Source organism: Schistocerca serialis, chromosome 2 (genome assembly GCF_023864345.2).
Source record: "Schistocerca serialis cubense isolate TAMUIC-IGC-003099 chromosome 2, iqSchSeri2.2, whole genome shotgun sequence".
In the NCBI taxonomy this organism is placed as follows: Eukaryota; Metazoa; Arthropoda; class Insecta; order Orthoptera; family Acrididae; genus Schistocerca; species Schistocerca serialis.
In genome coordinates, this window is record NC_064639.1 from 1,090,484,483 (window position 1) to 1,090,556,571 (window position 72,089).

Below are 72,089 nucleotides of genomic sequence, written 5' to 3' on the forward strand. Positions count from 1 at the left end.
ATGTGCAGACAGTTTGGTTGCGGACACTCAACTGGCCTCCTCCAAACCAACACATGACCATCACTGGCACCGGGGCAGAAACAGCTTTCATCAGAATACACAACAGCCCTCCACCCTGCCCTCCAATGAGTTCTCATTTGACAACTTAAGTCACAAATGGCGACGGTTTGAGGTCAGTGGAAAGCACACTACAGGGCATCTGCCTCAGAGCACTGTAAGTAATCCACTTGCAACAGTTTGTTCTGTGGTGCCGATTACAGCTCAAACTGCAGCATGATGCGCCAGAGCCATACACCGAACACCAATGTCTGTCCTCTCGGAAGTATCACATGGCCATCGAGGGCCTGGTCTTGTGACCACCGCTGCCAGCAATAATGTGCAATGGCTACATTCCTGCTAAGTCTTTCTACAGCTTCACAGAAGGAACATCCAGCTTCTCGTAGCCCTATTACACAACCTTGTTCAAACTCAGTGAGGCACTGATAATGTGTGTCATCTTAAAGGCATTCTTGACTAACAACCCACCATGTAAAATCTCAAAGGTAACAAACTTACGACCGTTACAGCATGTATTTAAAGCAAATCTGATTTGCACCCTCACAGTGGCACTACTAGTGACTCTTGCACAAAATTTGAATAGACATCTCTGAAATGTAGAAACACACCTGCCTACTTGATGTTTTAATTTCTTTTCTGTCAGCGTATTTTCCAAATTTTGTTTAATTGAGGTTCCAGTCCCGTATTTCCAGGCCAAAGAATGTTCAAATTCAGAGCTACGCTTTCTCCAGCTGTTTTCAAAAGTTGGGCAATGGGTCATTTAATTATTAAACTAGACAAGATGTTTTCTACTTGTTTATTTCCAAAAGCCATGTCAGCTCATTACTGCTGTATATCAATCACAATTTATAAAATCACAGTTTGCTGTGCAACACTGCCAAGCATCAAAGCATAAGAAGCTACTAGCTTCCACCATTGACTTCTCTCTCCGATCAACTGCCAAAGCACTTTCCTATTATTTGTACACAGAAACAGACCCTTTCTGATACGTGGTAACGCCACATGTACTAGTTAATTCAACAATTTTGTTTTAATAACTGAATCTTGGAACTGTACAAATGTCTGGTTTGTTATATTTAGTTTTTACAAAAAAGCAAATAACTGAAAACATAAGAAGAACTGGCATTTTTAAGTCTTTAATTAAGCTAGTCAAATCTGGTCATTAATCGGTCTTTGGATCCAAGTGTAACAGGTGTGACCAGAAATATAAATGCGGTTGTGCAAAAAAACGCCTTTAGTTTGTGTGCACTAGTAAACATTTAAATAAAGTTACATACCCATTCTACTTTTCCTCTTAACATAAATACAAAAATTTTAGAGGAATTTTTTGCAGAGATCTAACATTTTTCTATTATGTGATAAAACTGGTTTAATTATGGTGTGGATTCTCTCTCCTTGCACTGACAAAAGCATTAGTGTGTGTGTGTGTGTGTGTGTGTGTGTGTGTGTGTGTGTGTGTGTGTGTGTGCGCACCTGATTTGCCTAAATTTGGAAATGTAGTCTTAATGTGAATAAAATGGTGTGACATCAATCTCTTCATTAATGGTAAAAGCTGTTCTAAGGTGTTTTTCATAATACAATTAAAATTTGTGCTGGACCAGGACTTGAATCCAGATTTTCCGCCTTATGCGAGCTGTCACCTTAAATGCTTTGGCTATCCGGGCACGACTCCTGGCCAGACCAAAACTTCCATGTCTTCATTTGTGTGTCACAACCTGAACTTTTACACATTGTGTAATTCCCTTACAGCAGAGGGCATTTTTAAATTAAAGTTGCTGCCTAGTATCGGTGGACAAATACAATATTGCAATGCCTGTGTTGTTAAAAGTAACAATGCGATGTTCCTTCACACACACATGCACGTCCAAAGGGACACAGCACTGTTGTTAACACATGCACTGCATCATCATACTTATCCAATAGAAGAGGTTTCACAGTAGCAAAGATGAAGTACACTTAGCTATTAAGGTATACATTTTTGAGACCATTGTAAGGAAACTTTCCCCAGAGTTTGAAGTAGTGTTTTTGAAACACCATGTATAATTAAACCCCTACACCTTGCTTCTTGAAACTTAAGTCATTTCTTCACTGAACATTGTATGCTCTAAACTTCTGCCTCATTTTGCAGAAAGCTGTGAGTTACTGGTAATCTGGGAGTTGGAAAATATCAGTTCTCTCTTTCTGTGAAACTACGGAAACCAATTTCACTATTTTTCTCTGGGTTTGATCCAGCAATTTATTGGAATACTCACTAATTATTCTAAGTTCATGAAAAGTAGATTGTTCAAACATGAAAGAGCATAATGACATGATGCAAACTGCAAGTGTTATTCTGAAACTAAAATCGTAAAAGCATTTACCGAAGTGTGTTGAGCCTAAGGTTTTAAACAAGGCAATAAACTTCTAATTCATCAACAAATAAAAAAGCTGTGAATCAACAGCTATCTGTAGATTCGTTTGTAATGAGTCTGCGGAGCTGGAAACAACAGTACTACTACTACTACTACTACTACTAGTAGTAGTACCTGTTACATATTCTAGTGAGAGTGAATCCCACCTCATTCAATTTTGTTACATCACATTCCTACCTGCTGCATCACATTGTAACAAGAAGTAGCTTCAGGACCCCTAATGCATCTCTGACCAACAGAGAAAGTCGAATAAACCACAGCACATTTCACCCATACACAGTCACCTGTGGAACTTCTGTTACATATACAAGCTTGCACCAAGGAAAATTGGGATTTAATAACTCCAACTGAAATTACAGCATATATTGATATATTATTAAGTAACTGGTGAACAAATACAAAAATTCACTAAATGACTAATAGTGAAGACATTCACAAATGCGGTGGAACAAAAACCACTTCGGTTATGGTTTAGCAGTAGCAGCTGTATCACAAACTCTTCAATATCATCCTGTTTCTTACTGTCTGAAGTAAAATATGTAACAAAAAACTCTTGTTAAATAACAATTAAAATGAAAACACTTAACACCACGAACACACACAATAGTTTATATTTGGAATACATCACTGGCACTGGTTAACACAGAAACAGGCAGTCACATTTATTGCAGTTACCAATGCATTGAATGAAATCGCTTCTTCCTTATCGTACACGTCAATCTGAAGTCTAAAACAAAATTTCAGTCACAAATTACTTTATAAAATGAATCTTAATAATAGATTGTATTTTCTTTGTACAAGGGTTGATTACATGTTTTGCACACTATTGCCTCATTCAAAACTGTACAGAAGCAATTTATTTCAACATGAGTAATACATCTTTTGTTCACAAACAACACTATAAACACTTTCTGCAAAATGTAAATAATTTTTGTTCCCACTTATTTTTTAACTGCAGTCATCTTTTGTGACTCAGAATGCCATAAACTACTCTTAACTTACAAATGATAAACACTTGCATGAGTAAAGTTTACAAATGTGCATTCTGCAAAAAACTTATGCAAGTTTATTTATAAAGGTGATTTCTTTAACATGCAATGTAAATAAATAACATTATGATGTGATGAGACTGCAAAAAAAATGCGGTCATAAATAATGAGTATTATAGCAAGCACATTCAAGGCATTCTAACACTGTGCAAGTAAATTAAAAGTAACAATATACATGAAAATGTTACTTCTCATTTCATTTTTGAAAATGCTCTGGACACTTACTGCTCATAATTCAAATCACATGCACTTTATACAATCATGTATTTCCTACAAACACACTTCAGTCTGCAGCACAAGTCTTTCCATGATATGAGTTTACACAATCAGTTTTCCACACTTTTCTCAATAACACTCCACAAATTTGGAAGTTCAATCCCAGCTTTTTTCACTGTCATAATTTTCATCATCATCCTCCGTGTCCATCAAGGGGTCCTCAAAACCATCTGGTTCTTCAATCTCTATGTGCGTGTAACTGCGTTTCCGTTTCTGTCCTCTGCGCTTCCACTCCATTGCAAGTAAATCTTCTTTTGTACGCTCCTTACGAAATTCATAGACTAGAGGAAAAATACGCTCTATGGCTGCCTGAACATCAGCAACACTTGGTGCTACAAAAAACAAAGACAGAAGATCTTACTGGATTTGTACTATTCTTTAATAACAATGTACAGACAATTGTGTACACACACACACACACACACACACACACACACACACACACACACACACGCAAAGTATTTACATTCTCCAACAACTTTTCTACTACATTTATATTACTCTTGTTCATGGAATTTGAAATATATTTTTAAAATTATACACATTTTATGCCTTCATTTAAGCAACAATACGGAAGTGAGACACTTCTCAGGTAACTGTAACTGAATCACTCGTCACTGAAGGAAGCCACAAAGTCAAATTGACAAATTCGTTTTGCATTCTGAGAAGAAAGATGCATGTTTTGGCGTTGAAAGGAACCATGTCCTGGCAGCACCTGTGCCGTTACCACAACTGTCAGGTTAGTAACTGTATGTTTGAAGGCAGCAGTAGCTGACAGACATGCAGCAACAGGAAAGTAACCACTGTTGTGTCATTTACAAGTTCCTAACCAGGAGCGAATTTTATTGTATCATCTGCGTGTTTTAACAGTTTAGTTTCTTGAGTTTCAGCATTTAAATTTAATATCCAATAGCTACAATTGAAGCGTTTCCATTTGCATCGGAAAGTAAATTGATTTTGTGACATAGTACAAGTTCCTAATCAGGGGCAAATTATTTAGTTTCACCTGAGTGCTAGTTAGGTTTTCGAATATCTGCGTATTACTAGACACAGTTTGTGTGTTTCCGTCAGGGTCTAGAGTAGTGTTGTGCAGCATGTGCTCATAGCCCGTTTATCTGCATAGGTTAGTTTTCCATGGTCTTTAGCATGGACAGGGACTGCAATTGTTGTGTGCGGATGCTAGCAGAGTTGGTGACACTTCACTCTCAGCTTCAGGCCATGATGGCTTCGGTTACACAGCTTGAGGCTGCAGTGGATTAGCACCACTGTTGTGGGCCGGCTGTGGTGATCCAACGGACGTCCAGCACGTCAGAATCCTCCGATCAGTCCTCACTGGTGGCCAACCCAGTTACTGCTCACACTGAGGCTGACCCTTCACCTGTGGTCGAGTGCGAGGTCGCCCTGGTGCGAAGCAGGCGGCAAAAGACTTCTCAGGCGGCCGCATGTAAGGCCTCCCCGGTTTGTCTGACAAACAGGTTCCAGATGCTGTCTGTGGCTGACACTGCCATTGGGCCAGATGCTGTTGCCTGTCCTGTGTCAGAGGAAACCACTCAGCCTACAAGATTTGGGCAATTGTAGATGGTGGGATTACTGATAGTTGGGAGCTCCAATGTTAGGCGCGTTATGGGGCCCCTTAGGGAATTAGCTGACAAGAAGGGTAAGAAAGCCAATGTGCACGCCATGTGGGTAACAGGTGGAGTCGTTCCAGACGTGGAAAGGGTTCTCATGGATGCCATGAAGAGTACAGGGTGCAGCCAACTGCAGCTGGTTGCTCACGTCAGTACCAATAATGTGTGTAACTTTTGATCAGAAGAGATTCTCTCTGGATTCGAGCGGCTAACAGAGGTGGTAAAGGCTGCCAGTCTTGCTTTCAAGATGAAAGCAGAGCTGACCATTTGCAGCAAAGTCAACAGGACCGATTGTGGACCTCTGGTACAGGGTCCGAATCAGAGGCTCAGACGGTTCTGCGACCATGTAGGCTGCAGATTCCTCGACTTGTGCCAAAGAGTGGTTGGGTTTCAGACTCCGCTGAATAGGTCAGGTGTCCACTATATGCAGAAGGCGGCTACACGGGTAGCAAGGGCTGTGTGGCGTGGACTGGGAGGTTTTTTAGGATAGAGGGTCTCGGGAAAACACAAGAAGGGCTTCAGTCACAAAGGGTGCAGGCTGAACACAGGAAGAACATAGATACAGGAACCATTGGTATAACATTTGTAAACTGTTGTAGCGGTGATGGGAAAGTACCAGAGCACAAGCGCTAATAGAAAGCACTGATGCTCAAATCGTTATAGGCACTGAAAGCTGGCTAAAGCCAGATATAAGCTCAACCGAAATTTTTGCGAAGAACCTAAAGGTGTTCCGAAAGGATAGGCTAAACGTGGTTGGCAGTGGCATGTTTGTTGCTGTCAGAAATAGTTTATCTTGTCATGAAATTTAAGTAGATACTTCCTGTGAGTTAGTACGGGCCAAGGTCACTCTTGGCACCCGGAATAAAATAATAATTGGAATCTTTTACCAACTTCCCAGTTCAGATGATACAGTTATCCAAATAAGAGCGGCGCGTTTCGTCACAGGGTTATTTGGTAACCGTGATAGCGTTACGGAGATGTTTAACAAACTCAAGTGGCGGACTCTGCAAGAGAGGTGATCTGCATCGCGGTGTAGCTTGCTCGACAGGTTTCGAGAGGGTGCGTTTCTGGATGAGGTATCGAATATATTGCTTCCCCCTACTTATACCTCCCAAGGAGATCACGAATGTAAAATTAGAGAGATTAGAGCGCGCACGGAGGCTTTCAGACAGTCGTTCTTCCCGCGAACCATACGCGATGAACAGGAAAGGGAGGTAATGACAGTGGCACGTAAAGTGCCCTCCGCCACACACCATTGGGTGGCTTGCAGAGTATAAATGTAGATGTTGCTGAAAGATTCAAAGAAAACTTGAGCTATTTCAAACACATACTCGACTCATACAATAATAGTTGGTGGTGACTAATTTAACCTTGATATGTTTGTGAAAATACGTGTGTAACTCTGGAGGTACGCATAAAGTATCATCCGAAATTGTGCTAAAGACAGTCTCCAAAAATTATTTCGAGCAGTTAGCTCATGAGCCTATGCGAATAGTAAGTGGTTGTGAACACACACTTTACTTCTTAGCAACAAATAATCCTGAGTTAATAACGAGCACCAAAACCGATTCAGGGATTAGTGAACACAGAGTTGACGTAGCAAGATTGAATATTGTAATCCCCAAATCCTCAAAAAAATAAGTGAAAAATATACCTATTCAAAAAAGCAGATAAAAATTCACTTGATGCCTTCCTTACAGAATCTCCACTCATTCCAAATTAATCAAATAAGTGTAGACCAGATGTAAAATTCAAAGAAATAGTATCGGCAGCAATTGAGTTTTATACCGAATAAATTAACAAATGACTGAGCTCATCCTCCTTGGCACACAAAACGGATTAGAACACTGTTGCAAAAACTAAAAAACAAACATGCCAAATGTTTGTTTTGCACAGGTCACACCAATATTCAAGATAGGTAGTAGGAGTAATCCACTAAATTACAGGCGCATATTGGTAACGTTGATATGCAGCAGGATTTTGGAACATATATTGTGTTCAAACATTACGAATTACCTCAAAGAAAATGGTCTATTGACACACAGTCAACATGGGTTTAGAAAATAATGTTCCTGTGAAACACAACTAGCTCTTTATTCACATGAAGTGTTGAGTGCTATTGGCAAAGGATTTCAGATCGATTCCATATTTCTGGATTTTCGGAAGGCTTTTGACATTGTACCACACACGCGGCTTGTAGTGCTTATGGAATATCGTCTCAGATACGTGACTATTTGTGATTTCCTGTCAGAGGGGTCACAGTTCGTAGTAATTGACGGAAAGTCTTGGAGTACAACAGAAGTCATTTCCGGCGTTCCCCAAGGTAGTGTTCTAGGCCCTTTGTTGTTCCTCATCTATATAAACGATTCTGGAGACAATCTGAGCAGCTGTCTTCGGTTGTTTGTAGATGACGCTGTCATTTATCAACTGATCAAGTCAATCAGAAGATCAAAACAAACTGCAAAACGATTTCGAAAAAATATCTGAATGGTGCGAAAAGTGGCAGTTGACCCCACATAACGAAAACTGTGAGGACATTCACAAGAGTGCTAAAAGGAACTCCTTAAACTTCGGTTACACGATAAACCAGTCTAATCTAAAAGCTGTAAACTTAACTGAATACCTAGGTACTACAATTACGAACAACTTAAATTGGAAGGAACACACAGAAAATGTTGTGTGACAGGCCAGCCAAACACTGTGCTTTATTGGGAGGACACTTAGAAAATGTAACAGACCTACTAAGGAGACTGCCTACACTATTCTCATCTGTCCTCTTTTAGAATACTGCTGTGCGGTGTGGGATCCTTACCAGATAGGAGTGATGGAGTACATAGAAAAAGTTCAAAGAAAGGCAGCACGTTTTGTATTATCGCGAAATATGGGAGAGAGTGTCACAGAAATGATACAGGATTTGCGCTGGAAATCATTAAAAGAAAGGCTTTTTCATTGCAACGGAATCTTCTCACGAAATTCCAATCATCAACTTTCTCCTCCGAATGCAAAAATATTTTGTTGACACTGACCTACATAGGGAGGAACGATCACCATGATAAAATAAGGGGAATTACAGCTCGTACAGAAAGATATAGGTGTTCATTCTTTCTGCGCACTATACGAGATTGGAATAATAGAGACTTGGGAAGATGGTTCGATGAACTCTCTGCCAGATACTTTAATGTGATTTGCAGAGTATCCATGCAGATGTAGAAGAAAATTAGTACTGCAGTTAGTGTATTTCAATACAGAACATCAGTGCCAACCAACCTATGCAGAGAGCACTGTTATATTCCAGATGTTAAGACTGGCACATTCTTTCTGTTTTTTAGATGGACACTGAGTGCTGTTGCTGACAATATATGCTATATGGTGATTGTGCTGTGCATATTATGAAGCTATGCAGGACAGGTAGTTCCGCAGGGAAGTATTGGACTGCCCTGCAGGTATGGTGGAAATTATCGTTTTTACCTAGATATTCCCCCCCATGAACCATGGACCTTGCCGTTGGTGGGGAGGCTTGCGTGCCTCAGCGATACAGATGGCCGTACCATAGGTGCAACCACAACGGAGGGGTATCTGTTGAGAGGCCAGACAAACATGTGGTTCCTCAAGAGGGGCAGCAGCCTTTTCAGTAGTTGCAGGGGCAACAGTCTGGATGATCGACTGATCTGGCCTTGTAACATTAACCAAAACGGCCTTGCTGTGCTGGTACTGCGAACGGCTGAAAGCAAGGGGAAACTACAGCCGTAATTTTTCCCGAGGACATGCAGCTTTACTGTATGATTAATGATGATGGTGTCCTCTTGGGTAAAATATTCCGGAGGTAAAATAGTCCCCCATCCGGATCTCCGGGCGGGGACTACTCAAGAGGACGTCGTTATCAGGAGAAAGAAAACTGGCGTTCTACGGATCGGAGCGTGGAATGTCAGATCCCTTAATCGGGCAGGTAGGTTAGAAAATTTAAAAAGGGAAATGGATAGGTTAAAGCTAGATATAGTGGGAATTAGTGAAGTTCGGTGGCAGGAGGAACACGACTTTTGGTCAGGTGATTACAAGGTTATAAATACAAAATCAAATAGGGGTAATGCAGGAGTAGGTTTAATAATGAATAAAAAAATAGGAGTGCAGGTTAGCTACTACAAACAGCATAGTGAACGCATTATTGTGGCCAAGATAGACACAAAGCCCATGCCTACTACAGTAGTACAAGTTTATATGCCAACTAGCTCTGCAGATGATGATGAAATAGATGAAATGTATGACGAGATAAAAGAAATTATTCAGGTAGTGAAGGGAGACGAAAATTTAATAGTCATGGGTGACTGGAATTCGTCAGCAGGAAAAGGGAGAGAAGGAAACATAGTAGGTGAATATGGATTGGGGGGAAGAAATGAAAGAGGAAGCCGCCTTGTAGAATTTTGCACAGAGCATAACTTAATCATAGCTAACACTTGGTTCAGGAATCATAAAAGAAGGTTGTATACCTGAAAGAATCCTGGAGATACTAAAAGGTATCAGATAGATTATATAATGGTAAGACAGAGATTTAGGAACCAGGTTTTAAATTGTAAGACATTTCCAGGGGCAGATGTGGATTCTGACCACAATCTATTGGTTATGAACTGCAGATTGAAACTGAAGAAACTGCAAAAAGGTGGGAATTTAAGGAGATGCACCTGGATAAACTGAAAGAACCAGAGGTTGTAGAAAGTTTCAGGGAGAGCATAAGGGAACAATTGACAGGAATGGGGGAAAGAATTACAGTAGAAGAAGAATGGGTAGCTCTGAGGGATGAAGTAGTGAGGGCAGCAGACGATCAAGTAGGTAAAAAGACGAGGGCTAATAGAAATCCTTGGGTAACAGAAGAAATATTGAATTTAATTGATGAAAGGAGAAAATATAAAAATGCAGTAAACGAAGCAGGCAAAAAGGAATACAAACGTCTCAAAAATGAGATCGACAGGAAGTGCAAAATGGCTAAGCAGGCATGGCTGGAGGACAAATGTAAGGATGTAGAGGCTTGTCTCACTAGGGGTAAGATAGATACTGCCTACATGAAAATTAAAGAGACCTTTGGAGAGAAGAGAACCACTTGTATGAATATCAAGAGCTCAGATGGCAACCCAGTTCTAAGCAAAAAAGGGAAGGCAGAAAGGTGGAAGGAGTATATAGAGGGTTTATACAAGGGCGATGTACATGAGGACAATATTATGGAAATGGAAGAGGATGTAGATGAAAACGAAATGGGAGATAAGATACTGCGTGAAGAGTTTGACAGAGCACTGAAAGACCTGAGTTGAAACAAGACCCCGGGAGTAGACAACAGTCCATTAGAACTACTGAAGGCCTTGGGAGAGCCAGTCATGACAAAACTCTACCATCTGGTGAGCAAGATGTATGAAAAAGGCGAAATACCATCAGACTTCAAGAAGAATATAATAATTCCAATCCCAAAGAAAGCAGGTGTTGACAGATGTGAAAATTACCGAACTATCAGTTTAATAAGTCACAGCTGCAAAGTACTAACACGAATTCTTTACAGACGAATGGAAAAACTGGTAGAAACGGACCTCGGGGAAGATCAGTTTGGATTCCGTAGAAATGTTGGAACACGTGAGGCAATTCTAACCTTACGACTTATCTTACAAGGAAGATTAAGAAAAGGCAAACCTACGTTTCTAGCATTTGTAGACTTAGAGAAAGCTTTTGACAATACTCTCCTTCAATTTCTGATGGTGGCAGGGGTAAAATACAGGGAGCGAAAGGCTATTTACAATTTGTACAGAAACCAGATGGCAGTTGTAAGAGTCGAGGGGCATGAAAGGGAAGCAGTTGCATGGGAAAGGAGTGAGACAGGGTCGTAGCCTCTCCCCGATGTTATTCAATCCATATATTGAGCAAGCAGTGAAAGAAACAAAACAAAAATTCGGAGTAGGTATTAAAATCCATGAAGAAGAAATGATGATGTAATTCTGTCAGAGACAGCAAAGGACTTGGAAGAGCAGTTGAATGGAATGGACAGTGTCTTGAAAGGAGGATATAAGATGAACATCAACAAAAGCAAAACGAGGATAATGGAATGTAGTCTAATTAAGTCGGGTGATGCTGAGGGAATTAGATTAGGAAATGAGGCACTTAAAGTAGTAAAGGAGTTTTGCTATTTGGGGAGCAAAATAACTGATGATGGTCGAAGTAGAGAGGATATAAAATGTAGACTGGCAATGGCAAGGAAATCGTTCCTGAAGAAGAGAAATTTGTTAACATCAAGTATAGATTTAAGTGTCAGGAAGTCGTTTATGAAAGTATTTGTATTGAGTGTAGCGATTATGGAAGTGAAACGTGGACGATAAATAGTTTAGACAAAAAGAGAATAGAAGCTTTTGAAATGTGGTGCTACAGAAGAATGCTGAAGATTAGGTGCGTAGATCACATAACTAGTGAGGAGGTATTTAATAGAATTGGGGAGAAGAGAAGTTTGTGGCACAACTTGACCAGAAGAAGGGATCAGTTGGTAGGACATGTTTTGAGGCATCAAGGGATCACAAATTTAGCATTGGAGGGCAGCGTGGAGGGTAAAAATCGTAGATGGAGACCAAGAGATGAATACACTAAGCAGATTCAGAAGGATGTAGGTTGCAGTAGGTACTGGGAGATGATGGAGCTTGCACAGGATAGAGTAGCATGGAGAGCTGCATCAAACCAGTCCCAGGACTGAAGACGACGACAACAACAACAACCTAAATATTATCTGTTCAACCATTCCAGTTCCACAAAAAGGATTGGGACGATTACTGATTACCTAACGGGTGCCTAACAAAGATTTTACCTATGTAACTCTCTCTCTCTCTCTCTCTCTCTCTCTCTCTCTCTGTGTGTGTGTGTGTGTGTGTGTGTGTGTGTGTGTGTGTGTGTGTGTGTGTGTTTTCCAGGTGGAATCACAGCTTCATTAAACTGCAAGAAGAACAGAGGTTGGAGATATTTAGTGCTTTCTATGATTGTGGAACCAAAAATGAATAGGATACCCACCTAATGAGACTGATTGAATGGCGTCTCATTAAATGGTGAAGACCAAGGGCTGTTAATCAAGGAGGAGATTGATCAAAAGTGGAATGCGAATCTGATACTTATTTTGTAACTGGACATCAGAATCATCTGCATGTCTGTAGGCATGTTTTCATTAGTTAACATCGAGTAACACCGAAGTTTGTATTCAGGATTGCTAAGCTGCTGGCTAAAGGCGAAATCCCATTGGGCAAGAGAGGTTTCAATAAGAAGATGCATGCTACTATGTCATGTGAAATCTGCGCTGAAATCCGGGACCACATTCTCAAGTTTCCTATCAAAATATCTCGTTATGGGGGTTAAGCAATAAATTACTTGGATACAAGACCGAACCTTAAAAAGGTACGATTTATTTTGAGAAAAAACAGCCAAATCTTGAAGTAAAATATGCCTTTTATGTTAATTATTTCAATAAGAACTTTGGCTACAGATTTGGCAAGCCCCAAACATTTGTGCAGTCTCTGCAAAGAACTTCAAGTCAAAATGAAGTCTGCACTTATCACAAAATGTTAAATTAGCAGGAGCAAGTGCGGTAAGTATTCACAAGTGCGTAAGTCTCAAATTTTATTTCTCAATGAAACCACACTCGGAATCCTGCCAGTCCAACGATACAGTCTGCATTGCCTTTCATTACATGCAAGATTTACCTCTATCTTATATAACTGTTCAGGAAATATTCTACCAAAGGTGGCTATGGGAAGATGTATTTACTATGCATGACCTGCAAGACAACAGGTATCACGACAGCCAGCCCACAAAAGGGGCCAATGAGATGTGCACATTCGTACTGGACTATCTCACCAACAAGATTAAACCACCCACAAAGAAACTTCACTTCACTTTACTCACATGTGTGTCCACACTAAAATAGGAATCTTTCATTTATTTGTTTCTGCATGGGTTTGGTCCACGATAAATGATTTTGGGGGGAAGGGGCATTTCTGTTAAGAGGCCATTCCTTCCGTGATAGGTATTCTGGTGTATTCAAGAAAATAAATTAGGTGTTGCGACAGAGTCTACACTCCGAAAGAATAACTGTACAATCGTTGCTAATGTAAAAAGGTATGCTGCAATAAAGATGGTGGAAGGAACTGGGATCACTGATATGCATGCAAGGTGGCCTAAGCATTATAGGAAAACAAGTAAGTGATTAATCAACAGCAAAGGACATTCCTAGAAGCTTGAAGGTGCTGTTTGCTCTTGTGTTGTTCTCCAACATCCAGTATTCTCCAGATCATTCTGGCAAGAGTGGTTGCTCGTCCCTTCATTGGGAGTATAGTCCATCACACATTCCATTTGTCTCAGCATGGACCAAGAAATGCCCCTCTTATGAACCTGTAGAGGAAGGCCTATGAGGCAGGATGAATAGCAATCAAATCAACAAAACAGGAAGATCCCAAGATGGTTCATCATTATGTCACGACTTCTGAGGCGAGTACTAGAATGTACGTCAGTGAAAATGCATTACCTGCCTTTTTCAACAGTATGACTTGATTTAATAACTATCTTTTTTTCTTCAGTATCTGTTGACTATAGCACAGCTCTTATCAACAGTGGGGTTGTATAAAAATACCACATAAGAAAATAAACAATGCCATGTGTTGTATGAAGAAAATAATATTCATTCCATTTATGTTACCTTTTACTTTCATGCCTGCATGTGCATAAACTCATTTAGAAATAAAGGAAATAAACCAAAAATGTTAACATTATTGCTCACTTACGAATTTTGTTTGTTCCACGTTGAAAGGAATTATGTATAGTTACGTATTTTGTCAGTAAAAGTGTTAGTAACATACAGCACAATGCTATTCTGGCTTTATTATAATGGTTGATGTGCGTGTGGGCGCTCACTTACCCATACAAACAATTATGTCTCGTATTGCATTACAAGTGCGGAAAAACATTTTTTCTTTCTCAAAACTTTAAAAATTGGACTTCTTGCTTTTATACAATGAACAACTCCACTATAAAAATTTAAATAGCGAAAAGGTCAGGGCAAGCATTTGCTACATTCTTGCTGAACGTCGCTGCAGTGTGCTTGACCGATGTTCAGAAAATACTTGAACTAGAAACCACTGTTCAAAATTCATGGTTGTTGGTCATACAGTAATGGACTGAGATTCCATGCATTCAGCAATCTCTACAGGGCATAAAAGACGGAAAAATGAAGTTGCCCTCTGACTGAGGAGTACGGCCAGAAGTGCAAGAGGAAAGTGTGAAAAACCTTATGTTTATCACGAAATAACCCACAACACAATTATCAATTCGAAGTATCATCTTAATCGCCACATGTCTAGAAAGAAGATGTGACTGGGAAGTCATTCGGACGGCAGATGATATGTCGGTTCAACTTCACACCACAGCACTCGTTTGTTACAGGATTTAGAGAGGATTTTAACAAGTTTAGAGCTCTGGATTGTAACAAGAAAATAAGAAAAATCAACAACACCCCATTGTCAGACACCAAATCTTTGTACACCTCCATCCTCCCTCTAACAAAAGAGAAGTACAGTGATTTGATGTCCCTGTTCTAGTCAATTCTTTCCACACTAGGAAGTGACTATCTGACATTTTACAAAAACCTATGATATTCAGGAGATCCAGAAGGATGTGATACAACATCTGAAGATGCAGTGAACAACTTCTGACAATGACCAGTTTCCTTTGTGGTATGTTTGAAGGTGGAAAGTGAACGAATAACAGTGGATTCCAGAAGATTCGACATTGCAATGTACGATTAAAACAATTCTTGTATATTTCAACATTACTGTATATTGCTTTGCGAACAAATATGTTTATGACAGATAGCAGTTGGTTCATTTAGGAAATCACAAGCACGTAAGGTGCCACCTGGATCAGTGCAACAAGTAATTATCTCCATTTTTAGTAAAAATAAACCAATTTTGAAACTAAAATCACATAAAATCAAACATTTTGTGTACGGTGAAGTTATAAAATTCCAAGACATTTCCAAATGTGTTTCTTTCAGCAACTATATCAAGTTATCTACACTCCTGGAGATGGAAAAAAGAACACATTGACACCGGTGTGTCAGACCCACCATACTTGCTCCGGACACTGCGAGAGGGCTGTACAAGCAATGATCACACGCACGGCACAGCGGACACACCAGGAACCGCGGTGTTGGCCGTCGAATGGCGCTAGCTGCGCAGCATTTGTGCACCGCCGCCGTCAGTGTCAGCCAGTTTGCTGTGGCATACGGAGCTCCATCGCAGTCCTTAACACTGGTAGCATGCCGCGACAGCGTGGACGTGAACCGTATGTGCAGTTGACGGACTTTGAGCGAGGCGTATAGTGGGCATGCGGGAGGCCGAGTGGACGTACCGCCGAATTGCTCAACACGTGGGGCGTGAGGTCTCCACAGTGCATCGATGTTGTCGCCAGTGGTCGGCGGAAGGTGCACGTGCCCGTCGACCTGGGACCGGACCGCAGCGACGCACGGATGCACGCCATGACCGTAGGATCCTACGCAGTGCCGTAGGGGACCGCACCGCCACTTCCCAGCAAATTAGGGACACTGTTGCTCCTGGGGTATCGGCGAGGACCATTCGCAACCGTCTCCATGAAGCTGGGCTACGGTCCCGCACACCATTAGGCCATCTTCCGCTCACGCCCCAACATCGTGCAGCATCATGGTGTGGGGAGCGATCTCCTACACTGGCCGTACACCACTGATGATCGTCGAGGGGACACTGAATAGTGCACGGTACATCCAAACCGTCATCGAACCCATCGTTCTACCATTCCTAGACCGGCAAGGGAACTTGCTGTTCCAACAGGACAATGCACGTCCGCATGTATCCCGTGCCACCCAACGTGCTCTAGGAGGTGTAAGTCAACTACCCTGGTCAGCAAGATCTCCGGATCTGTCCCCCAATGAGCATGTTTGGGACTGGATGAAGCGTCGTCTCACGCGGTCTGTACGTCCAGCACGAACGCTGGTCCAAATGAGGCGCCAGGTGGAAATGGCATGGCAAGCCGTTCCACAGGACTACATCCAGCATCTCTACGATCGTCTCCATGGGAGAATAGCAGCCTGCATTGCTGCGAAAGGTGGATATACACTGTACTAGTGCCGACATTGTGCATGCTCTGTTGCCTGTGTCTATGTGTCTGTGGTTCTGTCAGTGTGATCATGTGATGTATCTGACCCCAGGAATGTGTCAATAAAGTTTCCCCTTCCTGGGACAATGAATTCACGGTGTTCTTATTTCAATTTCCAGGAGTGTAGTTGACAATATGGCCATGAACAGTCCACAATTTTATGCCTCGAATTCCGCATGCAACTTGTACTGCCTTTGACACATCAAGAATGAAGTAAAAATTTAAAAAAATATAAATCCCACAGAAGTGTACATTTTCAAGTTATGTAAAGTACACAAATTTATGTAAGCCAAGAAACAGATGAAATAATTTGAGGTGGATTCACACAAATTATTGCGAAGAATATTGCCATTTCCAGTTTTCAAAACAAAGAGAGCGCAATACATTATGTAGAAAGTGTGTTGCAAATAACATACAATCAACATGTGTGTCATTTTTTTAAGCAACAATTCCCCAAAACAGAAAAATCACAAACTATATGAGTACAAAGTACATTAGTAATGGAGAAGCACTTACCTGTTACTGTGATGCTACCAGTCGAAAATATTTTGAGTGTTGCTTTTGGCTCTTTAAGCTTATATGTAACACCTGGATGAAGCTCAGGTTCATAACTGTAACGCAAATATGATAAATTTAAATAAAAAATGGGATACTAAGCGTATAATGTAAGTTTATCCAACAACTTAGGATGGTCACATTTGCAACTAGGATTTATGAAATCTTGTAGTTTTTGTGTGTCTTATGAGATACGAAAGTATTATGCAAATCTAGAAAATGTGTAATAAAGGCAATGACTTTATAACGATTACTTACTCAGCAGTCTCTTTGTAGCGTTCAGAAAATGCTGTTATTTTAATAGCAAATGGCATGGAACATGTGCCTAGCACATTTACTACCCTAAAATTGTTGAACCTAGTGTTGAAACCAAGTTTCTGTAAGCATCTTGCAAAACGTCTTGCTGCAATTTTTGCTTGTTCTTCACTTGTTGCCCCAGTGCAAGTTATTTTACCAGAAGACCACATGGATGCAGTTGTGTATGGCTTCCTAAGTTTCATAGTTATCATCTGGAAAAAGAAATCATAAATTTAGATGTTGACAAAGCAACCAATGTCATTATGTCAAGCTGTACCATGGAGGTCCCAGAAGTATTAAAACTAAGACAAAGTGCATAAAAGTATGAAGCAACAGTGAATTACTCTCCACATATTAAACTCTCAAAGCCTATCACCTCTCTTTTGGTACAGTTTGGCGTATTGCTTTCTTTTCTTTCTTTCTTCACTGCCCTGCCTATTCAATATTTATCAGAATTCTACGTCTTTTCTACCAACTGTAAAACACACTGCTGATATTGTGGTGTGCATTTCTAATATTCCTTGGAGGTTAAAATTATTGATTCATCATTAACTTTCAATCTTTTTGCTTCATTTTCCTTTTCTTACAATATTTCAATAGAGGGCAATGCCAAATTATGGTTTCCCACCTCAATAAGCCTCTCAATTTTATCCACAGTGCACAAAACTACAACAATCTATTGTTCATATTAGGGTGGATGTGAATGTCCTAATCCAGTTGCTAAACCGTAAAAGGAATGTTGAGGAAGTGTCCTTCCTATGTACTTCACAGATCTATTATCAGCCAAAATAGTCAGTAAAAAGGACTGTCACGCAGACATATTCACAGAATAGCAATATTTCATTAACAGTCCTTGGACGTGAAGCCTTTGAAAGACTAATCAGTTCACAGAGCAGATACAACACAGTAGCAGAAAGTTGTGTGGTGGTGGAGGAAATAACTGTCAATCAAGCGATGCACATGGGTAATGTTGTTGTCAGAGGAAGTTGCTGTTCAATGTTCACTAGCAAGTTAAGAGCCTGGGAGGGGGATGGCATAGGCTTTAGAGTAAATGTAATTCTGATGAGTATCTAATACACAACTTGCATTTTCTCACTGAAAGCTGGAAGAGGCTGCTCAACCAAATCAGACATCAAGTGTACAAAAATATGGTTATCTTGCAACATTTTGGTGTACTCAACATATAGGAAGAACACCAGAGCATGAAGTTCAGTTGGATTAAAGAGTACTGTTGGTTCAACTGTACGGGCTTAGAGGTTTTCAGGCAATTTTGCAATCTATTTGAAATGCACAAATACAGTCACTATGGTAGATGTGGCAAGTAGTGAAAGTCCTACATTAATAATTAGGAGTAAGAGAGACCACTCACTGAATAGCAGAAGCAACTAGGTGTCAACAGACACATGTAAACGAAAAAATGAAGCTTCGCCAGCTTTTTGAAGACTTTTTTGAAAAGGGCACGCACAGCTTTTCAGAAGCGCACACGCACACACATACCCGCATTGTGCGTGGGCGCACAGGTTGTGTGCGTGTGTATGAGTACACGTGCGCACACTCTCTAAAGCATCAAAGAATATCTTCCAATAGCTAGCAATGATTAGTGGGTATTACTAAGGGGTGTGCCCATCCTTTGCCTTTATAACAGCTTGAACTCTGCTGGGAACAGTTTCAGCGAGAAGTCAGAATATCAGCAGAGGAACAGTAGCCCATTTTTTTTCTCAAGAACTGAAACTAGAGAAGGTAGTTGGAGCCTAGAGTGAAGCTGACATTCTAACTCCTCCCAGAGGTGTTCCATTAGGTTCAGATCAGGACTGGGCAGACCAGTCCACGCAGGAATGTTATGGTCCAAAATCTACTGCCTCACAGATGCTGCTTTATGTTGGGTGCACTGTCACACAGATACAAATCATCATTGTCTCCAAACTTCCTGTACTATACACGGTACACAATGCTGTAAAATGGGTTCATATCCTTCTGCATTTAGCATTTTTAATAAGGTAATCACAGCCTAACCATAAAAATATCCCATACCATGACACAACCTCATCCGTACTTCACTGTTGATACTACACAATGGCAGGTGACTTTGTCCAAGTATTCGACAAACTGTGTGGCTTATGAGGGGCTGCTCAACCATTGTACACCATTCTTCTTGACTCCCTTTGTGGAGTCATAACTTGGATACCCACGAGTGATTCATTCCACTGTTTCATGCCTTTTGCTACCACCGACTGCCACACTTGACAAGTCCTCCCCTGTCAGCACATGAAGTCTGCAGTTTTCTTTTCCACCTTTACTTCACAATCACACCTCTAGTTAACTTGGACAGCTTTAGAAGGGTTGAAATTTCCCTGGTGGAAACAGCTCTCAATTGACATCCAATGACCAGTCCTCAGTCAGTCAGTCAAAGTCATTGAGCTCTCCTGACTGACCCATTCTGCTGTTCTTGCTTCTCAACTGACAACACAATATTCCCCACCTTTTATACTGACAGGCTCATCTCAGTTGATATATAGTGGTCACGATATACAGTTGTCAATTCTGCATTACTTAGGATTGTCCACGTACTTTTGATCCAATAGTGTGTATTTCAATGTACCACATACTTAAAGCAGATCTCTCATCTTCTGGAGGCCGGTCTTTTTAGTGAACAGTCATCTCCATCTAGTCCAAAGTTAAACTTTCCTACTAGTTGTCCAGTGTCCAACCAAAGGAAATCATTTTCCTTTCTCATTAACAGTATTTCCTGTTCACCAGTAACATTCATCTTTACTGGACAATGAACATTTATGTTTTAGGGCTACAAGAACCAAGCTACATTCTTAAGTCAACCTTTTCAGGCATCACTCAGTGTTCTTGAAGAGTTCAATGACTGTCACTGTCTGGTCTACTTATTATATTCATAAATATTTTCATTAACTGGACTGGTAGTTAAGCTGATCACAAAATTTCCCTGAGCCCTTCATTTAGCAGATAAATTTTGTCTCTCCTCAATCTGTTACACCATCTACACACAATAACGGCAATTTGTCTGTGGCTGCTCGTTTCAGAAGAAACAAGACCTCCTTATTAACTTTGCATATGTAGCAAAATATCTATCTAAATATTGGTTTGCTGCACAAATACAGGGCTACCAGAATCCCTTCAGTTACCCCAATAGCTAACTATACAATGTATTTGTCAGCCATCTCCAAAAAGGATAAACCAACTAAAGAAACAAAAGAATTACTTTGTTATGCAACAACTCTGGGCTGGAGTTCATTAGGCCATTTTTCTTCTAGTGTTAAGATTTTCTGAAGTTCAATTTTGAAATGAAGCACACACTGCACTAGCCTATCACCAACCTGATGTCTAATCTGTTGCACGGTTCACATCCTCACCTAATAACAGTACCTATGGCAACCCCCATTAAAAGTAAAACATGAAAGTGAGAGAATTATGAGATCACACTCCACATACCCACTGAGGAACAGATATTTAGTTTTCTATGTTAGTACGACAACTACTAAACTTACAGTGAAAGATGGGTGTGAAGTATATTAATAACACCATCATACACTGCTTTACTTCCAGTATAGCACATCAGAATTTCACAATTAGCCTTTTTTTTGTAAAAAAAAAGTAAGCACAGTTTTCACTCCACCACACATCTGACCAAAAATTACACAACTCTTATCCATTTGTCTACTGTTCACACCCAAACTCCAGCCATTGCTAGCATCTTGCTATGGGTGTATAATTCTAGTAGTTGCTGCTTTTCATACTGGCTTTTTGTAACACCCCCTCTTTAGAATTTGTAGTTTCTCACTCTGAATTGTCCTCTGTTTTCCAACTACTCCACTTTTAAACTTTTGTTTTATTGGTATATCATGGTATATTTAGTATTGTCAGTGGATTATTGCATCCACTGAATCATGGTCCTGGGTGACCATGTAACTTTGTTGAGGTTGCACAACTTTCAAACTTACATGAAACAAATGTAACCAGTACAAAATGAAGAGTAGTGCTATTTTCTGTACCCTACCTAGTTCATACCTGCAGCACCATTGTATTATCTGATATAACAATCTGCGAATTTTTCAGATCATGCAGCCAATGAACCAGCATTTCTATAATACAGTACAATGATGACTCATGTAATTTCAAATGTGCTCTGATAACCAATCATCATAAATATGTGCTAGCTAATGCAAAAACTGAATACCACACAAGAACAGATCTGAAAAGAACAAATCTGAACTCAATAAAACTGCTATTCAGTGTAACGAAATTAAAACTATATTATATGTGGCATTGTACCTTTGAAACATTGTAAGTTCTGCTCATTTTTATGCTTCCATACTACATTCTTTGTCTTCCTGCTACTACGAGCACAAACATATGGAAATATTGGCGACAAATTATATCAATGTGAATGTTAGAGGCTTAAAAGGTTCTCTTGTTTTTAAATAAATCTTTTTATATGTAGGTAATAATCATCTCAAATATTTTATTCTTCTTTCAGAGTTACAGCCCAACAATTTAACAATAAGGCAGTATTCTCCTAAAATACTTGTATATACAGTTGCGATAATTTTTGTATATACTGTGCTATGCACATAGATCCACCATGTAAAATGAAGTTCAAATCCCACTAACACAAGAAAAGAAAGGAATACCATATTCAAATATATTACTATCATTATACAGTTTCAAATTTTGTTTTCTAACAAAAGTATTAGTTACTAATATGCATCAGGAAAGACCCTGTAGCACATCAAGGGGAGGTAAACCAAAGGAAGAAACCAAAGCAATGCAGAAAAACAGAAGAAAAAGTTCAATAATAATACTATGAAAGATAGAAAGTTGTGGAATATCTTTAGCTCTGTAAATGTTCATCCTACAACCTTTGGAGGGAACAGCAGTCACACAACAAACTTTTAACAATAGTTGAATTTTGTGATACTGAGTTTGCTACTGCTTCAGACTGACATTAAAGGGGTATCAGTTTATTAGCAAACACACTACATGATTTATATAGATGGCATCACTCAATGACTCCTTCAGTTTCAAAATAAAATTTAGCTAGCAGCACTGACAATGCTGCGTATCACTTTATACTTTCTACTCGCACCCCTGCAGAGTTTTATCAGTACCATTTACACGAAAACAATGTGCTGCAATTGTTTTAACTGTTGTCTGTTGTCCTTGCTATCTACACAGTTAAACTTGCATTGCATTATAGGATGGCAGTAGTATTTACCAAATATTTATAATACGAGTGTTTCCTAAGAGTATATAACAAGAATACACTGAATGTCTATCCCCACACAACTGCTCATCTCAGAATAAGAATCACACACTCAGCACGTTTCTGTTGTAAGAAGATAAAAGTTTTTACCCTGCAACAGGGATTTTAACATTATATAAGGGAAACAGCACAGATTGTTTATTGTGCATGATGTCACAAAGGTAGACTCTTACAAGTTTGCAACTAGGCAAAAATCTCAAGTATTGGAAGAGAAGGGAAGGTGTCATTTTCTTAATGGCACTTACTCACATTCTGATTTTGGTAACACCAGAAAAGGTTGTATTACAGCTTCTACACACACATGATTGATAAGTCACACTTGCCATCTGGGCCTCCAATGTGATCCACTGACTGCACCACCAGAAAAACTAGCTGCTCCGTCAGGAAAGGTTCCAACTAAGTCAAATATATGAGAGACGTTGAACACTGATGTTATCTGTCTGACAAACACCTACCTTTCTATGAAGAAATTTTAAAGTGGCCTACAAAGAACTACAACCTAAGGCAATGAGTGAATGGACTGTCAAATGGATTATTGTTGTAGAACAACACATTAATACTGTGCAATGTAGAACTGTACACGTAATATTGTATGCAACCAAGATAAAGTAAATAAAACAGAGTGTGTAACTTCAATAACTTTTACTTTTTTTAAGGCATCAGTTCCCAGCTTTCAACGATTAATTATATGGTCAAAATAAAACACTAGAAATCCAGTCTCTTGTCTGACAATCACACTTGCATCATAACTACAACAGTGCCAATGGAGATGTCCGTAGACAGTTGTTATATAAATTAAACAGTTTTCCTCAATTTCTCATAAATGTATGTCAGTTAACTTAAGCACTTTTCAAAATTTATGATTCAATAAAGATCTCAACATTACAAAATACACATACTAGAGTTAAAGAAGGAAGTTACATTCGGTAAATGATTTTAAAAATGCCCCGTAACCCAAGTGTTTGCTTACTATGATCCTACATAGAGTATGCCAAAGAACATGCTCCTCTTCAAGCAGTTGTCTGCCACAGGTCATTTCCATTTTCAAAACGTGCAATCACACACACACACACACACACACACACACACACACACACACACACACACACAATATGCCTGTATCTCCGAAATCGGGCTATTGAATTATTTTAGAACATGTTTTATGCTCCTATATTGCGATTTTTCTGAGGGACTGGAAATCTCCTCTGTAGAAATGAACTTTTGTTCCATAAAAAGAAGAAGATCATGTGACTCAGTTTGCTCGTTTGTCAACAAGACTCAGAAGACAGCAGATATCAGCACCCAGACTAATGCTGTGTTCAACTTCTGGAAGGTTTTGGTGAAGATCAATATTATCACTTAATGAACAAAATACAAGTGTATGGAATATCAGACAGCTTTGTGATTGGACTGAAGAATTTTGACAAAATAGAACACAGCATATCAGTCTTAACAGAAATATTCTGATGTAACAGCAGCTTTGGAAGCTATGAGGCCGTTTGTTGATTACACAATTGTGTATAAACGAATCTCAACACTACAAAATTGTAGCGAAAAGCAAGGAGGCCTGTAGAGGCCTGACAGGTGCAGATGGCAGTTGACCCTGATCATAAACAAGTGTAACGTATTGGCGTAAATAGAAGACCCATTATTTTATTATTTTAAGACTGCTGAACAATTAATGGAAGCAGTCACATGCATTAAATACATAGGAGTACATAGAGTGATTTGAAGTGGAACAATCACATAAAAGAAATAGCATGAGAGGCAGATGGCAAACAGATCCATTCGGATAGTGCTTGAAGTGGAGTCCACCCATGAGGGAGGAATCTTGCAACCATTTGTTACACCCATTGCTTATCTGTCTGGAACTTTTACCAGGCAGGAATGACAGGGGACACAGAAGATGCAGATAGTATCTTATCACAGGTTCATTTAGCACCTGCAAGTGCCTCTAAGACGCTCAGGATCTAGTAGTAAATGCTACAAGAGAGGCATTGTGCATTATGGTGTAGGTTACTGTTAAAATCGGGGAGTGTACATTCCTCGATCAACTAATGTAGTGCTTTCTCCTCTGTATGTATCACAGAAGACCTCAAAAGAAAAGTTAGAGAGATTTGAGCCCACACAGGGGTTTAACAATAATCTTTTTTCCTGTGCATCAATCAAGATGAACAGGAAAAAGGGGGAAGTGACAGTGGTACACGAAGCTGCCTCCAACACAGAGACCATAAAGTGGCTTGTGGATTACAGACGGAGAACAGCCAATACATACTGACAAAAAATGGGTTTGTCCACAGCACTACTTAAGAGCCAACTCACAGTGTGCACTACCGTCACTTTATGTGGAAGTAAATTAGACAAACTGGGGCTACCCTAGTCATAATACTTTGTTACTAACTACAGATCTCTTATTTTCCTCCCCTTCTTAGTTTCATCAATGAATTATTCAATACACAGATATTTACTTAATCTTCTAACATGACCTACCTTAGTTGCAAAGTTATCTAATAACCTTAGTAAATGCAAAAATTTTGCCAAGACTGACGAGTCATTTAATATATAACACTGTGACAGGTAAGGTACCATGCCTGCCACTTTTCGAACAACAGAAAATAAAAGGAGCCCTTGAGGAACAATGAATCATTTATATACTGACATTCTGGGCAAAGCAAGGTGGGAAAGGTGATCTTTAGAGGTTAGAGAAGTGAATGTAGTGCCTGGTTTAATTGTAAGCTGGGAAGTAGATAGGCCATAGATTCAGCTGCAGCACTGCAATAAATTACACAAAAAAGGTAAACTGACTGACTGGAATATCTGTCCAAAAAGAAAGATAATAAAGGAAGAACAGAAGAATGTAATAAGATAGTAAAAAAGACTAGAAAAAACAAAGAAAGGACGTGATTGAGACACAAAAGTTAAGAACTAGCTGGAGGGAGGACAGGGGTACAATGAGTTGGTGGGAATGCTTTTTGGAGACTAATATCATATGATACAGGAGGCATTTTTTGGGCTACCTTTCTTAACAGTGGATGAATGAGGTTGCTGTCTAGGATGAGTTCTGGTTCTGCTACCATCAGTAGTGAATTTGAAATAAATATTCCACTTTTTGTTTGCAACATTGTTTCCCTACGCTGTCATTTGCTTTGCTGTTCCTAGTCTTGCTATTTCCCCCTCCCATATGTCTGAAAACTATGTGAGGTATAAAATCTCTATTTGCGGCCTCATCCTGAATGATAGCAAGAGGTTAACAAATGTATGCTGTGTGACCTGCCTAATGGTGGCATGTGAACACCTCATTTACAGTTTCACAGAAAGCATGTTCAAATGTAAATGTGACAAAGGGAGACTATGGTTTAAGCAAGTAATGTAAACCTGTTATGATATCTGGAATTGACCATGATTAAATATACTATATTGCAATCTCTTAATCCACCTCGTGCTGCCTCCCACCTTTTATCAATCTACTTCCACCAATGTCTTGCATTCTCCTGCACCCCACAATCAATAATTATCACTGTTGGTTAATTTTCCTCAAGAAAGTAGTGTTATTTTGATATTACCACAGTGGTGTTCTGTTGTCTCACTCCTTAACAACTGTGAAAACACAAACTTGTTCCAAATATGAAAATGGAGCAATGTGACTGGCATATTATTCTCTACTGAGAAGCCTTCATTCTCTTCATACAAAGAGTTTATTATCTTTGAGTCAATTCCCACAAATCTTTTTTCCTAAGAACATCAGTATTTTTTGTCATCTTAATTATCCTCATCTATTAGACTAAGTTTTTTATATCCATAACCTTCAGATAACAGATGTGTAACAGGGGGCACCTTTTATTGTAACAAATATCATCAGGGTGCATATGCGGACAAGAAAAAAATTCTGAATTTTTCCCAGATTTCCCAGTTAAAAACTGCACTTTTTACCACGTGAAAAACTTCTTCCAAGGTGAAAAACTTCTTCCAAGGTGAAAAACACACTTTTCCCATGATAAGTGACAACATGCTTTCCATTGGAGCTGTAAAAATATAAATTATCTGAATGGTAAAGGTTTTCTACACCAGCGTGGAGCTTCACAGAACAAAAAAACTCAGCAAAAAAGTTTTGGAAAGATCTGTGATGTGCAGAAAGATTTATGCTGCGTATTTTCATGTTACAGTACGCTGCATATTTTTGTATTCATATTACAAAAGTATAGATTCGAAACAGCACATTCGTTTCCGAAGCATACTGGACACATGACGTAGTCAGCCAATAGCAACATCACTGTTAAGTAGTGTGAACACGTGAATAGGAAAAGTTAATTATTTAAATTAATGTACATAGTGTATCCACAAAAAAGTTAAGCTTTCACATATAATATTGGTCTTTTTTACATGTGTTGCGAAGATACACCACAAAAATATGAAAGTAAAATTTTAAATGACTACAATGTATTGTCTTCTGAGCTCGAAATTCTTCTAAGTGGCTAGTCCTCGATGTGTTAAGTTTTAAATGAGAGTCAAATGCTCTGCGATTTAAGAAATTCATTGCACATTCGCACACGTAACCTAATCAATCTTGCGTACAAGGAAATTTACTTAGAAACTATGGCTTTTCAAAGCACTATTAGCAATATTTTCCAGTGACCTGTTACAAATAGCTTCGTTTCAGCAGCTGCCAGAGAGCGCCGGAAAACATGTTACTGTGCGTGGGGAGCTACGATGAAGAAGGAAGCCCATATGTTCGTACATACATAGTATTAAGGGATCTTACATGACTTCATAAAAGAAATAGGTTACTCCAAGAGCAATGGAATTTCATACACCATACTAAAATGCATAATTCGGCTTAAAAGTGCACATTCATATGTGCAGATTCACACTGATTAGGCTCCAACCTGATATTAAGATTTCAGTGCGGTTTTTGGGATGCAAATTTTCTTGGAGTATCAGCACTGTATTATCTCCTGTTTGGTTCTTTATTATGGCATAATGCCATACATGCCAGAAGATCAAAATGTGCACTTCAAATTCAATGAGCAGTTGAAACTAGCCAATAGTGTGGAATGAAACACTTCGATTCTGACAAGTTAAAATAGACTGCCTCTAGAGAAAAGATTAATAAAAGCCACATTTATTTAACAAACCAACAAAAATAATTTCATTGTTCTGCAAGGCGATTGACTGCCAAAATTGTGGAAATAAAATCAGAAAAACTAATAACATATGTTAGCCTTCTGTAATTATGTGAATGTATTTTAATTCACTTGATAGCTCCCAACCACAGAAATCCGTTTTGTTTCCATTTGATGTGAGAAGTGTAAAGGAAGAGGAAACAGAATAATCACTAAACGTAAATACAGCTTATGTGGGGATGAACCCCCTCTCCACTACAACCCAGACTACTGTGTGCAAGCAGCAATCTGGCAGCTTGGGCACACCAGAAAAATTTTTCCGGATAGCATCTCACTGCTTGTTGTTACTGCTGATATAGCTAACAGCCACACTTTAAATAGCCAGAAGCGGGAGAAGGTACTACCCATAAGCAACAGGACTGCTCATGCGCATGACTCCGTGGGCAACTGCTCAAACAAACTTAAACAGTTGTGACAACACTTGCTGGCAGCAGTTTATGGTAATGAAGTATTCCATAGTCTTTGTCCTAAAGCCTTTGACACATTTTGCTGTTTATCAGTTCTTACCAGACAAAATTACAAAAATTTATCTGAACTATAAAACGAAAAATTCCCAGGTTTTTCCCCCAGATGTCCTGGAGCTATACACACAGATTATGGTTTATTTCCATTCTGTTCATGGATGGAGTACGAGAAGAATGGCTGTATGAGAGTTATTTGAACAGCATAATCTCTCTGGATATTTATTTAGGGACATATACACATTAGCAAACACTATCAGGCTGCTCTTACCACAGAGGGACATCATTTTGAGCAACTGCTGTAAATAAAGGTGAGCTTAAGTTAATCAGATGGCAGCACTATGCTTATCTCCAGGGAAGCAAGTGCTCAGCCTACTACTGGCAGATTAGTGTCCGAGAGTCAGGTGCAGTGGTGGCTGGTGGCTATGCTAGGTGACCCGCAGACCCCTCCCAGGTATCTTTCACGAGACATACTGTAGTTAAATGAAAGTCTTCAATGAGCCAAACACTAATTAGACAATAGCCAAACATAGGCACATTTCTGTGATAGAACGAGTCATGATTTTGCCTCTTTTCAAGTGATGCAAAGTGATGTGTGCGTCAACAGCCCAATTGTGGTTCTGCAGGGTTTTGAGAGATTTCCAAACTGTGACTTTAGCCCAATCGTGCAGTTTACCATGAACGTGAACTAGGATGTTTACTTCCAGATTCTTTGCGACAAACTGCCCTCTTACATCTTCATGATGTGTATGCTGCAGACACACTCATCTTTCACATACAGGCAGGCATACATTCCTGGCCTGACACACTCAGACACTCTATCACACCTAACTGGCCCATTAGATCACCTAATCTTAACACCATAAACGTGCGTTACAATCTGGAACTGTAGGTGAAATAGCAATCAACATCCTTGCAATTTGGTACCTCCAATTAGCAATCAGAGGATTCTATTGCACATGGCATACCTGAAGAAACTTATTCACCCTCTTCCTCACTGAAGAGAAGTCACTGTCAAGGCTAGAGGCAGTGCCACGAAGTATTAGTGTAATGTCTCCTGGGTGAGGCATTTTTTGTCTGGTTTACTTATAACCTTAGTTAAGTTTGTGTCTAACATTTTTCAAACAATTTACTTGTAGATTAACTATCATGCTTGTAGATTGGTGCTCTTTCGCCATTCCTTTTCTGGATATCTAACTGATTACTACAATACTTTAAAATATAATGTATTTGGATACGTAAAAAATCTACTTGTCAAGCGGTGGCAGAACACACACATAAGAGAAGGTTACAAGCAGCAAAGATTTCAGAGCCAGTGGCTCTTTCTTCAGGTGGAAAGGCTGAAGGGGGAGGAAGAGGGCTGAAGGATAGGACTGGAGGTGTCTACGAACAGGGGTAGATTTCGGAAAGGTCACCCAGAACCGTGGGTCAGGGGAGACTTACTGGATGGGATGAGGAGGAAAGTTAGATGTCTCCAGTCCTTTTCCTTCACACCTCTTCCTTCACCTTCAACACTTCTGCCTGAAGGAGGAGCCACTGGCTCCGAAAGCTTGTCCAACTATAACCTCCTTTTATGTGCATGTTCTGCCACCGCTTATTGAGTACATTTTTTATCTATCTGATTACATTATATTGTCAAAAAATTATTATTTTCATTGTTACACACTTTAAAGTGTTAGGCAGTAAAAATGATTAACATTTCAAAACTACACTGAACGTCAGTAAAAATACTGTATTTATGTGAACTTAATGCACCACCGAATGTAATGCACACCCCAATTTTAAAAATTAAATCAATAAAAAACAGGTATTTTGGCAATCACTGATAGATTTCAACAATACAAAAATACCCTGTTTTACAATGCTAACTTAATTTCAAACAATAGTGAATATATACGTGAACTATAAAAAACAATTTATTTTTGAGTTACTCATTACAGTAATAAGTGACATTCATTATTAAAAAAGAACACCTAACTTGATTACCTACATGACATACAAAGAAACATACTATAAATTACAGGCGTTATTCATCATTATTCACTAATGTCCTCATTGATGGAATCCTCTGAAGAGTCTACATCAGAAATAGATTCTTTTCCTCCTTCCCTGCAATTGTTTAATTACATGGCATATCAAACCAAATTGAAGTCTCATCAATGTTGCATATTTGGCCCATCAAAAAATTCTTCTTTTTTTCAAAGTGTGATAACACACTGCTAAAATTCTTGAACTTTCTTCTCAAAATCCTGTGGGAGTTTTGAGCATATTGTTGTATTGTGTCACAGACATAAGTCCACTCATTTCTTAAAGTGTTCAACCCATCCCCAGCTAGCCTTAATCTCTTGCTTCAGTATGTTAAGAGCTGCAGCTACCTCTTTTGCTTTTTTTTATTATGGTGTCACTTGTCACAGGTTGCCCATTCTTCCTCCTTTCTCAGACAAGTTCCAGAACATTTGCTTCATTGTCAGGATGTCTTGATATGTGAGGTCCTGCGAATTTCTTTCTAGTAATGGTAGTTGCAAATAATCCCCATTTCTGTTTCTTCCATAAGTGGACTTTACTCTCAGCTACATTGAACTTTCTTCCTGCCTTCTGTTACCACATTTTTCAGCATAAAGAATTACTTTACACTTGAAAGTAGCTTCATACGATATTCTTCTCTGCTTACCTTCCATTTAGTGACTGCCTAATGCAAACACAATGCTGCCAAGTACTGTAGCAGCCCAACAATAATGAAACGAGGTTGAGATGTACAACCATGTGTTGTAATGTATGGGGCAGTACCTAAATTTCCACAAGGAAAAACAACACACACCCAACACGTTCTATCTGAACCGGTGACTAAAGAAAATTTCCTCTCGTGGCAGTAATGGATTTTGGTCTGATGCCTGTGAACAGAATTCAGAACTAGAAATATACACCAGCTCTTTTAACTCTATAACCTCTTACCAGATTTACATCTTCCTTTCTTTAATTCACAGTTACCATACCTATATTTTCTTGCTAGAGTTTAGTAAATGTTTTTCTACTTCAGATTACATAGGGTAAGAAAGACCAATGAATCATTCAAGTTTGTACTCAAATCTAATGCACCATCGAATCTTATGCACACCCCAGTTTTGAGTACTTCGTATGGTAAAAAAAGTGCGCACTAGATTTGTGTAAATATGGTAGTTAACATTTCCACAATAATGGAGAACCTCACTGTAACACTATATGTTATGACATTAAGTTGGTAATTTGATGGTATCTCATCCAAAAGATTCGTAATCACATTTTGGAAAGTTATATCAAACACTTTAGGAAACAGAGAACATCCAAAATTCAAGTAATTGTAGCACACAATAACACAGATGGCATTTTGTTAATTTCAGATGCATTAACCTTCATTTACCAACTCGCTAGAATCCAAAATGAAGGTCTTCTTTACACTTAACACAACTTTTTGTGCAAATTTGCATTAGGCAGTGGACTTTTTAAAGTTTAATCATAAGGAAGTACTTTGAATGGTAGGCTTTTGACGGAAAACACAAATGTTACATCAATCAATCACATTTTCTTTTGTTGAATACCTCCATTTTATTCATGTTTTCATGACTGCCCTTTCTCAGCAATAAAGGTAACTTCCATTGGGAACTCCAGTCAAGAGAGAGCTCTGTTACTGTTTCCAGATGTCTAAATTGTTGTTTTTCTATCTCTGGCCTTAGCTCTTTCCTTCATTCCCATTACACCAAAGTGTCTTCTGTCAACAAAGTTCTCATCACAATGTAACTTTTCCTTCAGTGAACAATACAATTATTTTAGTACAATGTCTGTTACTCATCAAATGCAGAATAAAGTAAAATTTAAAGCCTGTAATCACTGCTACATATGTGGGTAGCCAGATACTGGTGTGCACATCAGAACTCCAGAAGAAATGGAGAAACGGAGGAAGCCGCCAGACAGGAGGGCTGGCCAGAAGAGTAACACAATCTAACGGTAGGTGAACTAAATACGACACACAGACTGCAGACAAGACAACAGACCAGGACAAGGGCAAACCTTTACGAGGTGCTACACAAAGCTGTCACCGGAACTGCTACAACAAGACCAAGAACAACAGAGATGCAACCAGAGAGAGTAGCTAGATGACAATCAAGGTAGTTATGAAATGATCTTAGAACAGCGAAGAGATATTTGAAAGTATCAAGTACAAGCACTGAACTAACTGGCTGTGCAATTGCCTATATACCGGCCACATGTAACACTATTTGCCGCCGTACTCGTGTGGCGAGATAGTAGTCCTCATACTGTGCGAGCACATGACAGCTATGGGGGTCCTAATTTCTATTCAAGTCCATCTCCTCTGGTGGCATTCAACCTCCAGGACACCAGAACTACACATATTTTTGATCAAATATATGGCAATACACTTATATATCTACACAATTACATCACAATTCACAATTAAGTGCCTGAAATAGGGTTCATCGAACCTCCTTTTAGTTATTTCTCTATCATTCCTCTCTAACAGAATGTGGGGAAAATGAGCACTTCAATCTTCCTGTGCGATTTCCGATTTATGTTATTTAATGATCATTTCTCCCCATGTAGGTGGGCACGAACAAAATATTTTCATTTTACGAGGAGAAAGTTTATGATTGAAATTTCGCGCGAAGATCCTGCTGCAATGAAAAAACACCCTTGTTTTGATCATTGCCACCCCACTAAACACATCTTGTCCATTAGATCTATTGCATATTGTAAATGTCCTGCCAATAAATTACAGTCTTTGGTTTGCTTTCCCCACAACATTATATATGTGATTGTTCCAGTTTAAGTTATTTGTAACTGTAATCCTGAAGTATTTAGCTGAATTTACAGCCTTTCGATTCATGTGATTTGTCATGTGACAAATTTAGCGGATTTCTCTTAATACTGATGTGGACGACTTCACACTTTTCATTATTTAGATTCAATTGCAACTTTTAGCACCATACAGATATCTTGTCTAAATCATCTTGCAACTGGTTTTAATAACGTGATGTCTTTACAAGACAGTTAACAAGCACGTCATCTGCAAAAAGTCTAAGAGGTCTGCTCAGCTTGTTTCCTATGTTGTTTAAGTAGATTAGGAAGAGCAGAGAGCCTATAACACTGTCTTGGGGAATGCCAAATATTAAGTTTGCTTTACTCGATGACTCCGTCAATTACTATGAACTGTGACCTTTCTGACAGGAAATCAAGAAACGCTTTGCACAACCGAGACAATATCCATAGGTGCACGATTTGAATAGAGGTTGGTTGTGAGGAACATTGTCAAAAGCCTTCTGGAATCTAAATATTTTGAACCAATATGACATCCCTCCTGTCAGTAAGTACTCATTACTTCTTTGTGAGAACAAAGAGCCAGTTGTGTTTCAAAAGAATGTTTTCCGAATGCATGCAGATTATCTGTCAATAAACCATTTTCTTTGAGGTAATTCATCACACACACACACACACACACACACACACACACACTAAATGTTCAACAAACCAGCATCAGTGATATGGGTCTGTAATTCAGTGAATTACGCCTATTACCTTTTCTGGGTATTTGTGTGACTTGTGCAACTTTCACATTTTTAGATACGGATCTTTTGACAAGCAAGAGGTTGTATATGATAGGTAAGTGTGCAGCTACTGTATCACCAATCTGAAAGGAACCTGACTGGTATGCAAATCTGGGCCAGAGGTCTTGCCTTTGTAAAGCAATTTAAGCTGCTTTGCTACACTGCGGAATCTACCTGTAAGTTGATGCTGGCAGGTGTTCTAGACTTGAATTCTGAAATATTTACTTCACTGACTTTGATGAAGGAATTTTGATAAAAACGTGTTTAATAACTCAGCTCAAATGGAACTGTCATCAGTGACATCACCACTGTTATCCACAGTTAAGGTAATGAAATGCACAGTGAAGTTATTGACTGTCTTGTCACTGGTGTACCATAATCTCTTTCGGTTCCTTCCAGATTTCGAGATGGAGGTTTGTTGTGGAAACTATTAAAAGATTCTGCATCAAAGTTTGTGCTAAATGTTGAGCTTCTCTAAAACTTTGCCATTCTTGTGGATCTTGCATTTTTAAAATTTGACCACTATTTCTGTTACTTCTGCAACAGTATTCCGGTCCGTTCTGTGTACTGTGCTGTCGATACTATTTCTTTGCATTCAAATCACATCTGGTCAATGCTTAGTGAGGTCAGAAGGAGGAGCGACTATCTTTGGAAGGTGTCAAGCAGATTGTTGTCTGCTGTTTTAAATAGCTATACTTTGATTAATTTTTGGTGGTTTTGGATGTTATGGTGGTCTCGCTGTAACCACCTTATCACTAATCCCTGTGTCCATCACTATGCTACCTGTTTCCTCATGATTATTTGTCACTAAGAGGTCAAGTGCATTTTTGCAACCACTTACAATTTCAATAGGCTTCTGAACTAACTGTTCAAAATAATTTTCTGAGAAAGCATTGCATACAATTTTGGATAATATTTTATGCGTACCACCAGCTTTAAACAAGTATTTTTGGCAACATATCTATGGTAGATTGAAGTCACCACCAACTATAATTGTAGGTATGGGGTACCAATCTGAAATAATACTTAAGTTTTCTTTGAACTGTTAAGCAACTGTATAATCCAAGTTAGGAGTTCAATAGAAGGAAACAATTTATTCTGGTTGCCAAGTATATAGCCTCTACGCATACCAGCTCACAGGAACTATCTACTTCAATTTCACTACAAGGTAAACTACTTCCGACAGCAATAAACACTCCACCGCCAGCTGCAATCCATCCTGCCTCACCATAGTTAGTCTTTTGCAAAAATTTTGGCTGAACTTATTTCCAGCTTTAGACAGATTTCCTTACCTCTAACGATTTGAGCTTCAGTGCTTTCCATTAGCGCTTGGAACTCTCCCAGCACAGCTACAAAAATTTATAACTTCTATACCATTTGTTGCTAGGTCTGCCTCTTCCTAGGTTTGCCTTGCACCCTTTTACACTAACGCCCTTTATGTAGTTTCCAGAGAGCCCTCTAAAAAACCATCCAGTTATTTCCACACAGCCCCCAGTATCCGTGTAGCTGCTTCCTGTGTGTAGTGGACCCCCGAGTTATTAAGTAGAACCCAGAAACCAACCACCTGATGGCACAAGTCACGGAATCTGCAGCCTGCACAGCAGCAGAATGGTCTGAGTCTCTGATTCAGGCATCTATTCAATTCTGTCAATAATGCTACAGATGGTGAGCTCCGCCTTCATCTTGCGAACAAGACTGGCAGTGTTTGGTAGTCTTTACCATATCAGCCAGCCACTCAAAACAAGAGAGAGTCTCTCCGATCAAAAACACATTGTTAGTACTGATGTGAGCATGACCCACAGTTGGCTGCACCTTGGTATCTGGTAGCACCTTTTCCACATCTGGAGTGACTTCTTCTCACATGCACACTAAGTGCACACTGAATTCCTTCCTCTTTTTGCACCCATGTCCCTGAGGGATCCCATTATGTGCCTAACGCTAGGGCTCTCAACTACCAGAAATCCCAGCTGTGTAAATGCCCATACCTGAAGGGCCCGAGAGGCACTCTGGAACAGGGCAGGTGACTGCATCTGGCACAGGACCTCCCTCAGCCACAGAAAGTGCCCGAAACCTATTGGTCAGATGAACTGGGAAGGCCCTCTGATCAGCCCCACTAAACCACAGGTGAAGGGTCAACCTCAGTGCACACAGATAACTTCCGTGAAAGACACAATGCAAAATGCATTGAAACACTTCTGTCAGTGATGTTAAGAGCTTATGGTTCTCACACCTTCGATAAATGAACTGCTTTCAGATAAATTTGTTTATAGACAATGGATTGCAGGACATTGCACATAATACAGATGAATGTTAGAATTTAATGCCCTAGTAACAGAGTTTGTTTCAGTACTTGTTTAATTCAACAAGGCATGGGAAGAAAATCTGCTGCAGCCTGTTTGAAGAAGCAACCACTTTAGAGGTAACAAAGTGATCTAAGAAAACCCCAGAACCCCTAATTCAGGAAGCCTGGTCACGTATTTGAACAAATTGATGAAAGTCCAGCATCTTAACCACTACAACACCTTGCTCATCAAATACAGCAGAACTTACCAGAAATTACAACAAGTTCACACTGAGTTATCAATTTCAATTTGCCAGATCATTTGGAAGTAACTGCACATTTAGCGAACTAATGAGAGGGAACACAATGGCCCCTTGTAACAGACAAAATGTCGTTTACTTGGAACAGTTAGATAACTAACTGATCATGGCCAAATAGTAATATATACCACTGCACCCCTAACATTCAGGGCATTTTACACACACACACACACACACACACACACACACACACACACACACACACACACCCACTGCATACTGAGAATTTTCAACAAACATGGCACAAAAGGTAAGGAAACTACTCAAAACTGGCATTTCATATTTGGAGTATCAATTTCTTTACATCACCATCCCTAACAAAACAAAAATGTCGACTGCACAAACCTTCAACACATCAATCCATACATTGAAGACAGTAGTAACAAAGAAAGTGGTATGTATAATGTGTGAAACTGCAGCTCAAGGCAATTGTGTGTCTAAAAATCGAAACTTGATCCTAATAAACTCATGAATAAAATATTTATAAATAATTGCAGAGAAGTTAAACATGTGCAGATGTCAAAGTGCCAATTTGTATCCATGAGAAACCCATGGCGTAGCAAATTACCACCAATGAGTAAGAAAGCAAATACTGTTGCATCAATTCTATAACCGCCAGAACTTCAGACCAAATTGGAATGATAAAAACCATTTGATGCTTTCTCTGCTATTAATCAGGCAATATTACATAACCGACTTCTTGTTTTCTAGGCTATAATATAAATTTAACAAATAAATTATCATTTTCTTACTACTGCTTTACCACAAACTGCCCACAACAATTCGTAACACGAGTAAAATGTAAAAGATTCACAATAAATATGACTATTTATATTACACAGTTGACATAGCCACTCATTTCAATTACATTATAGATAATCATCAATCAAATTCAGATCAGTTATAAACTTACTACCTATTAGAAACAATTTAGTGTTGATCCATTCTGTCCCATTTGAACAGTTGTTAACCAAATGACATACATGCTATTAATGACCTGCATGCAATCTACATCGAATACATGATCACTGTTTAGACTTGTATGATACACACCCCGTTCTCTTTCCTATATTCAACGTTGGCACCATTCAGTGCAATCTGTCGTAGATTGAGATGGCACCTCACACTAAAGCTGCAAACCACATTGTTTATTACAATGTCTATTTCAGGTGTTTCACCACTGTCAGTCTGATTTTCAGCCTGTGCGATAGGCTGCTGAGGGCCTTCAGCAGGCATGAGACGCTGGGAAGTCCCATCAGGCTCCGTCTCTGGCTCAACATTACCTATATTGTGGGCTAGGTTTCCATTTGGTAATAACTGCAGCCCATTCTCCTGTATAGCTGCAGCCATCATATTTGTGACCAGCGTATCTGAAACAGGAACATCCGTTGTCATCTACCAAAATCAATAATAGTCAACTGAAAAATTCAATACTTGACCCCTGAATGTTTATAAACTTTCACAACACCTTTACTTTTACACGTTCATATTCAATTTCACAGTAGAATAACAGTAACAAGTACATTATTTGCATATTTTACACTCCTTACTGCAGGATGCAAGTTAATTATGTACTAAAACGTCCTGCAGTGAACTAAAATTATGAAAAATGAGATCAATTCACCCCACCTGACTAATGCAGCTTATCCTGAGATTATTAGCTGATGACTGGTGAGACAACACACAGAAAGTACCATTGAACTAAAGAAGGCTTTTAACATCCAGTAATATGCTGAAGGTCTTTTGAAATATGAAACAGAAATACTGAAAGGAGATAATGAAAGAACATTACATCTTAAAATGTTGTCCATAACCAACAGATGGCACACAACTATGATTGAACATGAACGAAATTGGGGAAAATGAGAGAAATGGTATTTATAACTGAACTTCCTCACATTCACCTGGCATGCCTGCAGGAACCACTGTAGGTCTAAATACATAGATGCTGTGCAGATACTGCAAACGGCTGAAAGCAGGGGAGAAACTACAGCTGTAATTCCCCCCCCCCCCCAAGTACATGCAGCTTACTGCATGGTTAAATGATGATGACATCCTGTTGGGATAAAATATTCTGGAGGTAAAATAGTCTCCCATTCAGATCTCCAGGTGGTGACTACTCAGGAGGATGTCATCAGAAGAAACAAAAACTGGCATTCTATGGATTGCAGTGTGAAAATTTAGATTCCTTAATCAGGCAGGTAGGTTAAAAATTTAAAAAGGGAAATGGATAGGTTGAAGTTAGATACTGTGGGAATTAGTACAGTTCAGTGGTAGGAGAAACAGGACTTCTGGTCAGGTGAATAAAGATTACAAATATAAAATCAAATAGGGGTAATGCAGGAGTGGTTTTAATAAAGTAAGAAAACAGGAATGGGGTAAGCTGCTATGAGCAGCATAATGAACATTATTGTAGCCAAGACTGACATGAAGTCTACACTTACCACAGTAGTACAAGTTTACATGCCAACTATCTCCAGATAGGATAAAAAGATAGAAGAAATGTATGATGAGGTAAAAGAAATTATTCAGACAGTTACAGGAGATGAAAATTTAACTGATTGGAAACTGGAATTCAATAGTAAGAAAAGAAAGAGAATTAAAAATAATAGGTGAATATGGACTCGGGAAAAAGAATGAAAGAGGAAGTCATCTGGTAGCATTTTGCGCAGAGAACAAATTAATCATCACTAACACTAAAGTTGTTTATGTGGAAGAGACCTGGAGGCACTGGAAGGTTTCAGACTTTTATATAATGGTAAGACAGATTTAGGAACCAGATTGTAAATTTTAAGGCATTTCCAGGAGCAGATTTGTACCCTGACTACAATGTGGTGATTATGAACTGTAAATTAAAACAGAACAAATAGGAAAATGGTCAGAATTTAAGGAGAGTGGACCTTAATAACTTTAAACTACTAGAGGTTGTTGAGAGTTTCAGAGGGAGCATTAGACAACAGTTGACTAGAACCAGGGAAAGTAATACAATACAAGATGGGGTGGGTAGCTTTAAGAGATGAAATACTGAAGGCAGCACAGGATCTAACATGTATAAAGATACAGCCCAATAGAAATCTTTGGATAACACAAGAGAGACAGAATTTAACTGGTGAAAGGAGAAAATATAAAAATGCACCACATGACGCAAGAGAAAGGGAATCAGGTTGACAGGAAGCACAAAACGGCTAAATAGGAATGGCTAGATGACAAATGTAAGGATTTCAAAGCATATTTTACAGGGGAAAAGATATATACCACCTGCAGGAAAATTACAGAAGCCCTTGGGGAAAAGAGAAGCAGTTGTGTGAATATCAAGAGCTGCTCTGATGGAAAACCAGTCCTAAGCAAAGAAGTGAAAGCTGAAAGGTGGAAGGAATATACAGAGAATCCATACTAGGGAGATGAACTTGAAGGCAATATTATACAAAGGGAAGTGGACATAGATGATTAGGAGATGGGAGATATGATACTACAACAAGAATTTGACAAACTCTGAAAGGTCTAAGTCAAAGCAAGACCCCCGGGAGTAGACTATATTCCTTCAGAACTACTGATAGCCTTGGGAGAGCAAGCCAAGACAAAACTCTTCCACTGGTGTGCAACATGCGTGAGACAGGTGAAATAGCCTCACACTTCAAGAAGAATGTAATCATTCCAATTCCAAGGAAAGCAGTTGCTGACAGGTTGAAAATTACCAAACTATCAGTTTAATAAGTCATGCTTGCACAAAACAAAGAAATTCTTTACAGAAGAATGGAAAACTGGTAGAAGCTGATCTCAGGGAAGATCAGTTTGGATTCACTCACTCTCTCTCTCTCTCTCTCTCTCTCTGAGATGTTATTTACTGAAAATTAATAGCCCAAGCCTAAGTTCTTATTGCTAAGTTGCTCCAGAAAGGTATCCCAATTTGTTGTCACAGTAATCAGTGGAGTGACAAAATTTATAGTTCTCTCAATTTCTTCATAGTGCAACATTTCCCATAAATATGAAACTCCATACCTCAATGGAGACAAGACCAAATACTTTTACAAAATTTCCTTTTAGTTAACTCCCTACATAAATTTTTAATATTACAATTTTAGCAGCTAGTAAAATTATTTTTGTGTACGAAATTTTTATATTGTGAACATGTATGACAGATTATGTACCATTTTGCAATAAAAAATGCTCTAATGACTGATAAAACTAATTTAATAAATAGAATAGATAGCATCTTCACTGATAGGCCCACCCAAACATTTGTCCAATCAAACATTACAATGGCTCAATCAAAATGTTCACATATACTTGCCATACATGAAATAGAACTTCACCTTTAAAATAATTTACTAGTGCTCATCAACTTACTTCCCAACCACAACTGAAAATTATTATGCTACAAAACACTGAGTTTTTGACAATAATTTAAGTCAAGTAGTTTGAAAGAACTGGATCAATGGCAAGAAGTAAAGTGCTATCAATATCACTTGCTACAGATGTCAGAGACAAGAACTGTGCTTGGGTAAGTGAGGCGAGAAAATATCTGTAGCCTCGTTGAGAAAGACAGTTTAGCATTTTCCTGACAAATTAACAAAACCACAAACAACAAAACTGAAGGACCAATAACACAACCCAGCGATTCTCCCAAACAGATTCCATGAACATTAATGCCTAACAACTGTTTTCTGAGGTAGCAGAAAGAAGTGGAAAGGAGAAGGATGTGGAGTATTCAGTAGCAAAATGTTAACCTTGCACTCAGATTCTTGACGGTAGAAATGTTGCTGCTTTAAAGATCAGAGAGAGAGAGAGAGAGAGAGAGAGAGAGAGAGAGAGAGAGAGAGAGAGAGAGAGAATTTGAAGTACAATGATTGACCTAAAACATGCTATAGCATAAGTACAAAACATTGTTTGCAAATGTCTGTGTGTGTCAAGAAATTTAATGGCGAGACTGAACGACACTGCCTGATAAACAAAATGCAGTAGTTAAGTACAAAACAACTGTTACTGAGTATCATCACGAGTAATGGTTACACTTTTTCTTTTTATAAAAAGTCTAAACAGTATAGTGTGTTGTTAAACTGTATTAAGTAAACTCTTGGGGCCAAAGGTTTGAAGTAATTTAAAGATAATGGAATTATCTGAGAGTAGTCTTTTAGTATCTAGAGTAAATAATAATCAATGAATAGTAACAACATTTGTACTTGTGCGAAGCAGAAACGGTAAATACAAGAGATCGATGCGTAATGAGCTGGGCCACTAGAGAGCTGTGTTTCGGCGGTAGCACTACAAAACTGATGTCATTGAAGCATGTCCAGGTGAGTATCTTCAGTTGGCCATGCAAAGGGTATGCGGGGAAAAAACAATAGACATCTGTATAAGTGATTCCACTAACTTTACACCACAACCATTAAGTGAGGCGAATATTTAAGTGAATATGAGCTGTTTTGGAAGATGGACTATCAACGATCAGGATTTAAGGTCCCCAAGGTGACTGTCTTTCTAATTTCGTAGTGTGTTTTTAACACTAACTAAACAACAGTGCCTCTACACACACAGCAAATATTTGTGAACAGCCCCCGAGTATGATTTTAGGGTACTCAATGATGACAATGGTTCTTAACACCCTTACTGAATGTGAATATGAATTTCATGAAAAATCATTCTTAAGCAATCTTACTGAAAATATTCCATGCACACATTAACAGCTTTTGGGAGGATGTCTTGTCTGCGTGTAACATTTGGAAGAGCAAGGAAGGCTGCTCATCTGGGTGGATCTGAGAGAAGAGCAAACACTCCCGATCCCCACACTGCCTGTTCTAGTGCTGTCAGTGGTTGGCATCACTCCACAGCACAGCAAGTTGGGAAGCTAACAGATTGTTCTATGAAAAATGAACTATTAAAGTAAGTTATGAAAATTGTTCCCCCATTACAAAAAACAATCACAATTAAAACAAGAATGCCTGGCCATTTGATCACAAAGTTAGATCAGCACATTTAAAAGGTTATCATTGTATAGGTTTTACTACATGTTGTATTATACTTTATTAACTAAAAATCTTAACTGAAGATAGAACTAAAAAGAACTCTACTACAGAGTAATGTTACTATCTCATCACTTGATAAAAAAATGGATGAAACCTTGTTACACACAAAAATCATCCTTAAGGAGGCCCAACAATAAAAATTTTTGGAAACTTTTGCAGTGTCTGTTGTCAGATAAAATTGATGGCACCCAAGTATCTTCATGTCTGACAAGGTAGCTATGGATCTGGTGAGAACTACCTCCTTCCGTCTCTGTGGTTGGGAGAAAGTACACCATTGTCAAATGTTGGGCATTATTTGCCACTTGTACCCACTCTACTTGCCATGACTCATGTGTTAATGAGTCTTGAAGAGGGGTGACAGGATCATCTTGCACTGAGTTACACCTACAGGAATCTGACTGGTGCTGTTGCCAATAATTCCCATGTGTTGGAATCTAGCAAAAAGGTACCTCTCTCCCTTGGTTCTGAATGTTCAGGAGAAAATCTGAAATGCACTGAACCATTCTCACTGTAACGTACAATTACGCTACTGACTGAAGGACAGGTTTCAGACGTACAAGCATTATTTAACATGTGAACAATGTATATACAGCAATGAAAAACTGGAATCAAATCAAGTTACAGCTTCTCAAATTAATATTTTTAATTTGAGTATTTAAGAACAAAATTTCTGATTACTGCATATAATTTCTTAACACAGGCTTCAAAACTAAATTTGCATAAGATGTCATGTTTAACAAGACAATGGTGTGGCAGTGTCCTCAACCCACTGGATGGTGTGAACACTGCAGTGTTTTACTACACATGGTCCTATTTATAGGATGCCCTTGTGTTCCCCTAACCTTTTAACTGGTTTATGCAGCCAGTTACTGGGGAATGTACACTTTAACACAGATTCCTAAACAGTAAAATGTGTCATTTTTAATATCAGCAACTGACACAGAAAAATGCCACAGTCAGTGGCCTTAGGATCTACTGAAGACTGAACTAAACTCACCGTAATGGAACTGATACATATTTACACTCACAAAATTACTGTAACTTAGTAAGTAAAAATGGAACCCTTATAGGATCACTGTTTCCTGTCCGATTGTTAAAAACAGGTAGATGTGTACCAAGGTGAAACTTGTGCCATGTGCTGAAATCTATGGTCCCTTAGCAGAGTAAAAATATTAACCGCTTATGACCATGCCATCAAAAGATAAGGCCATTTATGTCACACAATTTGACATTCGTAAACTTGTCATCAAAACCTGTAGGGCACTTCTCACCGATCTAGAATAATGCAACTGTGAAGAAGCACAGTTCCAGAGTGCATGCAAACGAAAAAACTGAAAATTGTTAATCTGTAATCATGTGACACAAAAATGTGTCATTTGTCATGTGACCTCAAACTAAAAAACAATTTCTCAAAAAGTCTCAGAATTCCTGGGATCGATAACTTGCCAGTATCAATGTCGTAATAGTTGAAAGTCATCTACATTCTTGATTTCTGGAATAGATGACTATCTATACACTAGTATTGGAACTCTAATAGTGGCAACTATTTATTTACAGCTCGTACAAAATAGATACATTTTTCAAAGTAGTCATCAGAATTGTGCATAACCCGTTGCTAGTGATATGGAAGTCATAGGATACTTTTAACATTGCCAGTTGTGTTGACAGTTCAAGTGGCGCAGTCTATTGCCCGATGAATTTGTAGCAGTTCTGAAGCGAATGCCGTGAAGTGTTTCCTTCAGTTTAGATACCAAGTTGAACTCACGAGGACTTAAGTCAGGGGAGTGCAGTAGGTGGTATAGCACTTAGCAGCCCCATCAGTCAAACAAATCAGTAACAGCTTGCATTGTACGTGCTTTAGCATTGTCCTACAAAATGATGGTCAGGTCCTGCAGAAAGTGTCCTCACTTCTGTCTCTAAGCTGGTCATAGCTTGTGTTCCGAAAATGAGCAGCATAGAGACAGAAGTGATGGCACTTTCTGCAGGAACTGACCATTTTGTAGGACAATGCTAAAGCACGTACAGTGCAAGCTGTTACTGATTTGTTTGACTGATGGGGCTGCTAAGTGCTATACCACCTACTGCACTCCCCTGACTTAAGCCCTCGCAAGTTCAACTCTATTTCTAAACTGAAGGAAACACTTCACGTCATTCACTTCAGAACTGCTACAAATTCGTCGGGCACTAGACTGTGCCGCTCGAACTGTCAACACAACTGGCACTGCTAAGAGTCTCCTACATCGCTGGCAACGAGTGACTACTCTGAAGGTCCGTAAAACTTTGAGACACACATCTATTTTGTACGAGCTGTAAATAAATAGTTGCCAATAAATAAATAGTTCCAACCCTCGTACATAGTTAAGTTTGTATGGAAACTTCAGAGCGTGAGTCCTACTCGCACCTGGCGAATTTCTTATTATGATGATACTCACCAAAATGTCAAGTTTGCCAACAGTCATGTGGCTAGGACCTACAGATATTCTCATAAAGAAGAAATGAGCTTTTCCCTATTTTACAATCAGCATAAGCCTTGAAACTACAGATGTTCACAGGCAAGTCATCCAAAAATAACTTTAGTTTACTAGATATACAGTGCATACCTGAATTTTATAACATCTGCAACAGATCTGGAATAGTTTGAATTGTAAGATACTGATTACTCTTAAGAAAATGGAGGCAGCGGCTTAAATTAGGATGACCAGATTTGTGATATGAACTCGCCAAAATAAATTTTGTATGTTCTTAGTGAATTCAGATGTAAAGAACATTTCTTAAACTGTAGCTAGAATACAAAGACTACTCAAGATGCAAGCATGAACACTTTGGGAAAAAAGTAAATACTAGTTCCACGTTAAATATTTTTGTGGCTCAGCTATGTTTATAATCACACTTTATAGCCAAAGTTAATTCTGCATATCCTGAATAACATTTGAGTAATGATAACTGACAACTGTACAGAATTAAGGTGATCTCGCTTGCTGCATCTTTATATTTCTGAAAGTGACACCAGAGATCATGTCCATATTTCACACAGTGCAACAACTACAGAAGTGAACATGGTTACAGTTATTAACTCATATCCTTCATGCAATGTGCAAAACAGAGTCTTAAATGTATTGCCCAATACATCCGCAGTTAGATCACTGCATTGCTTTGGTCCAGATGAGTCATGTAATACTGGTCGCTTATATATAAAACTGATGAAAATTATATATTTTTCAATATGGAGCAGAAGTTAACATTTAACCAGTCAGTTTGTAACCACAACCAAATTTTCTGCTTTTACGTCGGTTGGCTTCGCCAACTCACAAATTGTCACTTTCCCACCTAACCTAGACCATGGGCTGCACTACAGATCAGTCTTCCACCACAACCAAGATTTCAAAGGGAGGGACCGGGAGTGGGGCCTCCAATATGTAACTACTACCATAAAAATGACTAGCGGAAAATTTTTTATGCAAGGTTAACAGTCAGCCACCAACTGAAACCTACATTCTGCAATTTGTTGAAACTTATGTTGGAGCACCAGTCTCTTTGACAGTAATGCTGTCTTTGACACTAAGCTCAGTTTTGTTAAATAATAAGAAAGTATGCATATGGAATATTTTTTGAAAATATTTGACATTAGCAGATCATGAACTCTGTTTTTGAGAGAAAATAAACAGTTTAGCAGTTGTTCTGACAGCAATTTTCAATTTTCAAAAGACAAATGTAAGAAGGTTGTGACAGATGTGAAAATTACCGAACTATCGTTTAATAAGTCACGGCTGCAAAATACTAACAAATTCTTTACAGACGAATGGAAAAACTGGTAGAACTCAACCTTGGGGAAGATCAGTTTGGATTCCGTAGACATGTTGGAACACGTGGGCAATGCTGACCCTACGACTTATCTTGGAAGATAGATTAAGGAAAGGCAAACCTACATTTCTAGCATTTGTAGACTTAGAGAACACTTTTGACAATGTTGACTGGAATACTCACTTCCAAATTCTGAAAGTGGCAGGTGTCAAATACAGGGAGCGAAAGGCTATTTACAATTTGTACAGAAACCAGGTGGTAGTTATAAGAGTTGAGGGACATGAATGAGAAGCAGTGGTTGGGAAGGGAGTGAGACAGCATTGTAGCATATCCCAATGTTATTCAATCTGTATATTGAGCAAGCAGTAAAGGAAACAAAAGAAAAGTTCAGAGTAGGTATTAAAATCCATGGAGATGAAATAAAAACTTTTGAGGTTCGCCGCCGATGACATTGTAATTCTGTCAGAGACAGCAAAGAACCTGGAAGAGCAGTTGAACAGAATGAACAGTGTCTTGAAAGGAGGATATAAGATGAACATCAACAAATGGAATGTAGTCTAATTAAATCACTTGATGCTGAGAGAATTAGATTAGGATAAGAGTCACTTAAAGTAGTAGGTGAGTTATGCGATTTGGGGAACAAAATAACTCTTGATGGTCAAAGTAGAGAGGATATAAAATGTAGACTGGCAATGGCAAGGAAAGTGTTTCTGAAGAAGAGAAATTTGTGAACATCAAGTATAGATTTAAGTGTGAGGAAGTCGTTTCTGAAAGTATTTGTGTAGAGTGTAGCCATGTATGGAAGTGAAACATGAACGATAAATAATTTAGTCAAAAAGAGAATAGAAGCTTTCAAAATGTGGTGCTACAGAAGAATGCTGAAGATTAGATGGGTAGATCACATAACTAATGAGGTGGTACTGAACAGAATTGGGGAGAAGAGGAGTTGTGGCACTACTTGACTAGAAGAAGGAATTGGTTGGTAGGACACGTTCTGAGGCATCAAGTGATCACCAATTTAGTATTGGAGGAAAGCGAGGACAGTAAAAATGGTAGAGGGAGAGCAAGAGATGAATACACTAAGCAGATTCAGAAGGATGTAGGCTGCAGTAGGTACTGGGACATGAAGCTTGCACAGTATAGAGTAGCATGGAGAGCTGCATCAAACCGGACTAAAGGCCACAACACCACAACTTTTACAAGTTAAGTTTAGTAGCAATATGTTGGACAGATCCATTCCTGTTGTTAAGTTTACGGAGGGGTGTACAAGACGTGAGGTTTCGTTCTTTGACAAAGTCAATGGTTGGTACTGCGACAATTTTACACTAAGTTCAAAACACATCCGTGACTAAAATTAATCATAGTGTGAATTTTTCCCTTGGAATTCAATCTTAGTTCCTGTTCTTGCATCGTGCTAATCACTGGAACAACTAGCTTTCTGTAACTGGAGTATAGGCTACTGTTCCATGTAGGGGGTCCAAGCGATTACATGTATGAACAAATGGCAAAAAACTATAGAAGTTGTCCGGACACCCCAATGACTACTGCAGCCACAGAGTTTGTTGTTGGCAAGTCATCGTATTACAAATTAAGCACCAGAAGACCCACACTGTAACTTCTGTCCTTTCCCCCTAAGTGAGGCTGAAGAAAACGCTACAACCCAATGGCTTTTGTCAACTGCACCAGAGCAGCCCAGTAACAAAAGAAATACTGCTGAACAGTGTACAGTAAATAAGTAAAACAAAAAGATGACCCATCAACTAATCTAAGACTAAGCACAAAATGTTTACACATTTTTTGAAACACAGCCAGTTCTAAATGAATGACACACAACTTTACAACATTCCACGAAAATGTCACTAAGCAACAAATTCGTAACTGGTTTGCAGAAACAGCCCATGCAAAAACACTTTTGAAACAGCAAATGACAAGTGGTTTCAGTTCAGATGAAAACATTTTTGCAGCCTACAGGGGAAAAAATGACCAAATGTAAGAGGAACAAAGAGAGAAAATCTGACTACTTTTAACAGTGAAATGCTGCTAATAAGCTTGCTCCTCCTATGACTATAACAAGGGCATTGCTGGTGTACGTTAATAAAGAATATCACACACAGGATGTGGGGCACTGGTCAGTCTGTTAGTAGTTAGATGTGTGATCTCTCATTCTATGCATACACAGCAGATTCCTGCCTTAGATAATCAATAAAAAATTGAACAGCCTATGATATTTTTCATTGCCGGTTACGTACCTCTCGTGACTTTAAGCTTCTGACCTCTGCTTGGAGAATGGTATAGTGCTTATTGAATTATTCTTTAACTCAGCACATTTTTAAATCCTAATTACCATACAATGACTCAAAATCCTTTAGTTAATTATGTTTCACTAGCTATCAATGTCTAGCACAAATGAAAATCTTTTGTGTCGACGGCTGCTGTTAATCATTTGGCTTACAAAACAAGTTTCTTAAAGGTAGCACAAAGAATACAAAGTGAAACATTACACACGGTATTCAGTAACACTAAAAAAAGTTGTAGAATGTAAAAAAAATTTTAAGGTAATGGTTTGAGAACTTTCTAGAAAATACAAATCTCTCTACACAGCAAAGACTTATGTCTATGTTATCATGCTATCATGAACTTGAATATGACAAACCAATCTTAAACACCAAACAGAGAAGCTAAATACTACAGTGACAATAGTAAACTATGTTTGTATTGGTATCTTAATTTCCAAAATACTGCAGCTCTTGTTGTGCACTACAACTCATTTTCAAATGGATATTTTGCCCCTCCTTTGGGAGACATATCTGAGAATACTTTGACGGGAAATGAAGCACCATGTCTTCGCTCGGAGATTTTGAATACAGATGCACCGTATCATCACAGAACGGGAACCTCCGCATAACCTTCCTCAATACAGTGAATTTTAAATTTGAAGTTTTCGAATAGTCGTTATTAAAAGACTGAGTCTAAGCCGACTTTACAAACTGAAGGTCTAAAGATCTCTCTGATAATATCAGCAGTAATTTGTTTCATTTAAGTCTACGAACTTAATGTTTTTTAAAAGAAACCCGTACGCAACGTTGCGATACATTTCACAAGATTGCATTCTCTTTCTAAGTATGCGGTGAGAGCTTCAACTGTCGGTTAAGAAAATATTCATAAAGACTGTCAAAATATACAGTAATGAAGTGGAAGCATTTCTTTATAAATGAACACAAAATAAATTCTGCATACACATGAAATGATGAACCGCGCGGTTGATACAGTACACAAGCCCTAAATATCTGATTACTGGCAAACAGGTGGACAAAATCGTTCAAACAGAATAACGCTTGTGAGAGTAGAATTCTCACTACTCCTTTACGGCCGAGCGGAAGTACACAATAAAACGGTTTTCACAACAAGGACCGAAAAAATTATAGCGCTTGGTGTATAATAGGTACTTACTCGGGAAATATAACAGACGTAATCGTTATACTACACTCAATAAACACTTATACCGCACAATTTAAGGTAAAATCCGAAAACCGTAACAAGCACCCTTGCCATTGTCCTCGGCCATATTGCACATTGCACAAAAGTCGCTGCCTTAGTGATTTAAGTTTCAGAGATGATACAACCTACCTTGCATGCACAGTGAGAGTAAAACAAATATAGTGTATGAATGTTCGGAGTTTGTCGAATTAAATAACGAGACATATCGAAGATGCTATCAATTTCTCATAGAAGGCACGGTTGAAAGTAGATAAAAACACATCACTTTAGTTACAGTATTACAGAAGCTTGATTTTTATAGGATATTGATACGACATACAAAATTTCCATTGTATTCATGGATTGTAGTACTGTTTACGATATGATGTAAAAACGGTACGAAAGGCTGCGGGTAATTGACAAGGTGCGACATTGAATTCTCGAAGATCAAGTTTTCCGGAGTCAAGTACTAGAGCTACATGCACAACGTCACACTTTACGTTTCTGAACATCTGGCACTCTTCCTTAAATATGATGGTACTGACATTTTGCATTTGTTTAATCCTCGGTTTAATTTCCGAATGGCCTACAAACAAAATGAGTAAAGAAGATTGGTAATAATAACAGATGCGTTTAGTGGTAAAGTTCATAATCAAGGACTCTACATGTAGTTAGCTTCAGATTTTCCGCCGACAACTGAAATTGTCAGTGTACAGCAGCTCTTTTTTATCCTGCTGATTTTTTTATTTCCATGCAATCCTTTTCTTGCCATGGAGATTAAAACGGGAATACATTATTTGCAATAATAATTTTCTTTGCATAGAAATAATCAAAATTGTTAATTTTTTTTTTTTAAACCGTTAATACAATTTTCCTGATGTACTTTCGTATGAGAGAAACTTTAAAGGAACACAAAATGAGTTTGAACAAACAGGTGTCCAGAAAAAGAATCCTACTTACATGACAGAAACCAAAGAGTTACCCCAACATCTGCAGGTAAGACATAAAATCAGAGTCGGGGACTAATAAGTGTGGTGATCGCCAAGGCTCGATCCTGCGACCAACAATCTTATTAGTGCACGGTAATGACCTACCCGCAACAGTAAATAGCAATGCAAATATAGTAATGTTTGCTGATGATGGTTGTATCTTGGTCAACGGTATGAAATCCTCAATGCAGGTTACAATTGAAACAAGTAGTTTTAATTTTTTCCTGTCATTTTCAATTTATAATCAATTTTTTTTCTTAAGGAGTTTTTTATACTAAACACCCAGATTTGAAGACAAAGATTTTGAGAAATAATAAAAAAAATTACAATAACAATGATTGCTAAACTGAAAAAATTTTAAGCTCAATATTTTTTCAATAATGAATATGTCAATACTTTTTCTAGGTACCAAAAATAGAAAACGTATGAAAAGACTCTTAATTTGCCTTTTTTAGGTACTTGATACTGTGATATGACAAGGTACCAATCATGCTCGATGAGGGGGTCCTCCAGAAAATTTTGTTGAGAACCCCTGCTGTAGTATATCGAGAGGTTGTAACAATGGAATATTGTACTGAAGTGCAGGAAGATCTGCAATGAATCGATGCATGGTGCAGAGAATGGCAATTGAACCTCAACGTAGACAAGTGTAATGTGCTGTGAATACATAGAAAGAAAAATCCTTAATCATTTAGCTACAATATAGCAGGTCAGCAACTGGAAGCAGTTAATTCCATTAATTATCCGGAAGAAGCATTAGGAGTGATTTAAAATGGAATGACCATATAAAATTAATCGTCAGTAAAGCAGATGCCAGACGGAGATTCATTGGAAGAATCATAAGGAAATGCAGTCCGAAAACAAAGGAAGTAGATCACAGTACACTTGTTCGCCCACTGCTTGAATACTGCTCACTGGTGTGGGATCCATACCAGATAGGACTGATAGAAGAGATAGAGAAGATCCAACGGAGAGCAGTGCGCTTCATTACAGGATCATTTAGTAATCGCGAAAGCGTTATGGCGATGATAGATAAACTCCAGTGGAAGACTGCTAGAGAGATGCTCAGTAGCTCGATATGGGCTTTTGTTGAAGTTTCGGGAACATACCTTCACCGAGGAGTCAAGCAGTATATTGCTCCCTCCTACGTATATCTTGCGAAGAGACCATGAGGGTAAAATCTGAGAGATTAGAGCCCACACAGATGCATACTGACACTCTTTCTTTCCATGAACAATATGAGACTGGAATAGAAGGGAGAACCGATAGAGGTACTCAAGGTACCCTCTACCACACACCGTCTGGTGGCTTGCGGAGTGTGGATATAGATGTAGATGCAGTAGTAGTAGTAGTAGTAGTAGTAGTAGTAGTAGTAGCAAGAGTAGTAGCTTTAATCATCAGTAGATCTCTTTTTACAAGGATATAGGGCATGTCAAAGTATTTACAAGTCAAACAATAATACAACATGCATACAAGAGGTTTGCAGCAAATAGCTTTCCAAAATAAATTCAGTGCTGTTTCAGACAGCAAATAACAAGCTCCAAGAGCTTGAGATAGACATCAGTAGTCAGAAAATATTTGACACTACACATATAAGATGCCTAGCAGTAAAAATGGATAATAAATTAAGAGGGAATAAATATACAGATTACCTGCTCAAGAAACTAAGCTCAACATGCTTTGCACTAAGAGCTATTTTGCGGTTTTTTGACAGAAAAACAATAATTTTGTCAAAATTGATATATTTTCACTCTCTTATCTCGTATGGTATAGTATTCTGCGGAAATACCAAAAAAGCGATAAAAGTTTTTAAAATACAGAAAACGAGCTGTGAGGTTGATCTGCGATGTTTCATATTCGGTGTCCTGTAGGCAACTGTTCAACACACTTGGACTAATGACACTCACAAGTCAGCACATCTACTCAGTGACGATATTTGTAATCAATGAGAAAACAATTTCCCAAACAAGTTGTGATATTCACAGTTGTAGGACAAGGCAGAAGCAAAGCCTTTACAAAGACTCAGCTACACTCAGTATAGTACAAAAAGGTGTTATCTAGGCTGGAATAGGGATTTAGAATAAGATACCCCAGGATATAGAAAAGGCCATTGACAACCAACCATCACATTTTCAAGAGGAAATTGAAACAGTTCCTCATAAGCCACAATGTATAAATTTTAAACGAATTTGCAGAGTTATAATATTTGTAAAAGATGTTTTACATTATAAATATAATAATCTGTTTATCAGTGTTTGTAAAGCGACTTGAAACAACACCCACTATATTCCTTGGAAGAGTTTTTCAACAGTGGTTCTAGTGAATGGACAAAATAATAAATATTGTTATGTTTTATATATAATTTTGCCTAAATTTAATCTTCTTTTTATGTTCTCAGTTAACTGCACATTTAATTTCGTGTTTTACTTAAAGTATATATTTTGCCAAAACGAAACTTTGTGTGTGATCTACAGGGTTTTGTAAACATTTGGCTTTATGGTATTTTCATTTGCTGCTATGAAGTTTTACTTTCCTTCATTTTCTCTATGTTGTATGTGTTTTTGTGCACTGCATAAATATTTTCTTTTATTTGTAATATAAATTTTGTATATGGTGTTGTGTAAATGTTAGTCGATAAAAATTATATTTGTGACACAGTCTGTCCAGCCATGGCTGGTAAACGACGAAGATATTGTAATAAAGTAATATTATAAGTCTCATATGTATATTGTCTGCAGTATAGTTGCTTTTCTTGAAACCATGTAGGTATTAGTAAATAGTGTGTATTTATATTGTTTACATTGTCATTTGTTTTTTCTCTCTTTTTGCTCGTATAATATTGTATTAATTGATTTGGTCCTACAGGACCAAATAAGAATCAGACAATCAATAAGATTTGTTTCATTCTATAGTTACAAGTCTGTATCCAAATATTTTCAATGTAAAAGTGAAAAAAGCTTGTTAGTGCCATGACAATATTCCTTATAATCTTTCTCGATGCATATTGACCTTCTAATAAGAGATGGTCATACTGGTTGATTTCTCTCTACTGTAATTTTCGAATGTAATAATGCAGATGATTGCTCAGTAGTAAGAAACTTGTGTCTCATGAAGGTGTGATGATTGAAGAAGGCTTGAAGGTTAGAGATGGTGTTGTTGCTTCTGTGAGGTAGTAGTGAACATCTGAATACAGCTTAACCCACTGACACTTTGATTCTTTCCTGTAGTTTATTCTATGCACACCTCAGAGTTAGATTTGCGGTAACACGCTTTTAGTCCATTTTGCAACAATGAACTTTTATCATTCCAGACGTAATTATTGCTGCAGATGAAAACACCACAATCGTTGAAAAAGGCCTCATCTGTCGGCAGTACCAATACAAGCTTTAAGACGATCTGCACTGGAGTATAGCATTGGACAATCCACGTTTTAAATCATCTGGCCCCATTGCTTGCACTCGTTGTTTATGTACCTTTCATGACCAAGTTGACAACTGCTTATTTATGAATTTTCTGTCACATCCTCTAGTAGGCTACCATGTTCTCAAATTTTTCAGTGTGAACAATGCTTTGTTGGGACTGCAGTCAGTTCTCTGTGGTTTCACAACACAGTTGTCAATAAGTTTGTATCTGTGTTGATAAATTTCTTGCAATTAAGGCGACTTCTGATGTGAAACTTTACTCTGCACATGCCTTCAGTTTTCCATGCACTTTCTTTTGCTGTACTATACATTACATGCTGCACCATTTATTAAATGCATGTCTGCAACTTTCTGTATGAGGTAATACCAATCTTCAAATACTAGTCATGAACTGGAAGTGGAGGTAAAGTTTACTTTAGACACATAAAAAACTGTTGTGCACTGTTTTTGCAGGTATTGTCACCAATGTCGATGCAACAGCCAGATATTTGTTATGAAACATAAGCAATTTACAAACATGTACCTCACATGCATTTCTAATTCAAGAGGTCCTAGCACATGAAATGGGTCTTTCTAACCACTGGTTCCTTATTTAAAAATACTGGGTATAGCATTCTTTAACGTCTGTGTAATTTTAACCTTGAAGGTATGGCACATCACATATACAAAGGCTGAGATAAAGTTCTTTTTAAAATGTATTTATGAATGTCTCAGGCTTTTCTACACTTTTCATGCTGCATGGTCGTTTATTGTACTGAATGACTAAACTGCTCCATTTCAATAAAGTTATTCATTGTATAAATGCTCTAATTTTATGGGGTTACAGGCTCATACAAAATGATAGAAATCGTATTTGGGTGACAGGTACTAGAGAGTAGAAATGTCAAATAAGTGTTGAAACAAGCAGCTCTCAGACCTGGAGAAAATCCACCATGTTGTGCCATAAGAAGGAAGATTACTGGAGCCATGCTCTTCCTCATCTATGTTGACGACCTTCCTGAGTATATCAACAAGAAGTCCACTGGATTTATAGGTGATACCAACACGATAAATACAAAAAACTGAAACTAACATTTAAAGGAGTTGAAAGTATTCTAACACAGCTGGATAAATGTTTTACCAATAACAAACTAGTAATAAACAAAAAATCACGAGTTTCATAAATATCCAAAGCAGGAATCACATCCCGGGGAGCAGCACCCTCTCTAGTTAACAAAATCAATTAAACACAGAAACGCGGTGCAGGAGGGAGAAGTAATTATGCAAGGGATTCAAGGCATGGGCAGGTGTTTTACTGTGCACACATGCTGCACAAAAGAGAGGACCCAACTAAGTACAGGATCTGCAGCGACGACTAGTGCTATTTTGGCACTGATTATTGGAAAACTATTGACCATAGTCTGGTTCTCAGTATCTAAATAGAAACAAAGCTACTCGTCATGATCAAAAGCTGGGTCCCACCCAATCGGAAGGCGAGATAAGGCATCAGGGGTGGCATGTTGCCTCATCAGGCAGTAATAGATCTGAAAATGATAACGAGAGAGTAAGAGAGCCAACAGCTACAAATGATGCACTCCCTTGTTTGGTACGGAAGACGTAGGGTTAGAAAGAGCAACCAACAACTTGTGATCTGTGATTAAATGGAACTTAGAACCACACAAGAAAATGTTAAATTGCTTAAGGGCGACCACAATCGTAGAAGTCTCCTTTTATCTGAAAATACCACTGCTCAGTGAGAGTTGAAGTCTTAGAAGCATAAGTAATGTTTTATTTAGATCTGTCTGCGTATTTGTGCGACAACACCACGCCAAGACTGTGCTGAGAGGTATCTGTAGCGAATGCGAGGTGCTGACCCAGCTCAAAAGTGGCCAGACATGGAGCAGAATGATGCACAGATTTAGGCAAAGCAAACGCTCAGTCACAAGCTGGTGGCCAGAAAGAAGGCCACATTTTTACACAAAAGTGCATGCAGGGGCTGAGCAACAGTGAATCTGTCTGGTAAAAACTTATGTTAGTAAGTAACTTGTTATCAGGAGAAAGAAAACTGGCGTTCTACGGATCGGAGCACGGAATGTCAGATCCCTTAATCGGGCAGGTAGGTTAGAAAATTTAAAAAGGGAAATGGATAGGTTAAAGTTAATATAGTGGGACTTAGTGAAGTTCGGTAGCAGGAGGAACAAGACTTTTGGTCAGGTGAATACAGGGTTATAAATACAAAATCAAATAGGGGTAATGCAGGAGTAGGTTTAATAATGAATAAAAAAATAGGAGTACGGGTAAGCTACTACAAACAGCACAGTGAATGCATTATTGTGGCCAAGATAGACACGAAGCCCACCCCTACTACAGTAGTACAAGTTCATATGCCAACTACCTCTGCAGATGACGAAGAAATTGATGAAATGTATGACGACATAAACGAAATTATTCAAGTAGTGAAGGGAGACGAAAATTGATAGTCATGGGTGACTGGAATTTAAGAGTAGGAAAAGGGAGAGAAGGAAACATAGTAGGTGAATATGGATTGGGGCTAAGAAATGAAAGGGGAAGCCGCCTGGTAGAATTTTGCGCAGAGCATAACTTAATCATAGCTAACACTTGGTTTAAGAATCATGAAAGAAGGTTGTATACATAGAAGAACCCTGGAGATACTAAAAGCTTTCAGATAGATTATATAATGGTAAGACAGAGACTTAGGAACGAGATTTTAAATTGTAAGACATTTCCAGGGGCAGATGTGGACTCTGACCACAATCTATTGGTTATGAGCTGTAGATTAAAACTGAAGAAACTGCAAAAAGGAGGGAATTCAAGGAGATGGGACCTGGATAAACTGAAAGAACCAGAGGTTGTACAGAGTTTCAGGGAGAGCATAAGGGAACAATTGACAGGAATGGGGTAAGAAATACAGTAGAAGAAGAATGGGTAGCTTTGAGGAATGAAATAGTGAAGGCAGCAGAGGATGAAGTATGTAAAAAGACGAGAGCTAGTAGAAATCCTTGGGTAACAGAAGAAATATTGAATTTAATTGATGAAAGGAGAAAATATAAAAATGCAGTAAATGAAGCAGGCAAAAAGGAATACAAACGTCTCAAAAATGATATTGACAGGAAGTGCAAAATGGCTAAGCAGGGATGGTTAGAGGACAAATGTAAGGATGTAGAGGCTTATCTCATTAGGGGTAAGATAGATACTGCCTACAGGAAAATTAAAGAGACCCTTGGAGAAACGAGAACCACTTGCATAAATATCAAGAGCTTTGATGGAAACCCAGTTCTAAGCAAAGAAGTGAAAGCAGAAAGGTGGAAGGAGTACATAGAGGGTCTATACAAGGGCGATGTACTTGAGGACAATATTATGGAAATGGAAGAGGATGTAGATGAAGATGAAATGGGAGATATGATATTGCGTGAAGAGTTTGACGGAGCACTGAAAGACCTGAGTCGAAACAAGGCCCCCGGAGTAGAAAACATTCCATTAGAACTACTGACAGCCTTGGGAGAGCCAGTACTGACAAAAATCCCAAAGAAAGCAGGTGTTGACAGATGTGAAAATTACCGAACTATCAGTTTAATAAGTCACAGCTGCAAAATACTAACACGAATTCTTTACAGACGAATGGAAAAACTGATAGAAGCCGACCTCGGGGAAGATCAGTTTGGATTCCGTAGAAATGTTGGAACATGTGAGGCAATACTGACCCTAGGACTTATCTTAGAGGAAAGGCAAACCTACGTTTCTAGCATTTGTAGACTTAGAGAAAGCTTTTGACAATGTTGATTGGAATACTCTCTTTCAAATTCTGAAGGTGACAGAGGTATAATACAGGGAGCGAAAGGCTATTTACAATTTGTACAGAAAGCAGATGGGAATTATAAGAGTCGAGGGACATGAAAGGGAAGCAGTGGTTGGGAAGGGAGTGAGACCGGGTTGTAGCCTCTCCCCGATGTTATTCAATCTGTATACTGAGCAAGCAATAAAGGAAACAAAAGAAAAGTTCAGAGTAGGTATTAAAGTCCATGGAGAAGAAATAAAAACGTTGAGGTTCGCCGATGACATTGTAATTCTGTCAGAGATAGCAAAGGACTTGGAAGAGCACTTGAATGGAATGGACAGTGTCTTGAAAGGAGGATATAAGATGAACATCAACAAAAGGAAAACGAGGATAATGGAATGTAGTCGAATTAAGTCGGGTGATGCTGAGGGAATTAGATTAGGAAATGAGACACTTAAAATAGTAATGGAGTTTTGCTATTTGGGGAGCAAAATAACTGATGATGGTCGAAGTAGAGAGGATATAAAATGTAGACTGGCAATGGCAAGGAAAGCGTTTCTGAAGAAGAGAAATTTGTTAACATCGAGTATAGATTTAAGTGCCAGGAAGTCGTTTCTGAAAGTATTTGTATGGAGTGTAGCCATGTATGGAAGTGAAGCTTAGACAAGAAGAGAATAGAAGCTTTCGAAATGTGGTGCTACAGAATGCTGAAGATTAGATTGATAGATCACATAACTAATGAGGAGGTATTGAATAGAATTGGGGAGAAGTGGAACTTATGGCACTACTTGACTAGAAGAAGGGATCGATTGGTAGGATATGTTCTGAGACATCTAGGGATCACCAATTTAGTGTTGGAGGGCCACGTGGAGGGTAAAAAATCGTAGACGGAGACCAAGAGATGAATAGACTAAGCAGATTCAGAAGAATGTAGGCTGCAGTAGGTACTGGGAGATGAAGAAGCTTACACAGGATAGAGTAGCATGGAGAGCTGCATGAAACCAGTCTCAGGACTGAAGACCACAACAACAACAACAGCTTTACCTAGACATGCCTGCAGTTCCTTAATGGACATCAGTCGCAGGAAAGACTCAATGGTGACGCAATGGCTTTGCTAGAAACCTCAAAACCTAGGTACTCGGCTGATGGCTAGAAAAATTGAAATTTGGCAACATTGCACTTGAGACCTGCAGACAGCAAAACAGAAAACAACTATCAGAGACTGCTAAGGTGGTATTCCGTGGAAGAACCCGAAACAACGATATCGTCGAGGTAATTGATGCAGCTGGACACGGAGGTTGTCAGCTGTTCTAAAAAGCGCTGAAAAACTGCGGGCGCGCTAACGACGCCAAAAAGCAAAGTTGATATTGGTATAGGCCGAAAGGTGTATTGACAACGAGAAGGCGCCTACTGGCCTCATCCATGGGGAGCTGTAGTTACACTTATGACAAATCAAGTGGAAAAGTAGTGGTCACCTGACAATTTTGCGAGCAACTCGTCAGGGCTGGGCAAAGGCTAAGTATCTGTCATAGACTTTGCATTAATCGTGACACTGAAGCCGCCGCAGAGGTGTAGCTTGCGCATTGGGTTCTTAATGATGAGCAGTGGTGTAGCCCATTCACTAGAAGAAATAGGCCGAGTGACATCGAGCGACGTCAGACGGTCTAATTTGACTTTGACAGAGTCATGTAAGGCGACAGGCACCTGCCATGCCCAAAAAGAAAAAAAAAATCTTTCATACTAATATGGCCCTGAAAACCGGTAGCACAACAGAGACCAGGAGGAAACATCGACCAAAACTCAGACCAGAGGGACTCCAGTTGCTGATGTGGGACTTTATGTGACACTAAATTTACCTCGTCAGGAATGGAGAAATCAAAAACGTTAAATACATCTGCCTGAAGACGTCTGTGGCATGGGAATGAAGCACGACAAGCAAGGTGAGAGAGTTAACAACAAATATGTAAGATACAGGAGTGGAGAACTGATCTAAGACCGGAATCTGCTGTTTATTGTAGCTAACCAACTTTCGCGAAACCTGTGTGAGGCTAGGGGAGCCCAAGTCCACATATGTTTATTCATTTACTAAAGTCATTGCATCTCCTGAGCACACTTGCATTTTTAGCAGTTTATTAAATACACGCAAGTCGATAAAAAATTTGTTTGGGGAGCAATCATTGTGGACACACAGTTTATATCCATCGGTACTTCTGTGTCCGCCACGTTTGAAGAGAAGTTACACACCGATACAATACGGCCTTTTTTCGACACCTGTTGCAAACAGCCCAACGCTTAGGGTACGCAGCACACTCATTGTTCGACGAAGCAGTAAGGGCAAGATGGACGGGGGCCATGTAGCCGCTGTTGTGACATGTTCTGTTGCTGCTATGGCCGTAACCAACACTGCCCCATGCGACGCGGGGTCGAAGGTTGTGCCTTGCAATGGCTTCCCCGTCGCCCTGAAAACTTGCAGCGTGCGTAACAGGTATGACTGAGCAACCTCCAGTACTTCCCCTCATGCAGAAAATCTGGTCGCCTTCGGCTTGTGACACTTCAAAGGACGGTGCTATATTGAGCACATCTGTAAACCTCGAATTCTCACACTGAAGTGCTGCTCTATCCATGGCCAGATGAATAATAACATCATACACCACGTGATTAGAGTAGGATTCATGATGGGTACTAGTGGCAAATTTACGACGACAGGTCAGCACGTTTAATTTTGCAGACAGTCTTTGTAAGACCGACTTGGGCATTTCTGACAATGGTAAAATTCTACATGCATAGCAATGACGTGCGTTCTGTCACAGTAATAGGTTGAGAGAAGCTTGCACATTTCATCAAATGATAAGCTGGCCGATTTTTGCAAAGGCGCAAATTACCACAACAGCTCATGTATGTGTAGCAAAAGCCAGGAGAGAGAGAGAGACCTCTACAGAGGTTTGTATCTCCCTCCCGAAAAACCTGGAGATGTTGGCGTAACCGTGTCTCGAAGGAGTCCCAATTTTCAGCTGACTCATATGCCAGAAAGGGCGACGGTTGTGCTTGTGGAAGAGTAACCTGCCGTGAACACAAATAAGCCATTTGACTGAGAGTGATGGTGAATATCTGCTGTTCTTCTGGGAAAGCTTGCTGCTAGGCAGTGATACATTAGAGTATTTCTTCCATAGAGATGTTTGTCAGGTGACTTAGCACTGCCACTAACATGCACACAAAACCAAGTTTGTTATAACAAGAACAAAATACGATTTATGGAACATGGTACTTCATAGAGCAACACGTAAGATACAGGTTGTGTATAGTACTCAACGCAGTGACTGGGCAACAGTAATACAGAGTAAAGAATAGGCCGACGACTCGTTTGCAATCGCTTAAATAATACTCTTTGGTTGCTCATCAGAGCGCACCAGGAGACCAACCCATGTGACCTCTGTAAGTGGACCTGTGAACTGTATGGTGGCGCAGTCTCTTAAATCATGCGTGTCATGAATGAAGGTACATCACACAACATATGGGATGGGGATGTTGTCTTATGTACAAACACTTTTATTATGTGACTGTCCATGTATGATGAACCAATTCAGGTATTCACAAACAACATGACCAGTAATATGAGTAGCAATAACAATAGCAGTATAGAAAATTTCTATCCACTATGTGTGAAATTGTACAGTTACAGTATACTAAGAAACAATAATATCAATTCTGTAACACAGTATATAATGCTACCACTACATTATACTTAGCATGCAGAATGTGGCCCACCAAATCTCTTTTAATGGAACACAGAGGGTGGAAGAAACCAGACAAATTACTCCCATACACTTAGATAATATCACAAATAACATCCTGCTCTGAGCACAAATGGAATATATCTACATGTGGTACTGTATTAAACCTTACTGTTAACAATAAATATTAGGTATTTTGTATATGATAAATTTATTAATAGTGCATAACAGTGTTTCATTCTGACAGTGTATTGATTCTGTAAATATTAGCTGTTCTATTTTACTGTATTGTATTAACCAATTTCGACTATCTCCTGACAAATCATCGTGGTAGTAAGTATTATATTCAAATGTTTTATGTTTCTATGTTATACTTTGTCATGTTCCATGCCCAAGAGAATCATCTCATTTTTTGAATCTATGGAATGAAAACTGAATCTAATCTAACTGAACATAATCTAAATGCTATTTGCACATCAATAGCCAAAGAATCATGGTAAGTATGATAAATACAGAAGCAGACCATGGTAAGTACTGCCAAGGGCTAAGGATTAAGTTAGTTAAAACCAAGATGCCATCCACCTATAATACATCTATATGGAGTAATCAGGTTGAAGAAACTGAGAACCAAGTAATGGTCAAAGTAATGGAGTTTACTACTGGTGACTCACCACAACAAGATGAGCTCAAACATGTATTATGAAAGTATGTGACTGCCTTTAGTAAGGAACCTGGTATCATGAACACTTATCAGTATCATATGGAAGTCCACTCTTGTGAGATCCCATGCTTTAAGAAAGCAGTAGTTAATAGAGAAATAAAGTAGGTGCCTGGCTGACACATAACAGAACCATCTACGTCGCCTTATTGAAGTCCATTGTTATTTGTGACAAAATATGGTGGTAATATTCATTAAATTTTGGACACGAGAGCAATTGATAAGATTATTGTGCTAGTATGAACTTATCTGGCGAATTTGGATGAACAATTACGGAAATTTTTTGGTGTTAAATTCCTTACTAGCATCGATTTACAAAGTTCATATTGGCGAGTAAGACTTAGCGAAGAATCTAAGGAAATAAACTGCCTCCATTTTCGGTGGAAGAAACTATCAGTTCTGTGTACTGTCATTTGGCTTGACTGAGATACTGTCTTTGGGTTTGAATTGCTTGACCACATTACACTGAATGTTGATGATATACTAGTAGCCACTCTCATATGGAAGTAATATGGGCAGTTATTAGAAAAGATGCTACACCAATTCTCAGTGGCAGGAGTGGCAGCTACTTTGCAAAAGCCTAAATTTTTCAGTGAGAAGGTTGAATTTCTTAGTCACCACATTACTGCTAATGGAATAACACCTGACCATTATAAGATTAATGCTATCAAAAATTATTCATATCCACATACTAAAAAACAAAGCATTCTTAGGCCTGTGCTCATTTTTCCATTGATTTATACCCAATCAGCTTTTAACTAGTTCAAACTTTCTAAATATTTTCTAGAAAAATGCACTATTAATTTTAACATGTGGTTATGAGGATTATTTTAAAACAATAAGAGAAGTTTTACTAAATTCTGACATTTTGCATAATCCTGATGTGACTAAAGATTTCTGTTTAGTTACTGTCACATCATTTTCTGGATTAGGAGCTTGCCAATTGCAAGTACAAGAAAATGACAGAAAATGACAAATTTTAGTCATAATGTTCTGCTAGTCATCCCTTATCTGAATTCAGATGCTGATACTCTGCTAATGAGTAGGAAACCTTGGTGGCATTTTGGGCATTTAGAAAATTCAACTATTACATTTATGGCAAGGAAATTAAAGTCTATTACAAATATCAAGTGTTGAGATTTTTCATGTCAGGCAAACTGCTACACTACCTTTCAGGGTAATGGTCTCTTTTTCTCCAGGAGTACAATTTTTAAGTCGTTTGTATACCTAGAAGAGACAACATTGTAGCAGATGCATTGTCAAAAATTTATGGAACTGGCTGAATAAACAAGTGACTTTTGAATACTGTTAATGCAAGATTGTTACTATCTCCAGTATTACTTAGAAATATATAGGAACATGACTGATATACAGAATGTAGACAATAGTTGGCAGAAGGTAAAAACATTACTTTCACAAAATCAATCCATTAGAAAATTGACCTGTCACTAATTAATACAGAATGATGTCCTATTCTGTAGATGAAATCCTGATACCAACATTTGGTGTGTTTGCATTCCTAGCGTATATGAAGATGCACTAATGTGGTATACGCATATTCTATCATATATGAAGGTCCACTAATCTGCTATATGTGTAATGTATCTAAGTACATACAGAAAATTAACTTAAACTGTTATTTTGCATACATGAGAAAATGAATGTAACATCTACCAAAAACATACCTTATTTGTCAAAAATCCAAACTTACCACAAATACCACCACATGGAGTTACATCCTATTGTATCTACACAACAATTTTAGACAGTCTGTATGGATGTTTCAGGACCTCTCCCCTCTGCAAGATGTGGAGTTAAATATGTTGTAGCCCTATATGGTTTATTCACCAGCTATATTATGTCATACACAACAAAATCTACAGCAGCAGTTCGATTCATCAAGAGAATAGTAAAAGATCACATCCTGACAGATGGAAAATCTGCCAAACTGCTATCTGATGAAACATCTAATTTTACTTGTCAGACATGGAAAACATTTCTACGTAACCATTATTCTAAACTGACATTAATCTATTTTTTTCATTCAGAAGGAAATTCATGGCAGTATGTATTTAGATAGTTTTATAGATTCATTAGGAGATAGACACACAATCATGAAAAAAGCATTGAATATTTGGAATTATTTGAACAGATTGTAGACAATCTTCCTCTGCAAAACAGACAATTTACTCCAGATGATCTGATAAGTAAATCCAAGGAAAAGAATGAATGGATAAATCTGCTACTGAGACTACGCAGAGAAGAGTGTTCCTGGGAGGGAAAGGTAAGGAAAGTATTAGTTATACTCTCACAACGGACATACATAAGTTACACTATAGTAGGAAGCTACAAAAAGTACAAAATTAACAGGAGGAGATTAAACTCTTTCAAGAACTCACCTGAAGTCATCACTTTTCGACAAGAAAAATTATAAGTGGCAACTTTTGTACACTGAACCTTATAGAATTATAAAAATACCCCACAATGGAAATTATCTTACGGGTCATCCTAAAAGTGTTAAAATTAAGAAATCATATTTCTATCAGAATTTAAAGAAGTACTTTCAGAAGTAGTTGATCTTAGTTTTGTATATGTAATATTTGTGGTTAAGTGTACTTATTGAAGGTATTTATAACTGATTAACCCGTAATGTCTACAGAAGTCATGAATCAAACAAAAAAGAGAGATGCTTTAATGGCATTAGGGAAAGATACTACTAAGGTAGTACTTGCAAGAGGAGGAGGCCTTAGAATATGTATTAAGATGAACATAGTTCTCACCTCCGTGCTATCAACCTGGAGAAGGAATAATTTTGCTTTTTCCATTTGAATACTTGGATTATCACTTACGATTTCAATACTTTAGATTCAACAAAAGAGAGACTAGCTCTGACTGCACCAATTTATATATGCAAAAGATTATTAGCGTTATTCATACCAAAGCCATATAAGTATTAGCATAGGAGAGTAAGCTGGCTTGGAATGAGTATTATACTTCATGTTTTCATGAGCTTTAAAAACGAGTATACAGTACATTCTGCTCTGCTTCTCTTTGTTTTCTTCGAATTTGCTTTTGATTTAGTCTGGCACTCTATAAAAGGCTGAAGTTTACCTGGTAATACACAATGTTGGCCAGTACTACGTAATCATTATACATTATTTTACTGAATTTCCAATGCTTAGCAATGTAAAAGAAGTACAATCATGTCTTGAGATGGAGAATTTCTATGGAAATAGAGGTAGCAAGACTCCTTCAAGAATAAAAAGTAAAATTTAACTGATTTAACTGGACTCTAGACTATCAAGAATCATTTCAACAGCTAAAGGAATTACTAACCATTAGACCTGTTCTGATTTATAAAACAGTTTATGTTGTCTTGTGATTTGAGCAACCATGTCCTCAGCTGCGTCCTGAGCCAAGGGGTGAATGGGAAGGAACAACCCTATGCTTTGAATCAACTGAATAAAGCAGAAAAACTATTCAGCGACTGGAAAGGAAACGTCGGCGCAATTATTTGGCATCACATATTTTAGTTGCTGTATATATAGGAGGCATTTTCAGGTCATAACAGATTATGTAGCACAAAATGACTTCTTGGATGAAAGAAGCCAACCAGTAGCCTCTGGGCTTTGAGGAGAAACACAGACAGATTACCTCTGATGATGTATTGCTTTACAAGCAAACATGATGCAACTGTCACATTGTTGTACCTGCCTGTTTCTGGGATGAAATATTGGGGCAGGCTCAAGATCCATCTTAGCTGGAGTTAGTGGATGCTGAGCTATGGAATGCCACATTGCGGAAAATCAGAGAGCTGAACTGAGTCGACAGCAAATACCATTGCAAAGTTTGCCTGCAATTAATTGACCTTGGCGTCCATGACCCTTCCGCCCAAACACCATATCAAAACTGATCATATTTCATATTACTTGGCCATGATCGCAATACCAGACGAATAAGCATACACAGTGATGATGTTTGGTATGTGGGACGCTCAACTGCGCAGTTATCAGCACCCGAACAAAGTCTCAATTTTTACACAATCCAATTTTTTAAGCAGTTCAATCGACCCACTGTCACGAATGATGATGATGATGAATCGACGAGGACAACACAAACACCCAGTCCCCAAGTCACACACAGTGGCTCATGCTTTCATTCACTGTTGGCTATTGAAATTCGGCACACCAGAAGCAATAATAATAGACCAATCTGAATTGTTTAAGCAGCGTCGACTACTGTGTGTTAAGTGGTTACAAACTAGTGCCCTTTACCCCCAAACAAACAGCAGAACAGAGAGAATGCATAGAACCTTGAGCTAGATGCTAAGTTATTATATGTATAGTAGCCACGATGATTGGGACACACTATTACAGTATGTTGTCAGTACATGTAATTAAAAATCCATGAAAATGTCGTCCTTTCACCCTATCAGGTTATTTTTGGTAGGAAAACTTCATCATCTTTAGAGTTATGTCAACCTACTCCATGGGAGAGTGTCTCCTCTGTTCAGGACATCACTAAAAGGCTAAGAGGGATACTGCATCAGTTGAAATAAATGAACACAAAGGTCTAGAAAGATAGGACAACACTAACAATAAAAAAGGGAAATTATCTAAGTATCACATCAGACAGTGGGTGATGTTATCTAACTCTCATGACCCAAAGAGAAAAACGAAATTCATTCTGTGCTACCAAGGACCCTATGAGATAGTCCAAACGACATCCCAAGTCAATGTTAGGATACAACTCTCCACTTCAACAGTTGTCGATATGAACCCAGCAGTTTCAAGGTGAAATGGAAGCAGTACCACAAATGTCGTCAGCTCCTTCTGAAAATGGGAAGGAAAATGTGAAAAGAAAGCAGAAGAAAGAGAGGTAGAAATAAATCAGTGACGCAGTGTGCCTGACATTGTTCCAACACATCCATACATCTTACGATTATGAGGATGTCTTAGAGCTGAAAGTTTGTAATTACCTATGATTTATTGAGTATTATGGCAATATTTATATTGTGTTATTCTATGTGAAAGGTACTGGGAAACATTTGCATTTAGGTAATACATTCGAGAATTATTAATAGAACGTTAGTGTGCCTGATTCAAATAAATTGTTTTGTTTTATATGTAGTAGGTAATCAGAGAGAAAGTGAGTTGGTAGTAAGTGAGAGTGAGTGAGTATATGTGTGGCACATCTTGATGTGTAACTTTAAGGGTGGAGATTCTTTATGTGTTCTAGGTCAATTCAGTCATTTAAGATAACAAGAGGTTTGAGGCAGCACTTCTTTCCACCATGAAGTCACTACAAGTCCGAGCCGCCACAAAACCAATATGCACAGTACCTAGGTCATGAGAGTATACTCTGAGAAGCCTGCAACTACCTGCCCCAGGAAAGTCATAATAGGTGAAACCGACTTTTTCCAGAAGATAGAGTCATGCTGGTTTTACTCAATACCAAAACCGATAGAAGTCATCGTCGCCTGCTATGAGGACGTTTCTACAGTATCCAGTGCATAAATTTGTAAGTTAACTGAGTACTAATAAATGGTACACAGCGCGACATTTCAGGTGCCATTTTCCGGCTACCTGCCACCATTACCAGAAACACAACTCTATAAACACCAGTTACTCTTTAGTTTACCTGTCGGACGTACCTTTCGAAATTCTGTCCAGGGAAAACCTGACTTTCCTAAATGTTATCTGGCTGTCCTGGACCAGATGAAAGCAGCAGATAATGGTTGTGTTGCAGTGGCACATCTACTCAGTCACTTAAGAAAATATCAGAATGAATGATGCCACCAACTCAAAACCATGAGGACTAGCACATCAGCCTTTTGTGTAGTGTTGATCACAGTAAGTGTCTTGTGTTACCATCTCAGATGTAGAGTTGCCCAAATCCCATCTCTGCCTTCCTTCAATCTGCAGCTCCACAATAGTCACGCCAGTACCAGTGAAGAAGTGACTCAACCACAGTGGACAATAATAAGAGACAAAAGCAAAGAGTGGGGCAGAAACTCAGTGGTTAACTGTCATAACCGTGAGTTTAAAATAATATGAAAAGGAGGATATGCCAAAGTATTATTCAGGCAATGAAGATACACTGGTAGATGTGAAAATGTCTCTGTGGCGACCAGATAAATAAAATAGGAATCCATAGGCTAGGACTGATCTATGGAGGGAGGCAATGTAACAGCTCGAACGCTGACAGCTCGGACTGCAGCCAGCAACTGAAACCAGCCCGCAGCCCATCGACCAATGTCCTGCCAGCTCAGCTCCGTCAGCAGACATGGCTTCCACAGCTGGCGCTTTTGCATGGGGACGTCAAGCATACTCCCACTGTATGATCGACCGATCTACCGATTGCGCCATGCAAGGCCATTGGCCCGGTTCCAGATGTTTTGACGTGGCCTTGATACAGAGGGCCTTCCAAAATTATCAGCACATATAAAAGAGTAAAATCTATTTGGTCTGACAACCTGTATCAAATTAACCTATTCTGCGTTCACGTTGTTGCTATGCTCAGTTCAGGAGACACTGAGATAGAATTATGTATGTAACAGGAAGAAAGAATATATCCCTATAGTTAAGTATTGAAACTGATTCTTATTCCCTTCTTTGATAGTGGACGTATCAATCCAGTTTTTGTCACCCAGAATTTCACCAGTTCATTAATGTTTTGCATGTTCAATGTCACTTCTGTTAGCGTTTTTGAGCCATCTCATTTCAGAAGTTCTGCAATAATTCTTCCTTCACCAAATGCTGCATTATTTTTAAACCTTTTAATGTGTCTACCAATTATCACTGTATTTGGTGCTTGTGAATCTGGATTCACTTTTAAGTGAATTTCTGTGGGCTGAGGGAAGTTTAAAAGCTCTGAAATATTCGTGAAGTTCCCTGCAGTTTTCTTTCTTGGAGCTGAGATTTTGGTGCTCGTAAAAATTAATCCTTGCTATAAATGTTTTACAAAAATTTTTTTGAAAGACTTCTTCAGTTTCAGGGACTTTAGTGTACACATATCGTATTTTTCTTTATACAGGGTGTTAAAAAAAGGTACGGCCAAACGTTCAGGAAACATTCCCCACACACAAATGAAGAAAAGATGTTATGTGGACATATGTCTGGAAACGCTTAATTTCCATGTTAGAGCTCATTTTAGTTTCGTCCACCAACGCTCAATGGAGCACGTTATCACGATGGGATACTCTACCTGTGCTGCTAGAACATGTGCCTTTACAAGTACAGCACAACATGTGGTTCATGCGTGATGGAGCACATTTCAGTCGAAGAGTTCATACACTTCTCAACAACAGATTCGGTGACCGATGGATTGGTAGAGGTGGACCAATTCCATGGCCTCCACGCTCTCCTGACCTCAACCCTCTTGACTTTCATTTATGGGGGCATTTGAAAGCTCTTGTCTACGTAACCCTGGTACCAAATGTAGAGACTCTTCATGCTCGTATTGTGGACGGCTGTGATACAATACGCCATTCTCCAGGGCTGCATCAGCGCATCATGGATTACATGCGACGGAGGGTGGATGCATATATCCTCGCTAACAGAGGACATTTTGAACATTTCCTGTAACAAAGTGTTTGAAGTCACGCTGGTACGTTCTGTTGCTGTGTGTTTCCATTCCATGATTAATGTGATTTGAAGACAAGTAATAAAATGAGCTCTAACATAGAAAGTAAGCATTTCCGGATACATGTCCACATAACATATTTTCTTTCTTTGTGTATGAGGAATGTTTTCTGAAAGTTTGGCCGTACCTTTTTGTAACACCCTGTATAATTAATTTTGATACTGTTTTTAGTTGACAGAAATGTGTCATGTGCATATTTTGATTTGTAACTTCTCCATCTTTTGAGTGTCTGGTGTCGAGATTTTACTGTCTGTTCACAATCTTCAGTCCACCAAGAGCGTTTTTTGAATATTTGCAAAGAAATTTGTTTATGGGCGATTTTGATAAAGTTGTGTTTGAGTTGCTCCTAAGACTGTTGAGTTCATTTGTTAATTCTAGTGTTTGAATTTTATTAGGATCAAATTTAAAAATTGCTGAATCTTTGGGTCTTGAAATTTAGTTTCATTGATATTGTGTCATGATCTGTTTCAGTATTTCCTCCTTCGCACACTTGAACATTTAAAATCTTCTAGTTTTGTTGATAAGAGATTACAATATGATAAATTTGGAATTTACCTATATTCTTGTTGAGTGATTGACTTCTTTTTCTTTTGTTTGAGGATTTTTCTTAAAAGAACAGAAATCATTTTAAGGTTCAAACGTCTAGAGAATTTCATCAATTTCTTTTCGATTGGTCCGTTTGTGCACAGTTAATTCATCAATGTTTTTCCTTCATTGCCTCTTGTTAACCCTGTGGGGTCTCTAAGAACTCCAGAGCGTAATTGTATCTAAAACAAGCCCTGTTCTATATTCCTCAAAATTATGGTAAATACGACTTTTCTTGGAATAAGTAATAGCTTCATTAAGCATTTACATAATTTATCGAATACATTTTGTTCTGCGGAAAATCATGATAGAATCACTGAATAACCCAGGGGTCATATGCGACCTCGCTTCTCTCTTCAGGTTTTGTAATACATTAATGTTGTTTTACAGCCTATTATTGTTGGGGTATTTGTTTTGTTACATTCTTGGGAATATTTCAGCTTGTTTCAGAAAACGGTGGACAGCATATTAAACATGTTTTGCGCCAGTCACAAGAAAAATAATAATGTGATTTGATTTTCATTGATACTTTTTATGCCGTTTTTGGCCTCAGCACGATTAAAAACCGATGTAATTGGTGCTTTTTACGTGGTTTTTGGCCTCAGAGCAATTAAAAATCGATGTGAGTGATGCTGTTTATACGGTTTTTGGCCTCAGGACGATTTAAAAACGATTTTTCCCATCCGATGTGATACAATCTTGCCATGGTTGATGGACTCACGTAATCAACAGTATCACACCTGAGTAGTCAAGTTTGTTTAACGTGAGACATACATCTTGGGCATTGTTGTACGATTCATTTGCCATTTGTAGTCGACCACAATTAAATTATGATATTGCAACAGTTTGTAACTATTTTTCTTCTGCCATACATTTTCCCCCTCCTCCGATAATATTCCGTTGCAGTTTGAGCTCATTCTGACCAGTGGTGTTATTTCTACAGCCATGCAGTGACGAATATCACTCAGTGTGTAGGTCCTCTGATAAATTAACGATAAGAGTTAGATGCTCTGTGTTAGAAAGGAATATGGAATTATCAATTGTGACAATTAATTCCATGTTCAACTGACTAACCATTTACTAAAATGTGTCATAATTCGTTACAATTATTAAACGAATCCACATCTTAGTACTTTCACACACACGAATTTTTCGTTTTTCCTGTCACAGTCCCTCAAAAATCACGCATATAGATGACATATATTTATACAATAACCAACAGACAAAGCTGTAGTGCCACACTGAACATTCATAATGCAAACAGAATTGTGTGAAATAAAGAGGCGATTGTTATGTATGTATTATGACCTATGATTCGACCTGACTGCATAG

At 38.6% G+C, this 72,089-nt stretch overlaps 1 protein-coding gene across 1 annotated transcript; it reads right to left on the reverse strand.

Annotated features, from left to right (window-relative positions):
• Window positions 1-2,821: 2,821 nt before the first annotated feature.
• Window positions 2,822-50,004, reverse strand: LOC126458543 (TATA box-binding protein-like 1). The gene is made up of 5 exons (XM_050095660.1): window positions 49,867-50,004; window positions 37,646-37,962; window positions 17,425-17,675; window positions 17,128-17,222; window positions 2,822-4,125 (listed from the first exon to the last, which is right to left on the reverse strand). The coding sequence occupies exons 2-5, from the start codon at window positions 37,943-37,945 to the stop codon at window positions 3,890-3,892; spliced, it is 882 nt and encodes a 293-aa protein (XP_049951617.1). The 5' UTR covers window positions 37,946-37,962; window positions 49,867-50,004; the 3' UTR covers window positions 2,822-3,889.
• Window positions 50,005-72,089: the final 22,085 nt, after the last annotated feature.

What these genes read in the sequence shown, in the direction of transcription:
- LOC126458543 (XM_050095660.1), bottom strand. Translation starts at nt 37,945, where the DNA reads ATGATGGCTGCAGCTATACAGGAGAATGGGCTGCAGTTATTACCAAAT. An exon ending in CGCTACAAAGAGACTGCTGA is followed by an intron (nt 17,223 to 17,424) that starts GTAAGTAATCGT and finishes TTTGCGTTACAG; the next exon opens with TTATGAACCTGAGCTTCATC. An exon ending in TGGTAGCATCACAGTAACAG is followed by an intron (nt 4,126 to 17,127) that starts GTAAGTGCTTCT and finishes TGTTTTTTGTAG; the next exon opens with CACCAAGTGTTGCTGATGTT.